This window comes from Malus domestica, chromosome 08 (assembly GCF_042453785.1).
Source record: "Malus domestica chromosome 08, GDT2T_hap1".
NCBI classification, from domain to species: Eukaryota; Viridiplantae; Streptophyta; class Magnoliopsida; order Rosales; family Rosaceae; genus Malus; species Malus domestica.
In genome coordinates, this window is record NC_091668.1 from 5,998,817 (window position 1) to 6,058,509 (window position 59,693).

The 59,693-nt window shown below is 38.4% G+C and overlaps 3 protein-coding genes, 1 long non-coding RNA gene, 2 other non-coding genes and 1 pseudogene across 8 annotated transcripts; 5 read left to right on the top strand and 2 right to left on the bottom strand.

The window, feature by feature from the left end:
* Positions 1 to 12,034: 12,034 nt before the first annotated feature.
* LOC103443096 (growth-regulating factor 6-like) lies at positions 12,035 to 15,206 on the top strand. 2 transcript variants are annotated; one of them, XM_070826887.1, is made up of 5 exons: positions 12,044 to 12,133; positions 12,247 to 12,618; positions 13,140 to 13,373; positions 13,509 to 13,872; positions 14,313 to 15,206. In XM_070826887.1, the coding sequence occupies exons 2-5, from the start codon at positions 12,570 to 12,572 to the stop codon at positions 15,112 to 15,114; spliced, it is 1,449 nt and encodes a 482-aa protein (XP_070682988.1). In that variant the 5' UTR covers positions 12,044 to 12,133; positions 12,247 to 12,569; the 3' UTR covers positions 15,115 to 15,206. The 2 variants fall into 2 exon arrangements, with proteins under 2 accessions (XP_028957321.2, XP_070682988.1); XM_029101488.2 differs by having other exon boundaries at positions 12,035 to 12,618.
* A 993-nt stretch (positions 15,207 to 16,199) lies between these two features.
* On the bottom strand, positions 16,200 to 16,294 carry LOC114824680 (small nucleolar RNA R24). Its single transcript, XR_003772952.1, has one exon. It is a non-coding gene; the product is annotated as a small nucleolar RNA R24 (small nucleolar RNA).
* Positions 16,295 to 16,708: 414 nt separating this feature from the next.
* Positions 16,709 to 16,798, bottom strand: LOC114824687 (small nucleolar RNA snoR8a). The gene has a single exon (XR_003772960.1). It is a non-coding gene; the product is annotated as a small nucleolar RNA snoR8a (small nucleolar RNA).
* A 9,656-nt stretch (positions 16,799 to 26,454) lies between these two features.
* Positions 26,455 to 30,226, top strand: LOC103441022 (peptidyl-prolyl cis-trans isomerase Pin1). 2 transcript variants are annotated; one of them, XM_008379724.4, is made up of 3 exons: positions 26,455 to 27,257; positions 28,265 to 28,667; positions 29,799 to 30,226. In XM_008379724.4, the coding sequence occupies exons 2-3, from the start codon at positions 28,427 to 28,429 to the stop codon at positions 29,921 to 29,923; spliced, it is 366 nt and encodes a 121-aa protein (XP_008377946.3). In that variant the 5' UTR covers positions 26,455 to 27,257; positions 28,265 to 28,426; the 3' UTR covers positions 29,924 to 30,226. The 2 variants fall into 2 exon arrangements, with proteins under 2 accessions (XP_008377946.3, XP_008377945.3); XM_008379723.4 differs by having other exon boundaries at positions 26,467 to 27,265.
* A 1,001-nt stretch (positions 30,227 to 31,227) lies between these two features.
* On the top strand, positions 31,228 to 34,397 carry LOC114826486 (uncharacterized). The gene is made up of 4 exons (XM_070826689.1): positions 31,228 to 31,365; positions 31,691 to 33,426; positions 33,507 to 33,625; positions 33,709 to 34,397. The coding sequence occupies exons 2-4, from the start codon at positions 33,213 to 33,215 to the stop codon at positions 34,081 to 34,083; spliced, it is 708 nt and encodes a 235-aa protein (XP_070682790.1). The 5' UTR covers positions 31,228 to 31,365; positions 31,691 to 33,212; the 3' UTR covers positions 34,084 to 34,397.
* Positions 34,398 to 41,291: 6,894 nt separating this feature from the next.
* LOC139198402 (uncharacterized) lies at positions 41,292 to 42,290 on the top strand. The gene is made up of 4 exons (XR_011583863.1): positions 41,292 to 41,375; positions 41,484 to 41,620; positions 41,749 to 41,812; positions 42,007 to 42,290. It is a non-coding gene; the product is annotated as an uncharacterized lncRNA (long non-coding RNA).
* Positions 42,291 to 42,504: 214 nt separating this feature from the next.
* Positions 42,505 to 45,108, top strand: LOC103443099 (uncharacterized; annotated as a pseudogene).
* Positions 45,109 to 59,693: the final 14,585 nt, after the last annotated feature.

Genomic DNA, 59,693 nt, shown 5'->3' on the forward strand with positions numbered 1-59,693 from the left:
ATTGGGCTGGCTGTACTTTTGACAGAAGATTAACAAGTGGCTATTGTGTGTATCTGGGTCTAAATTTGATGAGTTGGAGTGCAAAGAAGCAACACACAATTGCTCGATCTTCTACAGAGGCTAAATATCAGTTTCTTGCTCACACAGCTGCAAAGTTGACATGGATTTGCAAAATCTTAAAAGAAGTCACCTTTCCTCTTTGACAAGTTCCTCAACTTTGGTGTGATAATGTTTCTTCAATCTCTTTGGCTGTTAATCCAGTGTTTCATGCTCACACGAAGCATCTGGAAATTGATTATCATTACATCAAAGAATTTGTTTTAGCAAATTTGATTCAAGTTCAACATGTCAGTACTTATCATCAAATTGCAGAATTCACATCAAGGCACTTTCCAAGGCCAGATTCAAGTTGTTATAGTCCAAGCTTTCTCTCGGGGATCCTCTGTTTAGCTTGAGAGAGGGTAAAGGGACATCTCATCATTAGATATTTTCTGTTTTTTTTAATAGTAGTAAATTTGTTACAACTGTTTTGTAACTAATCATTATGATTAGTAGTTAATCTAGTGTTATTAGTCAATAAGCTTATTTAGCAAACTGTATATAAACTCAGTTGTAATTACTTCCTCATTAAGAAATAGAATACAGAAAACATTCTTTCTATATAGTCGCCGCCTCAACAACACTCTCCCCTTCCCTCTCAAATTCCCTTTGGGACTGAAATTCTCAATAGCCTCACCCACTTGTTCTCCTCATATTTTAGAAATACAAATGGCCGACTTAGCCGCCAATTTTACTGAGAAAACATCTAACTTTCCACCAAAACACCCAGCTTTTCCATCCACTAATTAAGGGAAGATGATCCTCTCCGAATGATCCTCATATCCTAACTGTTCATCGTACATCGTACAGTCAGTTTTCGTTAGACACTATTTGTATTTAATTTTAAATAAAAAAGTCAAATGATTTCTGATCGTACGATACACGATGAACAATTAAGATGTTAGACAAAGTAGATCTGGATGGAATCAAATTCCATTATGAACATTTTGGTAGTTCCGACTAGTTGTAAGGCTACAACCTATCACCCGGAGAGGATTGTCATCCTTTGGATGATATTGGACGGCTGACAAAAGTTGGGAATGAATAACGAACGGCACCAAAGAAAATTGCACATAATTACGTGATGCTATTGTAATGTCTACACAGTTACGTAATGTTACCAGTTTACTTATATTATAATTTTTTAGGCGCAACACGTTATTTTGTACCATACATATAATAATACATATTTGTAAATCTTTTTTAAAAACGATATATATTTGTACGAAGTTCTAATGTGGCTACAATTAGAACAAATCTAGTTAGCAAGATATAAGGGAATTGGTATTTATTTGGGGACCTGGATCCTCTCCGAGGCAAACCCTCGGGATCCTGCTTAGCGACAAACACGGACCGTTGGATTTCGATCCAATGGCTACAAACAGGGGGGTCCCTCTTAAAGTTATAATAATTGTAGCTGTTGGATCGAAATTCAACGGCCCATGTTCGTCGCTCAGCAGGGTTCTGAGGGTTTGCCTCAGAAAGGATCCAGTTCCTTTATTTGGAGGAACAAACCGCAGCAATAAAGCAACCGTGTACACGCATGCAAATCACATTAAAGTCGTAAGAACAACCCATCTGCATGCGTTTGTCCAAACATCTGATGCTCAACAGCTCAAGGAGTTCTGGTATATGTATGCATCTAGCTCACTCCGGGAAAGATGCGAATTAATGCAGTAATTTTCAGCTGTACTAACTCTTTGCACTTGATATATGCATGGTATTGATGTTCATCTGGTTGTGCTTCTTCATTTGGAACATGAAGTTTAGAATATTGTGAGGCAGTGTTGAAGCTAATATTGGGTCATTGGTTGCTCATGACTCTAAAAATATCAAAATCTCTATGTATACTTGTATGTGTAGTTGTATATTTGACTCCTATAAACCGCTATGGCAAACTAAATTACAACTTCATTCTCCTTCTAATTTTATTTTCTTCTATCATCCTTGTCTTTTTTTCTCTTCTTATGTGCACCAAATGCTCGATGAAATACTGCAGTTGACAAGCCTTGGTAGTCTTCAACAGTACTCGATAGTTTCCTGCAATTGCCCTCGACAAGCCTTGATCTACAGACCATATTAGTTGTCAACATACCTTGGCATAAGCTTTCAGCAAGGTGCCTCCCTAGGTGTTGGATGAGATGGTCCAATGAAGTTTTTTTGATGAAATCATGACCCCCATTATTTAAAATTTTCGGCTCAGACGCTGCTGTGAGGCCTTGTCAATTCATGCAAATCTGGACCATCAATCATCTACAATGACGGTTTATTGATATTTTGTGATGAGTTTGATGTTTAGTTAGTTGCAGCCCCAACCTTCTTATGATGGCGTAGCAATGCAAATCAACAAGTTAATTATATTTACTCAACATTTTGAATGACAATACTGATATTTGTGATGAGTTTGATGTTCTAGCTAGTTGCGATGACCAACCTTGTTATGATCGCGTAGCAATGCAAATCAGCAAGCTAATTCAACATTTTCGAATGACAATACTGATATTTGTAATGAGTTTGATGTTCAGCAAGCAATTAATGACCAGCTTTTGTTATATTGGCATAGCAATGCAAATTTGAAGAACCTCATAATACGTTGATCTACAGTTTAATCACTTATCCGGAGAGAACACATCTTGGACTTGTAGAGAAAGCACGAACACGATGACAAAGGGTAGGTCAAGGCTCTTCTCTGCACCACTGCTCTTTTGTCACGAACTGATCAGGAGTTCTAGGATTTGTAATTGTGTTAGCAAAATGCACAGGGACCTCGACCTTATATAATGCTCAACGCTTCTAGAATTCTACCCACTAACAGATTCAAGAAATCCTAATTAGCCTACAACTAAAATACTAAACCCAATAGGATTACTTCCTTTACAAGAAACCCTTATTGTCTTAGTAATTAAAATCGGTCATCACTATTACTCGAGGCAGAAGGAATAGCTTACCAAATAAAACTCAACTTTAGTCTTTCTCCGATATAACTATGTAAAGCAATTAGGGTTTGACTTTAAAATTTAATTCCAACATTATGTTGTCACATGTATTCATAACACGACTCGGTACATAGTGCGACTAAAAAATTAAACTTCTCCATATTTTTATTTGGTATTAATCAATAATCATGTATATTTTAGGATGTATTATTACAAGTGATACTTGCACAAGTGTGGTTTGGTCATATTTTTCAATAGGAAAGCATGTGCACCCACGCAGCCATTGGAGAGAGAGAGAGAGAGAGAATAATTTTTCAAGAAACAAGTTGACGAAGAAGAAGCAAAGAGAGGATTTGGCCAAGTGGGTATACGAAAAGAATAACATCACAGAAAAAAAAGAAAGAAAATCGATCACATGTGCGACCCATAGAAAATAGAATTTCACTATTTTTTTACACGTAATGCAAATGTTGTGAACATGTTTAGTGTATACAAATTACAAAAACTTGTTAAGTAATTCAAGAACAATACTTGGCTCGACGCTCTACTAGAGGAAAATCCGGATTTCCGGCATTTATTTTTTCATACAAACGTTATAATTAAGATTGCTTATTCTCTTTATCATAATTTAAAAATCATCTTTGATTTAGAAATCATTTAATCATTCTTATTAAGATGAACTGTATTTTTGTATTTATATGTTGAATAATTAAACTGTCTTTGAATTGAATAATTTTTTTAATATAATCTTTAAAATATGAAAAAAGAGAATAAATTGCTCTGATTGTAACGTTTGTACAATAAAATAATATTACGTTAGTACAGAATCAAGAATTTCTTCCTCACCCTGAAATGAGAGAAGTATTACAATAATTTAAAGGCTAAAAGACCGACCTCTCATAGATAAGAGAAGTACTAGAGAGACTAATTATTTAGATTAAATTTTGCAAATCATATGACGTGATTTTTTATGATTGAATTATTACTAAAGTGTTTATTAATATACTTATTTTTTATTGGAGACACATCATATAATTTGTAAATTTATTTTAAAAAGTTAGTCAACCTAGCATTACTCCAGAAGTAAAGTATATATACATATTAAAAACAAAATCAATTCAATCTCTTTGACCACCATCTCTCCGTAACCACAATTTGCCCGCTGGCTGCTGACACGGACTTTGATCAACACAAGTATAGAATATAATTAACTAGTTAATTAACTAATTAATCTATCCCATTTTTATGATATAGTAGGATTATGAGATGAGGTCAGAATATTTGTGGCATGCATCCAGATCACGTGGCAGTGCATCTTTGTTCGTGCAGCCTAACACTTGTTCATTTGTTTCCACCTTTTAAATTTATGACTGAAAAGACCAAAACTTGATAACAAGCAGTATGAGTCGAGTTGAAATAAAAAAAATCTCATTTGTAAAGATCTAGTTGTAGATTGAGATACAAATTCTTTACTAATAATTTCATGCATAAAATATGTGTGAGTTAGGGAGTTTTATTACTTGTTTTGCCAATCCATTCAATTAGATGTTGGAAATTGTTATTTTCTTTTTAAATAACATGTCAATAGCAGATAATGTATCAATATTAGGAACTCAACAAGCAACGAGATGAGTGGGCTAAACCCAAGATTAGCTCCACAATGTCCCTTCGATTCTTAAATCATATAGATTAACTCATATTTGATGAGCAAAGGTAAAATTAAATTGAAAACAATGTCAATGTTTGAAATACTGGAATTGACACAGAAATAATAACATAATGATGGTGCAACTATTTTTTTGAGATTTGACAGTTCTTTTTACAAAGTGTATAAACATTTTAAAAGAGGAGCAAAAAAAAACCAACCATGACACTTAGAACCAATAAAATATTAGGGTAAATTGCATAAAACTATATTAATTATGTGTCGAACCACAATCTCATACCTCACATTTTAAACATTAAATATCATACATCAACTTAAGAATTCGTTGCAATGTCAGACATTCGTTAAATTTTCTGTCAATTTGGCTGTTCAATGATGATGTGGCAGAAGCAGGGTCCCTTCATTAGCCAACTGGAATGACATTTTTTATTTTTTTTATTTTTATTTAAACATTAAAATTAATTTATAAAAAATTAAAAAAAAACAAAAAAACTCTCTTTCTTTCATGTCTATCCCCCTTCATTTTCCCCATCCCCTCTTCCTATCTTCATTCAATTTCAATATCAAATTCAATACCCAGTAACCAATCCTCATCGTTAATCCCAAATGGGACCTTATCCGATAATCTGGACCCTAAATCTCCGAGAGCAAAGACAACCAAGAGGCTGTCATCTCTGCCAGGCGTTATCGAGAATGTGAATTTAGTGGAAAACGATGACGGGTTGCTGATATTACAGTCGACAAATTTAAACGGTTTACTATGGAGGAGAAGACGAGAGCTTAAGTGTTATGAATTGCGCAAGAGTTGTTAGATTCAAAGAAATAAGATAATGGAAGGAATATGGGGACTAATTTGTAAGGAATTGTGGGCCAAATTGTAAGGGTCTTTTGTATTTGGGCTCAATTGGAATAACCTAGGTCTTTAAGGGAGTCCATTTAATTAGTTTGTTAATTGTCCAGTTGGCATACATGTAGTGGGGAAAAAGAATACTAGCGCGATGATATATGCCAGTCCAAATTAGTTGTAACGGTATCAATTTGAAAATCAATAGTGTATTCTCCTTCCTCTCAGCTCTCTATCTCTTTCTCTCTCTATCTCTTTCTGCTTCGTCATAGCCATCATTGTACTTGCAGGTTGAGACTTTGCTAGTCTGGGTTTTATCATTGGTATCACCCATTCGATTGCTGGTTTTCCTTGTTATGCATGCCTCGTTACACTACCACTACTCGCTTCACTGCCATAGACGCACGTGTTTTGTCACATTCCGGCCCGGGCCCTCATCACATCCTGGGCTCGACTCCACCGTAGCACGATATTGTCCCTTTAGGCCCCGACCACGTCCTCATGTTTTGTTTTTGGGAACTCACACGAGAACTTCCCAGTGGGTCATCCATCATAAGATTGCTCTCCCGCGAACTCACTTAACTTCGGAGTTCCGATGGAACCCGAATCCAGTGAACTCCCAAAAGGCCTCGTGCTAAGTAGAGATGAGAATATACATATAAGGCTTACATGATCCACTCTCTTGGGCGATGTGGAATGTAACATGTTTCCTCCCTCGAAGCTTCATTCGTAGATCTTCCTTCCCTCATCACATATGCGGTTAACACTACGTTCGACTCTAAAATTAACTCTCACCTTGACAAATGTTTGCTTTCTACTTCGAATAATTTCGGCAGAAGATGAGTTGTTTGCGAGTTGGCAAAGGTCCCTTTGCTCCACTGAACATCGATTGCCCACCGCCACATGAAGTCGATCAATCGCCACTTCCTCGGAGTCCTCACTTGGGTGGGGGGGGACCTCCACCACGATTACCATGGTCTCCATGCCTTAAATTTTTTAGATTTGTTAAAGGTGATGACCCCCCTGCCTGGATCTACAAGGCGGAACAGTTCTTTTACTTTTACAAAGTTCCAGATGCTCATCGAGTTCTCACTGCTTCTTTCCATCTCGAATGTGAGATTCTCAACTAGTTTCGTTGGTTGGATTGCTTGAATATTACCCCTATTTGGTAGGAACTTATTAAGGCTCTGTGTATAGAGTTTGGCCCTTCTGAGTTTGAAGATAATGTTGAAGCACTCTTCAAGCTCGCCAAACTAGTAGCCTTCGTGATTAGATTTCACAATTCAGGCGTTTGGCAACTCGATCACCTGAAATTGGCCCGATCTTGCTTAAAAGTTGTTTTATCAGCTGGTTGAAAAAGGAATTGAGGTTCGATGTGAAGATATTGAAACATGTTAATGTTCACGATGCTATCTCCATAGCTATGCAGTTGGATGCCAAATTCACTGAGCTCAAAACCCTACTCCACTATCTATTGTTTCATTCAAACCATCGAAAAACACCACCCCTACACTACCTCACACTACAACTCGATCTGGTCCCTATCATATCAAAAAGTTATCCCCCGAGGATATCCAAAAGAAAAGGAAGCGAGGAGAGTGTTGGTTATGCACTAATAAATGGGTGAAAGGGCATAAATGTGGCTTAAAACAACTTCTAATGTTGGATGTATTGGATTCTGATGTGGTTGAATTGCCTACCTCTAATGACCTTGGTAAGTGTCAACACATGGAGCTCAGTTCCTGTGCATTTTATGGCATTGAAGATAGTTAAATAGCTCGCACTACGAAGGTAGATGGTGTACTTAATGGGCATAATGTTACAATTTTGCTTGATTCTGGCAGTACTTGTGGATTCTAAGTTGTTGAAATAATAGGGACACATGGTCTATCATACTAGAGAATTTGAGGTCATGGTAGCAGATAATGGCAAGGTGCGCAGTTCTAGTTGTTGCATGGCTACTCCATTCTCATTGAGGGAGGTATAATTGCAAGGTTGACCTCTTCTTGTTACCATTGGGAGGATGTGACGCTATCCTCAGTATACAATGGCTATCCAATGTGAGCTCGGTCTTGTGGGAGGATGTTAGTCACAATGGAGTTCACCAATGTAAGCTTGGTCTGGCTATCTATTGGGAGGATGTTATTCACAATGGAGTTCACCAAGGATCACCACCAATACAAATTGTCTCACACTGTGACTTCATCTTAGTTCATTCAGGAGATTTCTCTTCAGCATATTGACAAAGAGCTAGGAAGATCTAATTTGAGGCTTTTCCTCTATTTTATGAAGGGTAAGAAACTCGAATCATGTGATTTAAGTGAGAAGTAGTGAACTTTAGCAAGTGTTGGAACAATTTGAAGACATTTTTCAAGTTCCTACTAAACTGCCTCCCCCTCGAGCCTATGACCACCACATTCCCTTAGTGCAAGGAGCTAAACCACCAAATATTTGACCTTATCACTATGGTCATTTGTAGAAGAATGAGATTGAGAATGCGGTGCAAAAGTTATTGGTTGCGGGGTTCATTAGACAAAGTCACAGTCATTTCTCATTTCCAGTGCTTTTAGTTAAGAAGAAGGAAAGAAGTTGGCGGATGTGTATTGATTACAGAGATCTTAATGCCTTGACCATCAAGGACAAATACCCTATACCTCTTATTGATGACCTGTTGGTTAAACTATATGTGTCTTCGCATTTCACTAAGCTTGATTTGCAATCTGGTTACCACCATATTTTGATGTGAGCTAATGATGTGGAAAAGATAGCATTTCGAACTCATGAGGGACACTAAGAGTTCTTGGTGATGCCTTTTGGCCTTACCAATGCTCCGGCCACTTTTCAAAGCTTGATGAACGACATATTCAAGCCTTATCTCAAGAAGTTTGTGTTGGTGTTTTTCGATATATTTTGATATATAGCAAGAGTTGTCAGGATCACATATAACACTTGCAGGTTGTGTTAGAAGTCATAAGGGCAAGAAATCCAAATGCTCATTTGGACAGTCAAGTGTTGAATACTTGGGCCATATCGTCTCTCATCAAGGGGTAGCAGTTGTTCCTTCTGAGTTGTCTGCCATCCAAGAATGGCCTACTCCTAAATCTATCAAGGAGTTGAAAAGCTTCCTAGGGTTAACGGGGTATTATAGGAAATTTGTCCCGGGGTATGGTAAGATATGTCAACCCTTATACTAGTTGACTTGAAATGATTGTTTTCAATGGGGTAGTGAAGATCCATAACCTTTGAGACACTGAAACTCATCATGGTGTCCCCGCAAGTCTTGGCTCTTCCCAATTTTTCTAAACCCTTTGAATTGGAGTGTGATGTATCAGGGAGTGGCATTGGGGCTATTCTTCAACAATAAGGGAGACCAACAACATTCACTAGCCAAGCCCTTGGTCCTCGAAACTAAGCATTCTCCATTTATGAAAAAGAGTTAATTGCTATAATGTATGCTGTAAAAAAAATGGCAGAATTACTTGGAAGGGGGCACTTTGTCATATGGACGGACCACAACAGCCTCAAGTACTTCTTAAGTCAAAGAACAAGCACTCCATTTCAACATAAGTGGGTTTCAAAACTTATGGGGTGCGACTATGAGATTTAATACAAGCAATGGTTCTAAAACATGATGGCTGATGCATTGTCAAGGTTGCAGGATGCACCCTTATTACAGGAACATAATATGGAGACTCATTAGAACAGTGAATGCGTTGTTATCCCTTACCCTTATGCAGGTTGGATGGATGAGTTGATCATGAGTAATGAGCAAGATAACTGGATTATGGAGAAGAAGAAAGAGTTGATACAAGCTTAACATGATGACTCTAATAGTTCAAAGATGAGCCGATACTCCCTTGACAATGGGTTTCTTTGCTACAAGAGAAGAATTATGTTAGGACCTGCTTCTGAATGGAGATCTAAGATTATTGAAGAATATCATTCAACACCATCTGCAAGTCACCAAAGGGTGCTAAAAACTTATCAGAGAATTAAAAAAGGATTCTATTGGAAGGGAATTAAACATGACATTTAACAGTTTATAGCTGAGTGTCATACCTGCCAACAAAGCAAAGTTGAGAACATGTCGCCCCCGGGGTTGCTTCAACCACTTCCAATACCTTAGAGAGTTTGGAGTGATATTAGTATGGACTTTATGGTGTCACTAGTTACCATGGGCTGAGTGGTGCTTTAACACTTCTTTTCACACTTCCTCCAAACATACTCCATTTGAGATAGTGTATAGGTACCCTCCATGACAAGTAATTCCTTATGAGTCTGGCACTGCAAAGGTAGGAGCGGTGGAACAAGAATTATTAGACAGGGATAAGGTGTTATCAGTGTTGAATACTAACTTTGAGGTAACATATAATCGAATGAAGCATCACAATGATAAGAAGAGAACCAAAAAGCAATTCGAAGTGGGAAAATTTATTTATTTGAAGTTGATGCCTTATCAGTTGCAAGATTTAGCTTCACACAGCTACCATAAGTTGCAGCCAAGGTATTATAGACCTTATGAAGTTGTGGAGAAAGTTGGATTGGTAGCCTACAAGCTTAAGTTACCTACAGAAACGAAAATTCATCTTGTCTTCCATGTAAGTTGCCTCAAAAGACACCTCGGACCTGCCATCACCCCACAAACTAAACTGCCTTAGGTTACAGAAGATGGGCTAGTTCATAACATTCCTTAAGCAATCCTTGCTCGGAGGATGTATAAGAAAGGCAATGTGGCAGGAATACAATTGTTGGTGCAATAGAAGGATCAAGAGGAAGCAAATGCATCTTGGGAAGACTTTGATGAGTTTCGGACCAAGTTTCCAGATTTTCCATTCTGAACCTTGAGGACAAGGTTGTTCGAATGGGGGAGTATTGTTATGAATTGCACAAGGGTGGTTCGATTCGAAGAAATAAGATAGTGGAAGGAATATAGGGACTAATTTGTAAGGAATTGTGGGCCAAATTGTAAGGGTATTTTGTATTTGAGCTCAATTTTAATAACCTAGGTCTTTAAGGGAGTCCATTTAATTAGTTTTTAATTGTTCAGTTGGCATACATGTAGTGGGGAAAAAGAATACTAGCGCAAGGATATATGCCAGTCCAAATTGATTGTAACGGTATCAATAGTATATTCTCCTTTCTCTCAGCTTTCTCTCTCTCTATCTATCTCTGCTTCGCCAAAGCCATCACTTTACTTGCAGGTCGAGACTTAGCTGGTATGGGTTTTATCATTGAGACGGACGGCCACGTAAGGTTGACATATTATCCACTACCTGCTAGAGCAGCGTCGCTGAGGAGGAAGTTTTCGAAATCAAAGTTGGGGTTGCTGTTGTTGCTTAAGGGTTTGGGCTCGAAGAAGAAATGGGTTCTGCAACTAGGGTTAAGGTTAGGAAATAGGATAAGGAGATGAGGAAATGAAGGGGACGAACAAGAAGGAGAGTGAGTTTTTTTTTTAAATTAATTTTAATTATTAAATAATAATAATAATAATAATTTCTTAATAATTAATAATTAATAAAAAAAGGAAGTGTTATTGGCACTCTAAAAATCTCATTTTACGCTCCTCATAAGTGTATTTTTCTTTCCTAATATAGAAAGTTTGGAGTGTAGAATGAAATTTTTGAAGTGCTAATAACAATTCTCTAAAAAAAAAATTATTTCAGTCGGTGAATGAGTGGGCTTCGCTCATGCAACATGATAATTTAACAGCCAAATTGACAGAAAATTTAACAGAGGTCTGACATTGCAACGAATTCATAAGTTTAGGTATGACATTGCTATGTTTAAAATATAAGGCATGAGATTGTGGTTCGACCAATAATTGAGGGAATTTTGTGTAATTTATCCAAAATATTATATTTGTGTACTTAAAACAAGACAAAGACAGTGAGGGGAGAAAGACATGCACATTTTACAGGATAACCGAATATGAGTACAGATCCTCTCCGAATCTAAAAAAAAGGAGCCCAATGATCAAATGATCCGGGTCGTTGAAATTTGATCTAACGGGTACAAACATGGGACCCATCTAAAAGTTATAATAATTTTAGCCATTGGATCAAATTTCAACGGTTCGGATCATTTGATCCTTGGGCTTCATTTTTTTAGATCTGGAGAGGATCTGTACTCACTGAATATGTGAGTTTTACAGTACAAGTCAAACAAGTTATTTATATGAACAAATAAAAATATTAATTAGCTAATTGAATTCTTAGGGAGAAATTTTTTAATGTATCAAAAAACAGTTAGATACACTAAGTATCATAATCTAAGTGATTTGAAATTTTATTTTTAAGTATCCAATCACTTATATATGATATTTTGTATACCAAATCGTGTATACAAGTAGAAGAACATTTCAAAAATTATCCTCTATTTGTATAAATAATCAAATCGTATTACGGGCATACCATTGACATATGTAAGTTATGACAAGCATCGGCCCCCACCCAAATAATTTAATCTTTACCTCAAAATATCAACTTGCTTAACCAAAAAAACCAGTCTGGTTTTTCAGCTGATAGCTATTAAAATGCACCCCCCCTCTCTCTCTACAACTCCTTAAAGGCTAAAGATTGCATCTTTTTTGTAGGCAAATGAAAACCCAAATGCTGCATTTTTCTTAAACCTCTCTGATTTTTTCGTGTTCTATATGGATTTTGGGGTGGTGGGTTTTGATGGGTTGGGGGGTTGTTTTTCAGATTTTGGTTTTCCTTTTGCTGCTACTTCATCGGCAGCAGATCAGGAGGCAGCGAAGCATAAGTGGTTGTTCGGATCTGGGTCTCACAGGCAGGGAAGATCTGCCGACGAGGGGGAGGATTGGAAGAGCTCTAAACTTGCAAAGACTGATGATTTTTCAACTTCCAAAGCAACGCAACAGCAACACCAGCAGCAGCAGTTACTGAGCTTCTCTAGTTCTCCATCAGCTTCCAAGGCAACGCAACAGCAACACCAGCAGCAGCAGTTACTGAGCTTCTCTAATTCTCCCAATTCAGAATCTATCTTGGTTGAAAAGAATGCCACAATGCCTTACTTTCATCAAGCATTATCTGCTTACAATACAAGTCCTGCAGGTAATTGATTAATTCGTAATCATGTTTAATTACAGTTACAATTGATTCAGCATTGCGTTGTTTCGATTTGAAAGAAAAAAGTTGCATCTGCATGGAGGGTTGGGTAAATGTTTACCAAAAAAAAAATATATATAGTTTGCTTTGGTTCCCCAGGAAGACTTTGGTGGGAGGTCTTTTCATGGAAATTACTGTGAGTCTTGTCAAGCACTAAAAAATAGCAAATACCTATTCTTTGATTGGTTCTGATTTCCTTTTCTTTTTCCTTTTTATTCTATCTTCTTCTAGCAAAAAGAAGAAATTCATGATTTTGTAGCTTCCATAAATGCTGAAGACACGGTTTAATTTTTAGGCATATTCTGCCATGCCTTTTAAAAAAAAAAAAAAAAAAATTCAATGCGACGGTTACTGGGAAATAAACAAAACTTAAATAGTTTATTTTGGATTTCTGAAAATATTTGTTCTTGGGGTTTTTAGTTTTCTTAATTTTATTTTTGGTTTTCTGATTTGTGGTTGTGTTTCAGGGCAAAATACTGGGAGTGTGAGTAATGGAGGAGCTGCCATGCATTGGAGTTTAGCAGGAGGCAGAGGACCTTTCACGCCATCCCAATGGATGGAGCTAGAACACCAGGCCTTGATCTACAAATACATCACTGCAAATATGCCTATTCCATCCAATTTGCTCTTCCCAATCAAGAAGGCTCTTGATTCTGCTGGATTTTCGACGTTCCCGAACGGACTTCTCAGGCCCAATTCATGTAATTTCTTCATTTTACGTAAAGGAAAATGGTTTCCGCGCACCCTTTTTTCCAGATGCATGCTTTGATTGTACAATATTCGTGCCCTTTCTTGCATTCTAAGTTTTTCACCCATCGGGGGTTGTGTACGTGCAGTGGGATGGGGTTCTATCCATTTGGGATTCTCCAACAACACTGATCCTGAGCCGGGAAGGTGTCGTAGGACCGACGGCAAGAAATGGCGGTGCTGGAGAGATGCCGTTCCTGACCAAAAGTATTGTGAGCGGCACATGAACAGAGGCCGCCACCGTTCAAGAAAGCCTGTGGAAGGCCACACTGGCCACACCAGAACCACCCCCACCACCTCAAAGCAGCCTTTGACTTCTTCGCCATCAACATCCGTAGTGTCCATTCCCGGTGGCGGTGGTGGCAGCAGCCTTGCTGTTGCCAACCAGCAGCTCAAGAGCTTGCAGCAGCCTGCTGCATCTAATTCTTCTGCAGCAACCACTCAGATGAGCAGGTGAAATAAAAAGTTTAGACTCACTCACTGGTCCTCAATTTCTTATGTTTTCAGCATTTATTCCTTTTGAGACTTACAGCTAGTATTCAAACTTTGCATAGTAGTAGTACCACATTTATTACTTAAAAAAAAATGATTTCCGCACTTCCATTTTCCTCTCATTGCACTCCTCACTTTTTCATTAGCCGATCGATTGAATAAGCGAAAAGAGAATCATGGGAAAATGAGAAGAGAAGTGCATAAGAAAAAATGTGTGTTGAAATCATTTCTGTTGCTTGTACAGTCTAAAGAATCACAGAATCTGATGATGTTGGTCAGTTCTCTTTTACTAGCTGAAGTTACTAGAATCTACACAGTTTCGACAATGTTAATTAACTGTATGATTCGTATTGGTGGTTCTTACGGGTTTGTATCTGTTTTGTGTTGATTTGTCTTTGCAGGATGGTCATGAACAAAGAGAATGCGGGCGAGAGAATTCAACGCACAATGGGCGTCTCCATGCTGTCGAAAGAAAGCCCATTCTCGACACAGAAACAGCAAACCGGACATGAAGAGTCCCCAAGAACAGAGTTCGGGCTTGTCCTCTCTGACTCCCTCCTAAACCCTTCACAGAAAACGTCATACCCTGCAGAAACAAATTCACAACACCATTCCCTTCGCCACTTCATCGACGACTGCCCTAAAACTCAATCCGACTGCCAACCTGTTTCATGGCCTAACCAACTCGACATGCAATCGGACAGAACCCAATTATCAATTTCGATCCCCATAGCTTCCTCCACAAGCAATGAGACTCTCTCACCGCTCCATCTCTCAAGGGAACTAGAGTCCCCTGCCTCAATGGGATTGGGAGCAGGCAGCAGTCACGCCCTCAGTGAACAGAACAACATCAAGCAAGCAAATTGGATTCCAACGGCTTGGGAGACTTCACTTGGCGGTCCTCTAGGGGAAGTTCTGCACAATCCCAACAGCAGCAACGGTGCAGCAGAATACAAGAACAACTCTTCAGTCCTTAATCTGATGACTGGGGGCAGCTGGGACAACAATAACAATAGCCCTTCGCCTTTAGGGTCATCTCCGACTGGGGTTCTACAGAAGACGGCGTTTGGGTCTCTGTCGAATAGCAGTGCAGGGAGCAGTCCAAGAGCAGAGAAAAATAATAGAAGCCATGAAGGGTTTAGCCTTTGCAACGACCTCCTTGGGTCCAATATGTTCAACTCTTCCTCCTTGCCTGCCTTGTAGGTCAAGGAAGAATAAAAAGAATGAGTTTTTATCTGTGTACTACCAAGAAAAATATTACTTGTGAGGTTTTCTAATTAGTCTCTTTTTATTTACTCGTGTACTTAAATTTTAGTATGTGTTCCTCTGTGGTTGTTGGCTTCCTTACTACTTCTGAAATTAAGGCTCCTTTGGTTGATATATATTAAGCTTCAAACGAAATTAGTCAGCATTAAGATAGGTCAAGGGTTTGATCTATTTCACCGCTCAAGAAAGTCGTGGCTTCGCTCGCCGGCTTTTCTTGGTTGATGATAGGGTTCCTGTCTGCCCTTGGCCTTAGGTTCCAATCTTTTTATGTATACTTTCTTCGGTTCCTATGCTACTACTCGATCATTATCAAACTGACTGCAATCTTTTTTTGTCCGAATCGAACAAACTGGAACCTATTACCTATTAATCGATTAATGATTCTTGAATTTCAATCTAATTTGTATGAAATACAAGATGCCCATTGAGTAATCAGAAACTAATTTTCACTTACCCAACTCGAGACGTCAAAAGAATATTTGTACATTCTCTGCTTTTTGTGTTGTTAAATTATGGTAATGTGGGATTAAAGTTTGCACAAAGGGGTTAACTTTGAAGCAAGTTCTTCCTCTCCGTTAATCTTTTCAAATGGATACCGGAACAATTTGAATGATAATTACGAAAGAAACTCGATCCATCTTCATCTTCATCGTCTTCAACACTCCAAAGAAACCCAAAACTCGACAAAAGAACCTCGTAACTTTAGGTACCGTTTGGTACGTGGGACGGGACGGAACAGAGTGGGATGAGGCATTCCGTCCCACGTTTGATGCGCCTAAAACGGATGTGGAACGTCCTGTTTCATGGGACGAATTTTAGGTAAATTTTCGTTCCGCCTCACCCCTTGAACGACTCGTTCCACATCTGTGTAACACAAAATTATAACATTTCCTTCTCCTTTCTTCCTCCTTGTTTCATCCCCGTCCTGTCCTGTCCTATCCCGTCCCATTCCGTCTGCATACCAAACGATACCTTAGGGTCGAGGCGACCAGAACCAGACAATTTTTGGTAACCAAAAGTTGAGTGCTCAGAAGCCAAGCGTAACAATTGTATTTCATCGAAAATTCCCAAACAAATCGGGACATTTTCTTACGTGTTAGCTGCTCATCACTGCTCTCTCTACCCATCCATTTCATCGTTCATTTTGGGTTTACCAATCATAATTATACATATCACATTTTACAATTGATCAGTTGAAGCTAATGTCACGTGCGTAACCACACTTTCTGGATTTTTTTATGTCAATTAGGGCTTTTAATCCTGATAATCTTTTCCACAAACCCTAAACCCCGAATAAAAGAATTTAAAAAAGGCTGGATCCCAAACAATGACAGTCCTGCAATTTTTGGCACCGCCGCCGGTGAGCGGCTTGACAAGGAACCGCCGGAATTTTATCAAGCCGCTTTCCGAAACGGTGCCAAAAATTGCAGAACGCGGCTGAGAAAATCACAGCCAATACACCAAAAAATAAAAACAGAAAATATTAAAATTGAAAAAAAAAAATTAAGGAAATTGAAATTGATGGGTGATTGGAGCTCATATTCTATGGGTGTATAGGTGTCTGTCAAGCCATGGCTATGGCAAATTCAGAACGAGGAATTTTTATAATCACCGCAACCAAACTACCCATTTTTTTTCAAAAACTCAAATCCGAAAACATCTTCACAAGCATCAAACGAAACACCAGAAAACAGTTTGCAGAGTTTGAAAACGAATCGAAGAACAGCTTCTGAAAATTTTGGTTTCTGAAAACTGAGAGGAAACAGAACGCGGCTGCGATTGCTGATTTTCTCACCAGTTTCGTACTTTTATAGGGATGTTGGTGAGGGAAAGCCCGAAAACCCTAGCGCGAGGGGCGCCACTTTAATCGAGACGAAAACGACGGTTGGGGTGTTGTCGTATTTGTTTCCATGGTTGGTTGGGTGAAAAATTGGGCCTTGAGAATGTAACGTTTGGGCCAACCCAAATGAAGAAAAAGAGACCCGGTTTCTGTTGCTAATTTCAAACTACAAACTAAATGAGGTGTATTCAATTAGGATTTTGAGATATTTTAATTCTTTTAATGAATCTAGGGGTATTCAATTAGGATTTTAAGTGATTATCTGAAATTCAATGTGTATTCAATCGGGATTTTAAGATATGTTATTAAAATCCTTAGAAATCCGGGTGTATTCAATTAGAATTTTAAGGAAGTTTATAATATTCTAGGTGTATTCAATTAGAATTAGAATTTAGGGGGTGTATTCAATTGGGAATTTGAGATATTTTAATGGATTTATAAATCTATGGATTTTTGTGGAGTTTAACTGATTTGTAGAGATTCCATGTAAAATTTTGATTCAATTCCCTCGAAATCTCATGGGAAGAGGTGAGATTACAAAATCTTTCAAATTCCCTCTAATTCCTCAACTTTTCCAAATTCTTTAAATTCAAATTCTAATTGAATACACTTGAAATGTTATAAACGTCTTTAAAATTCTAATTGAATACACCCGGATTTCTAAGGATTTTAATAAACTATCTTAAAATTCTAATTGAATACACATTGAATTTCAGATAATCACTTAAAATCTTGATTGAATACCTCTAGATTCATTAAAATAATTAAAATCCCTCAAAATCTCAATTGAATACACCCCCTTGAAGAATTTGGAAAAGTTGAGGAATTAGAGAGAATTGGAGAGATTTTGTAGTGTATTTTAAGCATCTACAAATCTTATCTTTCTTCATGAGATTTCGAGATAATTGAATCAAAATTTTACATAGAATTTTTACAAATCAATTAAACTCCATAAAAATGCATGGATTTATAAGTCCATTAAAATCTCTTAAATTTCCAATTGAATACACCGCCCAATTATCATATACCTTCGATTCAAAGCTTAAGATTTTCCGATATGCACGTATAAATAATTTGTTTAATATGATGGGATATGAGTCGATTGGTTTTAATCTTAAAGTCTTGATACTTCACTCCTTACAGCATTTAGTTAATTTTTTATATTTGGAAATAATCCAACTTAAAATTTTAGACCTATTATAACCATAACTCATTATTTTGATATGGGCTCTCACTACTTCATCTAGGGTTTATTTTACACAATCAAATCAACTCATTACTTGAGAATGAATTAATCCATCTTTAGCTATAATAGAGGATATCATTTATAAAAAAATATTTTTGTTACACTTTAAGAATAATTAACTGTAAAATAAAGTTGTTTTGCATTTGATTAACTATATTTTTAAAGTGTTGTGACTATAAAAAACAGTGTAAAAGCGTTTGGTAAACTTTAATAATAAATGATGTAATTGTATATAGTGACAAAAATAGACATGGTAGTGGGGGTAGTGGCAACGATAATAGTGGTGGGGGGCAATGATTGTGATAATGATGGTGGCGGTGGCGGTGGCATAGTGGTATAGTGGCAATGATGCGGGTATGGTGGTGGTGCCAATTGGAAGTTTGGTGGTTAGAGTACATAGGTAACAATAGTCGTAATGGCAGAGGCAATGCTGGTGGTTGTGATTATGGTGGTGGTGGCAGCAACGATGACGCAATTGTGGTTGTGGTGGCCGTGGTGGCAGTTATGGTTGTGGTAGAGCTACATGTGACTGCGATGACGGTAGTGGCAGTTGTGGCGGTAATAGCGATGGCAATGTAAAGTTAGTATTTGTAATGGTAGGTGGTAGCAGTCACCTTGTTCTCCAAGATATAAAATGTGTGTAGAAGGATAAAGAATGTTGTTGATGCACAAAATCATTGAGGACTTTGGTACAACAGAAAGTGTTAAGTTTGTGACATTCGCTAGATTGCTCCTGTCACTAGTATGGATAAGTATGTAAATGGATAGAGACAGGAAAGCAAACACAAGATGTATGTGGTTCACCCAGATTGGCTACGTCCATATAGTAGAGGAGTTCTCATTAATTGTGAAGGGTTTACACAAGTACATAGGTTCAAGCTCTCCTTTAGTGAGTACAAGTGAATGATTTAGTACAAATGACATTAGGAAATATTGTGAGAGAATGATCTCTATTTATAGAAGAGAGTTTCTAGTTTCATTCTGACATTAACACGTGTGGTACAAACAAATGTCATTTTTTAAAACTAATTAGGGTAATAGGAATTTTTTTTTAATTAGGGTTATAGGAATTGAAAATATGCATTAAAAGCTCTAACTCCCTTTTTTTATGAAAGCAGCTTCTAGAAACAACTTTCAAGTTACTTTTAAAAGTTACTGTTTGAAGGTTATTACTTTTAAATTAAGCTGGATATTTATTTGTACCAAGCATTTTTTTAAAAAAATTTGAACAAACGATATTATCTACACTAAGGGAAAAAGGTGGGTTTAGCTTCACAATGGGCTAGTAATAATGTGGTCCAAATTCACCTTTGGCGAGAATCGAACCTAAGACCTCACTACAAGTGAAGAGGAATACTACTAGACCGTAATACAAGTGGTTGTACCCAACACTTTTAAAGTAAAACAATTTTTAGTGAAAAAAAGCAATACCAAATGCGATCTAAAAGGTTCAAACAATAAAAAGCAAACCTAACAAGCACATGTGCTACATACAAGGTTACAAATGTGAGGGCCTGAATTGGCATGGGGCTTGTTTGAAAAAGCTTTTAGTTCCTTCAAATCACCAAAAAGCTTATGAATGTATTTGGCAGAAAATGTTAAAGGGCTTTTGTGTTGAAAAAAAAAAACACTTAAAAAGTTTTTTTCTAGAAGAAGTTTATGTGATTCTTTCATGAACCACTCAAAGTACTCTTTCAAGAAACACTTGTATTTTAATAAAATAATTCTTAGTGCTTATAATAGAACGTTGTTACTAAAGTGCTTTGAAATATAAGTGTTTTTTTTTTAAAGGAAAACTAACGAAAAATAAAATAAAATAAACTTTGAATGAAAAATGACAAATAAAGGTGTAGTGAATAGTACAAGGGAAATGTAAAAATGTGATTTTTCGTTAAAAGTGAACAGTACCGGAAGTGTTTTGTTAAAACTCCATTTTAAAAAAGCATTTGAAATTTCCACACGGGCTCATAAACTTTTAATTAGTTCTTAGATAAGGCATGATTTTTATCCGTTTGTCTATTTAAGCGGTTCCCTTTATTAAACAAAGTACACATGAATATTCCACATTTAAAAAATATTTGGTTCCATTTCTTATTGCCATGGTTTGGTTAACACCAACTATAAATTGATTTCATAAGCATAGAAATATGGATAAAAGATCATTATCCATGAAGCAATGCATTTTCTAGTGATAAGTACAAAGTATTAAAAAATGGAAGATAAAACCAAACAAAAAAAAAAGAAACCTAACATTAATTAAAGAAATTAAACACCTTAATTGGGATTCATTTTCACGGCATATTTAGAGAGATTCAGTGTGCCAGGAACTCGGTCTGGTACACACTAAATATCAAAATATAAGTGGTTGGAAAGTCGAAAGGAAAGAGTTCCCTACCAATTATATTATGACGCTGATTGTACTGAGCTGTGTTCCCGACACAGAGAAAAATTTACACCACATTTATATGATACATGTTTTGATAATTAATCCAATTGCAAAGAAGCAACATTAGCCATCAAATCCAAGTTTGTTAGAAAACCCTAGTTGGCTAGATAAGCCAAAAAAACTCTCCTCTCAACTTTTTTACGTTATTGAACAATGACGTGAACTGAAAAGGGGCTCGCCATCTTTTTCCAATATTCATTTGGTGCATGGCTACAATTTGAATTAGTTAAACCTAACGAACACAAACAAAATTAAGCTTCCCATTTAAAGGCCACAATTAGCACATAATCCTAAAACATTTAACCTCGATCATTGCATTAGTTTCCATTAATACAGTATCGATCAAACACCATGCACCAGAGGAGACGAAGTGACACTGAGGCCGTATTGTCACGGCATTCCCGGGCTAACATACCCTTTGCATGGGAAATGGAGCCCGGGCTGTCCAAGGCTGCAACGGATGTACATCATGGCGATCACCGCGATCATAGAGTACTGTCGGAGCATTTGAACGTGGAGCAGTTAACGTTGAAGCTGACACCTCCTCCCCGTTTATTGTCGCCAAGGGGTGGCAGTGCTAGGTTTGTGGTGGTTGATCGGCAGAGCCGTCTTCCTTTATGCTCAATCCAGCCTTCGTTTAGGTTAAACTCATTCCGATTAGTCGGTGGCGGTGTTAGGAAGGAGGAAGATCCGTTTCTGGCAGCTTTGGTGAAATGCACGGCAGCGAAGAGTCCTATTGGTCATCCAGCTGGAAACAATGGTAAGAAGTACGTTGGGAAGAAAACTAAGACCAGGTTTAGTTTTTCATGCAAGTACTCGTGTGATGTTAAGGAGGACTCTGTAGTTAAAATGCCTCAATCGCCTTATAAACAGAGAGATGGAGTACTGTATGTTTAGATGGAAATATATACCCAATGATGGGTAAAATAACCCCTCTAATTGGTGTATTGTTTGTGCTTTTTATTTTCTTTTCGGGTGGTGTTATGTATCCATACATTCCTTTTTACCTGCCACACATACTTTTCAATTTTCGACTGTCAGATCGAATGAATTGAAGATGGTCAGAGGACAAAAGGAAACAGAGAGGATAATATGTTTTTGTGGTGTTTTGTTTCTTTCCAATTGATGTAGTTTTTGAATTAGTTTGGTTGGTGTTCTGTTTCTTTTCGACATTCCATAAAGTCCCCTAGCATTGATTTTTATCATGATGTTGGAATAATATGTCGGTCGTTGTCAAATTCAGTAGGATTTTATTCCATGTAATTATTTTCAATTACAAAAATGTCTTTCGTTTGAGTTTTGAATCACATTCTAATTATTAAAGGGATGGAAGGAGTAATTTTTAGGGAACTTTAATGAAAAACTCCTGGCACTGTTTACTTTAATGAAAAATATTTTTTTTACACTAAAATGTCAATCTTAATACTATTCATTTTACCTTTTATTTTATATTTTTCATTAAAACTCAAAGTTATAAATTAGAGAGAATTTCAGTCAAACCCCTTAAAGCATCGTTTCAAAGGAAAAAACAAAACTAGATATGGATATTGGTACACCTAACTCTTTTTTCACTACGTATGTATGAGTATTTTTTATAGTTTGATTCTTTTAAGTGTTTTTCGCTTAATTGGTCAACAGAGGTATAAGACTAATTAAATATTTAATACATTAACAATAGAGATAAATTTTTCAATAATGCTGGAAACACTGTTCAATAGATCAAGTGTCATAATACAAATAGTTGTATATTTTTTTACGTATTCAACTAATTGTATTATGACACTTGATGTACCTAACAATATTTCTAGCACGTTGAAAATTTTCTCAACATACACATACTACTCATCCGTCCTTGCCCCATTTTTAAATTAAAAAAAAAACAACTATATGGAGACTTATCGGTGCCAAATATTGTCCTTTAGCATGAGAAAGGATAATTTTCAAGTATGATTTTGTAAAAGTGTACTCTCCATATATTTTCTACCACCTTATATTTTTTGCATAATTTTTATGATATTAACATAAAAATTGACATTAAATTGTAAAGTGACAGAAAATCTAAAATTTCATTTTAAAAGAGCTCCCATTGCATATCTCTAAGATAAATATGAATTGAGTCGCACATCATGCTGGTCTCGTGGCCCCTTGAAATTCATATCAAAATCGCAGCCATGGCCCATGAGAACTCATCAGTCATCTTTCTTTATCATATTCATTGTCTTTAGCCTTCATTAATCTTTCACTGATGACTATCAGAATTAAAAAATGTGGACAGAAATATATTTTCTGAATCTTTTGTTTTGTCCATCTTTGTTTTAGGTCATAAAAAGCCACCTGATGAGAATCTGAAATTGAAATATTTGTATGAGCGATGACTTCATCTACCAATAGTATACAAGGTTAATTAAATCACTCGAGCTACTAACCTTCAGAGTAGCATATGTCTTGGTTACTTTCAACGAGAGATTTTTTAATGTGTCAGAAACACAGTTCGGTACATTAAGTGTCATAGTATAAATGGTAACATCATGTGTAATAATTAATATAAGTGGTTAGATATTTAAAAGAAAAAATTTCAACCGTTTGTATCATGATACTTAATGTATTAGACCATGTTTCTAGCACTCTTAAAATTTATCACTTTCAACATATAGTTTTCTGTTTGGCCAACAAACACGTAATTGTGGTATTTTAATGCTTTTTGTCAAATGAAAGAGCAAATACATAACTTGCAAGCATCACCTGCAGTAGTGACTGAACCCAGATCCCATCCCGTTTTATTCATTTGGTCTTATTGACCGTTTGCCGCTACATAAACCCTAAAAAGCATAACAAACTATCTCATCCTCCCATATAAATATTCTCCTTCACACTTCACATACTCTCCATATTTTCACACCAAAAATTAGAAGCCAAACCAAAAGTATGAGCAACGACAAGGTCGAATACTCCACAGCCAACGTGCCCTTCTCATGGGAAAACAAGCCCGGCGTCTCCAAGCTCTCACACAAACAAACACACAGAGACAGAAAAGACTACTTGCCACCACCACCTTGCCCTTACGAGCCTTCTTCCAAGCTTTCTTTCCATGACTTTCAGCTCCCTCTTCCTCCCTGCACGTTTCAGCAGCCGCTTTCGCGAAGCTCCTCCTCGAAAGCTCTCCGGGATGACCCTTTTCTAGTGGCCTTCCAAGAGTGCACCAAGCCCGGACCCAAGGACAAGGGCAAGACGTCGTCCTTGCCACGTAAGTATGGTGTTCGATCTGGATTTGGGAGGTGGTTTGGTTTTGGCTTCTCGTGTAAGCGTTCGAGTAGTGTGAGGGATGATAGTTTGGTTAGGGTTTCTCGGCTTCCATATCATAAAGACAGATCGCTTTGACTGGTTTTTCAGCTTGGTATATGTAATTTGGATTGTCTCATCATATATAGCTTGTTTTGAAATGATGATGACCTTATATTTTTCTTTGCTATTTGTCCAAAGCGTTAATAATTTTGTATTTATGAAAGTACGATATTCATTGATGATATGAGAGAATACGTAGAAAAAAGATATAATATTTTTAAGTGGGGTTTCAGTAAATTTCACCGGAATTTTCAATCCAATAGAAGGAAAAAATGCATCCCCAAACCAAAAAATTACTTAGAAATACTAATCCTCTAAAAGGAGATCCACAATTAGGTCCCGCGGTTCTTCATTTCCTCACAACAACCAATGTGAGATTTGTGCCATTAAGATCATAACAAAAATATTCATACAAATTCGGGTGAATTAGATTTAAGACTGTGCGCGATATGGGCAGCTGGTAACGACAAATTCATTTAAGCCGAACGGGCCTCTTATTAGGTCATCTCCAACTGAAGGGTTAAGAAGGCCAAAGGGCCGAAAATAGCCCAAAAACGGTCTCCAACCGAAGGCCATACCAAAGGGCTCATGGGTCCCACTAGACAAAAAAGGGCCAACCAGCTAGCCCACTTTTTGATTTTATTTTTTTTACAGTTTGTTTTTATAGTTATTATTTTTTATTTTTTTTTATACAAAATTTGTTGTAGCTGTTTTTACGGTTTGTTTAAGTTGTAGTTTTTAAATTTAAATAATAATTATGTTTGACCCTATGGCCTTTTGGCCCTCAGTTGGAGACGATTTTTTTTACAGTGCTCTGTTTGGCCTATGGCTCTCTGGCCCCTCGGTTGGAAATGGTAAGAAATATGATTATGCACTATTCATTAAAATATTAATTTCTTGGAGGACCAGAGGGCTAAAACGAGCCTTTTGGCCAGTCTTCGGTTAGAGATGGCCTTACAATCCCTGTATTGCAACTTCGTTTAAAGGGAAAAATATCTAGATAAAGAAATGAGTGGATCAACATCTGGCCCGAAATGACACGAACCGCAACGCATCAAAAGTTCTTTTAAAATAACTGAAAACATTTTGATGAAAATATTTTGGGTAAAGTACAAAAAACTACCTTAACTATTGGTCTCATGACACTTTCATACCTTATCTTTTTAAAATGACAATGTCATACCTCATTTTACGAATTTGTGCCAATGTCATACCTCCGTCAGTTTTTCTGTTAATTTCTCAGTTAAATGCTAACGTGGCTTGATTCGGGACCCACTTTCTATTAAAAAATTAATAAAATATTATTAAAAACTAAAGAAAAGGGTAAATTACATAGTAGCCCCTCAGGTTTGAGGTCTATTACAACCTCATATAACGTCTTTAAAACATTTCACTTTCATACATCATGTACCATTTTATTTCAAAATAATACATCCGTTAGATTTTCCGTCCATTAATTTGTTAAATGCTGATGTGGCTGCCACGTGGTAAAAATAATAATTTTTTATACATTAAAAATATTATAATATTAACTCAATTAAAAAAAAACAAACATAAAAACCTGAACCCAGATCCTCTTTCTTCCCCCTCTCCTCTCTGCAAGTCCCATTTACAAAATCCCTTCCCACTATCCCTCACCCCACCCCCCAGCGACCTCCCCGCAAGCGACCCACATCCCTATCCCTAACCTAGAACCCAAAAACCTGCAAGAAGTGAGGAAAAAAAAAAGCCCCAGTTCGTTCCCCCCAAAACCTGCAACAAGAAGAAGAAGAAGAAGAGGGAGAAAAAAAAAGCCCCAATTGCGGGAAGGTCGCCGGGGGGGGGGGGGGGGGAAGGGTTCTGGGCTTCTTCTTCTTCTTCTTTTTGTTTTTTGTGGGTGGGGGACGAACTGGGTTTGGGGTTTTCTTTTTTTCTTTTGCCTCCCTCTTCTTATTCTTCTTTTTGTTGTTGTAGGCCTGTGGGTCGCTTGGGGGGGGGGGGGTGAGGTCGCTGGGGGGGGGGTTGGGTGAGGGATAGTGGGAAGGGATTTTGTAAATGGGAGTTGTAGAGAGGAGAGGGGGAAGAAAGGGGATCCGGGTTCGGGTTTTTTTGTTTTTTTTTTTAAATTGGGTTTATATTATAATATTTTTAATGTATAAATATTTTTTTTTACCACGTGACAGCCACGTCAACATTTAACAAATTAATGGACAGAAAATCTAACGGAGCTATTATTTTGAAATAAAATGGTACATGATGTATGAAAGTGAAATGTTTTAAAGACGTTGTATGAGGTTGTAATAGACATCAAACCTGAGGGGCTACTATGTAATTTACCCTAAAAAAATCATTTAATATTTTTTAAAATAATAAAGAAAAGTTAAAAAAAAATAAATAAATAGCAAAAAAACCAAACAAAACTTCCCCCTGTGCGCCCTCTCTCTTCTCCCCCATCTTCATCTCCCTTCCTCTTCTTCCTAACTGCTGCAACCCAGAAAAAAAAATAAAAATTTGTCCCTTCCCCCCCCCTGGACGCCCTCTCTCTTCTCCCCCATCTTCATCTTCTTTCATCTTCTTCCCCCTATCTGCTGCAACCCAGAAAAAAGAAAGAAAAAAAAAACCACAAAACCTATCTTCATCTTCCCCGAACCCCCCTTCCCTGCAACTCATCCCTTTCTTCCCCCTCTTGTCTTCCCTAAACCCTCGCACCCACTACCTGCAACCCATAAAAAAAGAAAAAAAACCCTGATCTCGTTCGCCAGGCCAATTTCGCGGGTGGAGAACCTGAGCGCGGAGAAAATGGAGGGAATATGTGTGGATTTAAGGAGTGGGGTGTGTAGAGGAGGGAAGAGGGTGGGTGCGGGGGAAGACAAAATTTTAAAAAAATCAAAGTGACACATAAGCTTTTAAATTTAAATTTTTTGTTTAAAATTTGACATCTTTATAAAGATGATCTAAAAAATATAATTTTCTTTCTAATTGAAAAAAATTAAAACGGAAAATCAAATTTATTGAGTTGCCCTCGCACAGTCGCTCTCGCGCACACCCACCCACCCATTCTCTCCCCCTTCTTCCGTCACCGCCCTCTCTCAGTCTCTCTCTTCTCATCCTATCTCAGCTCTTCATCCGCCATTGAAAGTTTCAATTGGACATCCCCTTCCTCACAGCCCGATCCTCCGCACTCAGATCTTTCACTGTACAGCCGCCGTTGGATTGCTTCGTTGCAGGTCTGTCGGTAAGCTTCGGTTTTCCTGATTTTTTTTTTCTAGTTTATTTGACCGCTAAAATCTCTTAACTGTGACCGTTTATGGTGTGATTTGGTTGCTGGGTTTATAGACTAATAGCTTTAAACTATGCATGGAAATATCGTAAAATTACCCGTTTTTATTTGGGGTTTTGTTTGGAATTGTATTTGTTACTGCTAGTATGATAGCAAGCAACAATGAAACTCGTATTTGAATTTTGAATAGGGTTCATGTCCATGAGGTAATGTAGTTTTTAAAGGGAAGGATAAGGATGAATTCAAGCATTGCTTTTTTTCGATTTCTTGTTATTTATCGATTTGGAATTTTATGGGTGAAATGCCTTTGCGCACTATAGAGAATCGAAAGTTATTTGAGCTCTGGTATCAATAACTATTGTCTACCGATTTGAATAGCTGCGGGAAAATTGCATATTGTTAAACCCCTTAGTATGGATGAGAAAATATTGTTAAGTCAAATGTTATTCGAGCTCTTCTTTCAATGTAGTTTCATATAAATGAGAAAATGTAATTTACTTGGAAGGGTTGGAAGATGCTTGTTTGTACCATATTTAGGGCCTCTATATTTAGACCTCGTATAAATACTCGGGGGACTCAAATGTAATTATGTAATAAATGAAGGGGCAAATATGTAATAAGTGAGGATACCTTATTCTATAAAATGACTCATCACTCTCCTCATTAGGGGAGGTCAAGGTTTAGACCATGGAAAGAGAGAAAACATCTCATAGAGGGCAAACACAGAAAATAGACTAGAGAGCACATTGCCTCTAGCCTTCTTGTATATTCACCATTCAGAGTGAAACAATATCAATATCAGTGTGGACGTAGCCCAAACATTGGGATGAACCACGATACATCTTGTGTTCTTTATTTTCTTGCAGATTCACGTCAAATTTACGTTGGTCCAAGACCCCTCCGGTTTTGTGCATCAACAATGCTAATAAATCTTGGTAAAATGTCTTTGTGCAGATTACAGACAAGCAAACATTATCAAAACTTTGCGTTTGAGCTGCAAAGATAGATTCATTCAATCATTAGCATAAGAAAGCAGCTCCTTTGATCTGTGCATCAGATCACACGAACAAGGACAAAGAAAAAAGGCAGGCTACTAGCAAGACCAAAAGGACAAAAATGTCCTCTTCAGCGGGGAATCAGGTGAGGGCGTCCCATATACTCATCAAGCATCAGGGTTCGAGAAGAAAGGCGTCATGGAAGGATCCTGAAGGTCAGATCATCAGGAACACCACCCAAGACTCTGCCGTCTCTCAACTCAAGGCCCTACGCGATGAAATTCTTTCTGGAAAGGCCAAGTTTGACGATGTCGCCTCTCGCTACTCGGATTGCAGCTCTGCCAAACGTGGTGGCGATCTCGGTTAGCACTTCACAAAGTTCATAATTAGGGTTTAGGTTTACATTTGTGTTTTGACATTAGATACTTAACCAAAGAACTAAATAAGGGAAACAACATGTTGAAAATCCAAAACAGAAAAATTGTGCACAAAACTGCTTCTGTATAACAAATATCTGAAATATGAGCTGCTTTTGTTTACTTGATTTTCATATTTGGCAAGAAGCATAATTTGATTGGCTATCCGACAACTAATCTAGGTCCGAACAACTTTCCAAACTGCAATATAGCTTAAATTGACCTGAAACTCTGAAGAAGCAATGCCTAAAGTAACCGTCCAAAAGCTTTTGCCACCCCATAAAACTTCCATGTCTCTACTTTAAAATCATCATAAGTCCTATTATTCCTTCCAACCTGAACACCCAAAAAAACCCATCACCTCCCGGTTCCATGACACCCTTGACTTTTTTCTCCTCCCAAAAAGTCCTTCTCCCTTCACAAAAAAGATTTGTGCAAGCTGTTAGAGTTACCCAACATTTTACTATTTTAGTATATGTTTTTTTTTAATTCATTTTTATTGGTTAAACTTCAACTTCAGCAAATAAATGTCATTCACCTCTTGCATGTCATTCACTTAATTAGAAATGGATTAAAAGGGATTTTTTTTTTTTTTTGAAGTAACGTATCCATGTGGGTAGAGGAAGATGTGATTATGAGGCAGAGGCTAAGGGCAAAAGGGGTAGGAAGACTTGGAAAGAGACTTTTAAGAAAAAACATGGAGTAATTGAAGCTAATGGAAGACTTGGTGCAAAACCGAGTGTAGTGATGTTCTAGGATTCATACAACCGACCCAACTTAGTTAGATAAGACTTTGTTGTTGTTGTTTGTAACTAATCAATGTGGGTTTGTACTAGTGATATTTCCTTTCTCACCTAATTTGCTAATTTTCTGACTTGCTCGGAATGGAGGGGGGAGTAATTCCTAAAAGTCTATGTTCACATGAGAAGTTTGACTTTGATTCCTCAAATACACCTTGTTTTGATAAGTTTTGGTAAATGAATATAACTTGACAGTAATGCCTCATCCTAAATAAGATTCGTTACTAATTATTTGGTATGGATTATTGTTGAAATGTATGTTAAATTGTTGTTGCAGGTCCCTTTGGCCGGAACCAGATGCAGAAACCTTTTGAAGAAGCAACATTTGCGCTCAAGGTTGGTGAGATGAGCGACATTGTGGATACGGATAGTGGAGTCCATATCATCATGAGAACTGGATGAGCACCAAAAGTGAAAGTTATTGACATTTTAGTAAGTTATTGATATTTGAGTGAATCCAAGTATCTTTTGAAACACAATTGTTCCTTGATATTAATGTTGCCTATGACTGATTACTCTTATTGGATGGAGTGATGTTGACTTGTTGGCGTTTGAGTACCTAAATATGGTTTGTATTAAGTGATGTTGACTCGTTGGCATTTTAGTACCTAAACATGGATTTGAGCACCGTTTCTGATACATATTATTCTGGGATGTCAGGGTTGTGCTTTCGATTTGCTATTAAAGGTCTTGCTTGTCTCTGTATTCAGAATCTAATGTTATTCTTATGCTGGAGTTGATAAGTTTGCTGTAACGTTATTTGCACTCCTGTCCTGCAGCCTCGCATAAATGCGGAAAGTGCAAGAAAGGAAGACAAATGATGCTCTTTTTAACTGATACAAGTACCATTAGTGGCGTGTTTACCCGGGGTGAGATGAGAGAAATTTTTCATTGTGACCAGAACATGGGCTTACACCACGTGTGTTTATACAAGTGGTGGAAAATTTTATTTTTTAGGTTATTAACTTTTTAATACACATATTTCATCATTTGTATAGTGACACGTGATGTACCATCCCATGTACCGGTCACACTGAAAAATTTCTCATGGGATGAAATGAAAGGGAATCATTCCCCAATGGAAAGGATTCCAGTGTTTACTTGCCATTTTGGGGAATGAATGCATTGTGGGGTCCACTTAAAATTACGAATTCAATACCAAAATGCAAAGGAATTGATTACTGAGATGGATGTGGTAATCCCACTCTAGGTGAAAGCCTCCATCCAAAATCATACTTTCCTACCAAAAAATGCCCTTAAAACGCTTCATCACCCAGCCCTCATAGACGATAAGAGGAAAAAGATGCTAAGCTGACAAATATATATGGGATGAATAGAAGTTACATCATCTAAACCAAGAAGATGCATAATGATACTCTTACTTCGAAGATAACCAGACATTTAGAACTAGATTAATGTTTTAAAGAACTCGCCTCGGGGTGCGCCTAGGCCGCCCTTGAGGCTGGGCGGTGAGGCAAACGCCTCTGTTTTGCTGGAGTAGGCGAAATGCTTCGCCGGAGACGTCGAGGCGGCGGAGGCTCGCCTCAAGGCGTCCAGGCGCCTTGTCTGTTCCTTTAAAAAAAAAAAAACCATCCAAACCCAAAACGACGCTGTTTGGGTAAGGATTTTCAGTTTTAAACATCCTCTTTATACCATACCTTCGATCACCTTTGTCTGCGCCTTCTTTGCCTTTTTGCTTCTTCTCTTGTGAGCCAGACTTGCTTCTTCTCCCGTGCGCCAGAAGCCCAGAACAGGTCGCCACGCTGCCGCTTGGAGCAACACCGGTCACTACGCCGCCATCACCCCAGCACCGTCACCCTTGCGCCGTCAGCAAGATCCCAAAGGTTAGGGTTTTTGAAAATCTGAAAAAGTTAGGGATTTAGTTTTCTGGGGAAGGTTTTCAGGTTAGGATAGGTTCAGAAAATGAATATGAAGTTGAACAGGTTTATCTATTCAGCTATGAGGCACCAGCCACACTACACGTGCAATGCACTAGTGGGTTAATAAATAGACAGAAGGGGTTAATAAATAGGGGGCTTAATAAATATACAGAAAAGTAATTGAGTACTTTTAGGTTGGGGTTTGTCACGATAATGTTAATTAATTGAATACTTTGTTGGTATTGTTGGTTCATTAATTGTATGCATGCATCAAATGTTTACTGTTTAGGGCATTGAAGAATATGGCTTCTTCTTCTAAGAAGGATTTTGCTTGGCAATGGACAAAAGATTTGGATTCTGTCACCAAGCACTTCTATTGTGTTTTTTGTAACCACAAATGCACAGGTTCAATTTCTAGATTCAAACATTACTTGGGTGGTGTAAGTTCGGGAGGAATGATAAATTGTAAAAAAGTCCCACCCAATGTGAAGGAAGAATGCTTTGCTAATGTTATGGGAACTAAAGAAAAGAGGAAAGCTAGCCATGAGTTGTGTCGTGGTGGTGGAGAAGAAAGTGAAAGTGTCGATATGGGCACAACAAGGACACCATATTTAAGTAGTGGGAGTGGGAATGGGAGTGTGAGTGCCACACATTCACAACAAACTGGTTCTTTTCTACCACCTAGGTCAAGGAGACCACTTGATAGGTATGTTATATCGGAAGCTCGTCAAGCCACATTAAATACACCTTTCAAAAAAAAGGAAAGAAGACAAGCATCCCGAGCACTTGTGTGATGGTTCTACATTAGTGTCATTCCATTCAATGCGGCAAACAATGAACATTATGTTAATGCAATGAAATTGGTATCCAATTTTGGTCTCGACTTTAATGCTCCTACAAGCCATGAATATAGAACTTGGATGCTCAAAGAAGAAGTTAAGGATGTAAAAACTATGATGAAAGAACATCAAAAGGCTTGGAAGAGATATGGATGCACTATTATGTCGGATGGATTGTCGGATGGCAAAAGTAGGTGTTTAATCAACTTTCTTGTCAATAGCCCGTAAGGTACTTGGTTCTTGAAATCGATTGATGCATCGGCCTTATTAAGAATGGAGATTTGTTGTATGGCTATTTGGATGATGTTATTCAAGAAGTTAGGGAGGAGAATGTGGTTCAAGTTATATCCGACAATGCTTTGAACTACAAGAATGCCGAGGCAAAACTTATGGAGAGGAAAGAGAAAGTGTGGTGGACTCCATGTGCGGCTCATTGCATTGATTTGATGCTAGAATATATTTTTAAGATGGCATGGTTTGATGACACTCTCAAACGTGTTAAGTGTATTTCAAAGTATCTATATGGGCATCAATGGGTACTAGCTTTGATGAGAAAATACACCAACAATTGGGAAATTCTTCGTCCGGCGGTCACAAGGTTTGCCACTTATTTCCTTACACTACAAAGCTTACAAAAGCAAAAGGAAAATCTTGTTGTTTTGTTTGCCTCTCAAGAATGGTCGGAAAGTACCTATGCAAAATCCCGTGAAGCAAAGTTGGCTAAGGATCATGTGTTACATGATCGTGAGTTTTGGGGTCGAGTTTCCTTTTGCATTAAGGGTGTTCTTCCTCTTGTTTGTGTTTTGAGAGAGGTTGATTCGGAGGAAAGACCTCCCATGGGTTTTATATATGAGTTGATGGATGCCGCCAAAGAGAAAATTGCGAGCAATCTTAACAAAGTGGAGAAAAAATATATGCCTATTTGGAGAAAGATAGATCGTAGATGGGACGATCAACTTCATCAACCATTACATGCGGCGGGCTTACTTAAACCCACAATTTCGATATGAGGATGATTTCTTAGCTATTGATGAAGTGGTAAATGGGTTGTTTGCTTGCATGGATAGGATGCTTGGGAAAGGGAAAGAACGTGAAGAGGCCGATTGTCAATTGAATTTATATAATGATAAGCGTGGTCCATTTGCGGATTCTATGACTATGCAAACTAGGAAAAAGAGAACACCAAGTAAGATTTAATTAGTCAATTGTTAATATTTTTTATCATTAACCCTTAAATTACTTACCTTACTAATATTGTTTTTTTAGCGGCTTGGTGGGAGCGCTTTGGGCATAAAACACTCGAGTTAAGGAAGTTTGATGTCCGAGTTCTAAGCCTTACTTGTAGTGCGTCGGGATGTGAGGGGAATTGGAGCACATTTTCAATGGTAAGTAAATATATTATTAGTATCTTAAGTGTCATTTTGCTTAAAAAGATTAGACTTGAGTAATAGAATTGATTTATTTGTAGATTCATACAAAAAGAAGGAATAGACTTGAACACAAAAGGCTTAATGCTTTAGCCTATGTCAAGTATAGTTTGGCTTTACAACAGAGAAGTAAGAAAATGAGGGAGAAGTATGATCCTATTGTTGTGGAAGAAATTGCCTCCGATGATGAATGGATAACGGAGATAAAAGATCCCGTTCTTCCCGAAGATCTTACATGGCTTGAGGATGAGTTATTGTATAATGTTGAGGCCGTAAAGAATGTGCCACCCCTGGTTTATGAAGGTGGCCCATACATTCAAGAGCCTAGAGAGTTTTCTCCTCCTCCTCCTCGTGAGCCTACTCCTCCTTGCGAGCCTACTCAACCTCGGGGTCTTATTACATACAAAAGAAAATGAGGTAATGAAGAATCCTCAAGTCAAAGAAATGTGAAGTATGATTCGGAAGAATCTTTTGATGAATTGATGACATACCTTACAAGGTCATCTAAAGTTGGCAATGAAGAGGATGATGCCTTTTATTTAGATGAAGATGATTTGGATGATTGATTGATATCTTTGTTTGTATTTTGATTTCTATGAAGAGGATTTGGATGAATGATTGTTTTCTTTGTTTGTATTACCTTTTGAATGATAAATTTGGATGATATTACCTTTGAATGGTGAATTTGGATGATATTATCTTTTGAATGATTATGGATTTGAATGAAAAATTGAGAATGGATGTTTATTTTACATACTATTATTTTTATACAATCATATGTATAATATATAAAACATATATATAAAATAAAAATTAAATCCCGCGAGGCTTCGCCTCACACCTCATGCCTAGGCCTGGCTTCGCATCGGATGCCTCGCCCACGCTTCACGCTTTTAATACATTGAACTAGATGCACCTAATTATGGTCATACTATACCTTAGTTCGTCCATAAGGGTTGGTCACAACAAGTGGGAAATCTTCTAGACATGGGACCACCTTCGGCCAACCATAAACAATTGCTGATGATGAGAACATAGCTGTGCTCACATGAATTCCCGGATCTGAAGATCCATTCCCCTGAAATCTAACACGCACCAACAGCGGAGTAGGTAACAGAGAGAGGTAGGAGAGGAAAGAAGGAAAAGAAAAAGAAAAAAAAGGACAGAGGAGGGGAAAAAAAGAAAAAAAAGGAAAAAAAAATACAAAAGAAAGAAAGAGGAGATGAGTGATCATTCAGTCCAAAAGATCTCTCCACCATCTCACCATTATCACCACCACCGCCACCATCTTTGACACCCCCACCTCCCACCACCGACTTCACCACTACATCCTTCGCCACCATCGCTCTCGCCACCGTTACTCTCTTACCCTGCTATTGTCACCATTTATATCTCAACACTACCAACACCTTTGTGGACCATGATTTTCTAGAGCTGGAGTAAGACGAATCATAATATGTATACCTCAAAAGTCTAGTCATGGACTCAACAACTTCGATCAGATTGAGCTGCACAAATGGACCAGTGATGCCACCATCATCCAGTGTTCCGGAAAGGTAGGCGAAGTTCGTTGACTTCGCTGAGATTGACCTTTCTTGTTCCTCAAGACATAGAAACTTGATCTGATTGGGAATCAAATTAGTGTCCTATATTTTTGGAGATTCCTATAGGAAATGATGTGCGCCGCAAGTAATCACACTCCTTAGAGGATGCAATATCTATTCCTAGATATCCTCTTGGATTCTCTAGTTTAATACAGATTCCATATCTTAAAAGATCTCTCTCGACTAGTATAAATACACCTTTCTAGGGTTCATCTCTAGTGATCGCATACTCTATTCTCTTGCCCACTGAAGTCTTATATATTGCTTACTAACTTGACCATCCGACAGCCTTTGGCCGGTACCCCATCGATGCCAAGGTTGTCTTACGTGTGTTTACTCTTTTACAAGTTGTCGAGTTTGTGCATCTCATCTACACACAGTGGTGCGCAACTTTGGTTCCAACAACTTTTATTGTCACCACTACTACCACCATTGCTAACAACACCACTCTTGTCTCAACCACTACCACCACCACCACCATTACAACCAAACATGAATTTTTATTTTGACATTTAGATATTAGTACCAGACGAATTTCAACGTTTTAAGTCTCAAAAATAAATCTCAAATAAAACTACAAAACGCATTCTCAAATCATAAAAGCGCAAATTCATATTGTTGTTCTCATTTTTTATGGGTAAATTTACCTAATGTTGCATACCACTCGGACTGAATATGGATTCATAAAAGACCTCCCAAATAAGAAGGGTTATTAGAGCAATGCATTGGTTGGGTTGTCTGAAATTAAGAGCTTGCAACGTCTCTAGACTGAGTGACTATTGGTGTTAGCAATGCGAATCATGAATACTCTTAATTATAAAAGGTGGTGGCCTTTCGTTTTCTTTGTTGAATTATAAGTCTCTAGCTGATTAAGTATTAGAAATAAGATGAGTTTTAATGTGTGTATTCATTTGAGCATATATGCCAAGTGTAAGGTTAAATGATGTAAGGCCATGAGTGCCATGTGGTGTTTGATCAATGTAATTAGGTTGATGAGTGACTAAGATTAAAAGTAGTGTTTAGTGTGGTCATAAAGCTAAGGCCATCAGTTAAATGTAAAGCAGTGTGAGTGCTCATTTTTCTGTGTAGTACAAAATATTCCTCTGCAATATTTTTGCAGTAGAGAACAAGAAAGGAAAAACTATTTTTCGGTTCATCTTCCATCTTTGCTTTGCTTCTGTTCAGCATTCTAAAACAAACCCAGCTAAATTAGAGTAACACTAACATGGCCTCAGAGCCTTGTTTCGATTAGATCTGGGCGTGTTTCTGTGAGCTCAAACGTCACCGTCTCTGGACTTGGTGAAGTTTGCCGGAGCTTATCTGTGATCTAAGAACTACGTGTTTCTGGATTCACACAAGCTCACGATGGCTGGACCTGGGAGTGCTGAAGTGAGGACCCCGATCTTCTCCGGTGAGAACTACGAGTTCTGGAGAATCAAAATGGTTACCATTTTCAAGTCGTATGGACTGTGGAATCTGGTGGAAAAAGGGATTCCGGTTCCTGATTCGAAGAAGAAGAAAGCTAAGACTGATGAACATACAGAGGTTGATGTTGACGATGATGAGAAAATGGCTGCAATCTTCATGAAAGATGCAAAAGCTCTCGGAATCATTCAAAGCGCAGTCTCCGATCAGATTTTCCCTCGAATCGCAAACGCAGACTCAGCAAAAATGGCATGGGATCTGTTATATGGCGAATATCACGGTGGGGATCAGGTAAGATCTGTGAAACTCCAGAATCTTAGACGAGAATTTGAATACACTAGAATGCGTGATGATGAATCTTTGACTGGGTATCTTACTCGTTTAAATGATCTGATTAATCAAATGAAGACGTTTGGTGAAACTATGTCAAATGAGAGATTAGTTCAGAAGGTGTTAATCAGTCTCACTAAGATATATGATCCTATATGCTTAGTGATAGAAAACACTAAATGTTTAGAATCTGTTGAACTGCAAGAGGTATTAGCTATATTGAAGAGTCAAGAGCAGAGGTTTGATTTGCATTCCTCAGATGCAACTGAGAGAGCATTTTCTTCTCTTACTGTTAGTTCAAAAGGGCAGAATCGAAGTTATGCTCAGTCTAGTACCTTTAAACCACAGAGAAATTGGAATCAAAAGGGCAAGAAATGGGAGTCAAAACCAAAGTTTCAGCAAAAATCATACACAAGTGTTGCACAGAATAGTACTTCCTCACAGGGTATGGGTCAAGAGAGTGTAAAACCTCAATGTAAGGTGTGTTCAAAGTTTCATTATGGTGAATGTAGGTATAAGGGGAAATCTAAGTGCTATAACTGTGACAGATTTGGGCACTGGGCAAAAGAATGTACTGTTGGAAAGTCTGTTCAAAAGGCAAACTGTGCCAGTCAAATGGAAGTAACAGGGAACTTGTTTTATGCAAATTGTGCAGTTGCTGAGACTAAGGTTAATGGAGATTGGTACATAGATAGCGGCTGCAGTAATCATATGACAGGAAATGTTGATCTTCTTGTTGATGTGAATACGAATGTTGCAGGGAAGGTTCAAATGCCAACAGGAGGATTAGTTAATGTGGCAGGAATTGGATCACTGGAAATTGAGACTAACAGAGGAAGAAAATACATTCGAGAAGTCATGTACCTACCTGGCTTGAAAGAGAATCTACTTAGTGTAGGACAAATGGATGAGCACGGATACTATCTTGTGTTTGGTGGAGGTATGTGTACTGTCTTTGATGGCCCTTCTCTGGAATGTCAAATTATCAGTATGAAGATGAGAGGAAATAGATGCTATCCTCTATCTCTAAGTTCTGAAAAGCAACTTGTGTTGAAGCTCAGTTTTGCTAACTGTGCCCGGACTTGGCACAGAAGACTTGGCCACCTAAACTTTGGTGGAATCAAACAATTGAAGGAGAAAGATATGGTTCATGGATTACCAGATCTAGAAGAGAATGATAGAGTCTGTGAAGGTTGTCAATATGGTAAACAGCACAGAGAAAGTTTCCCTAGTGGTCAAACACAAAGAGCTGGTGCTTCACTCGAATTGATCCATGTTGATCTATGTGGACCAATGAGAAATGAATCCACTGGAGGAAACAAATACTTTATGCTGCTTGTGGATGATGCAACACGAATGATCTGGGTATACTTTCTTAAATATAAATCTGAGGCCTTCTCCTGTTTCAAGAAATTCAAAGCAATGACTGAGTTACAAACTGGTTTAAGGGTGAAATGTCTGAGGAGTGACAGAGGAGGGGAGTTCTTGTCTACTGAGTTCAATCAGTTCTGTGATACAGAAGGCATTCAAAGGCAACTTTCTCTTGCATACACTCCACAGCAAAATGGAGTGGTGGAAAGGAAAAACAGAACCGTGGTTGAAATGGCTAAGTCTATGCTACACGATAAAGGAATGCCCTATTATATGTGGGCAGAAGCTGTGCATACTGCTGTGTACATTCTGAATCGATGTCCTACCAGGTCTCTTGATAACATAACCCCCTTTGAAGCTTACAGTGGAAGGAAACCGGGTATTGCACATTTGAAGATTTTTGGCTCAGTTTGTTATGTTCATATCCCAGCTGAATTAAGGCACAAATTAGAAGCTAAGAGTCTAAAGGGAGTTTTTATTGGCTATGCAAGGTGTGAGAAAGGTTATAGGGTCTTTGATCCACTTTCTAAAAGGGTAATACTGTCAAGAGACGTTGTGTTTGATGAAGATTCAAGTTGGAATTGGCAGGAAAGCACAGAGAAACATGTGTCTATGTTCAATTATGAAGGGCAGTCTGGTGAGTCACCAAGCAGTGCATTCACAGAGGTTGAGACCCCAGCCTCTAATACTTTGCCATCTAGAAGTTTGACAGAAATAACAAGTGATACTGATAATGCACCGGTTACTCCTCAAGTCCAATCTACTGAATCCTCTAGTAGATCATGGGAAAGTACAAGAGATTCACAAGTGATTGATCATACTCCATTAAAATGGAGAAGGCTGGATGATGTACTTGCTAAATGTAATCTGTGCATTATGGAACCAGAGAGATATGAAGATGCAAGTAAGGATGAATCTTGGATGAATGCTATGAAGGATGAGCTTTCAATGATTAAAAAAAATGCAACCTGGGAGTTAGTGGACAGGCCAAGTAACAAGCCTATAATTGGAGTAAAATGGGTGTTTAAAACCAAGCTCAATTTGGATGGAACTGTGCAAAAGAACAAGGCAAGGCTTGTTGCAAAGGGATATGCCCAGAAACCAGGAATAGATTACAACGAGACCTTTGCTCCTGTTGCCCGTTTAGATACAATCAGAACTCTTATAGCATTGGCTGCACAAAAGTGTTGGAAACTCTATCAACTTGATGTCAAATCGGCTTTTCTGAATGGTGTTCTAGAGGAGGAGGTTTATGTGGAGCAGCCTGATGGTTTTGTAGCTAAAGGGGAGGAAGACAGGGTATACAAACTTCACAAAGCCTTGTATGGTCTAAAACAGGCACCACGGGCCTGGTATGGAGAAATAGATACCTATTTCTCACAATGTGGTTTCACAAGAAGCTTAAGTGAACCAACACTGTACATCAAGACAGAAGAGGAAGGCATTTTGATTGTGTCGATCTATGTGGATGACATAATCTATACTGGGAGCAACAAACAAATGCTTGAAGAATTCAAGGAAGACATGAAACGAAAGTATGAGATGACTGATTTGGGCCTTCTACATCATTTTCTTGGAATGGGAATAATTCAGACCACTTCAAGCATTTTCATCCACCAAAAGAAATATGCAAGCTCTTTGTTAGACAAATTTGGTCTAAAAGAGTGCAAACCTGTGCTTACTCCATTAGTTGCAACTGAGAAGTTAACCACGAATGATGGAAGTGGTGCTGCAAGTGAAGAGTTATACAGAAGTTTGGTGGGAAGTCTCTTATATCTCATTGCAACCAGGCCTGATATTATGTATGCATCCAGTCTGTTAGCCAGATTTATGCACTGCCCTACCAGTAAGCATGTTGGAACTGCTAAAAGAGTGCTAAGATACATTAAGGGTACACTTGATTATGGTCTGGAATATGTGAAGGGTAAGAACTCAATGTTAATTGGGTTCTGTGACAGTGACTGGAGTGGATCAATTGAGGACAGTAAAAGTACTTCTGGTTATGCTTTCTCCTTTGGCAGTGGAGTATTCTCTTGGGCATCTGTGAAGCAAAATTGCGTTGCTCTTTCCACTGCAGAAGCAGAGTACATCAGTGCTTCAGAAGCAACTACTCAAGCCATTTGGTTGAGATTTGTGCTTGAAGACTTTGGTGAATTTCAAACCGAAGCCACTCCAGTGCACTGTGACAACACCTCAGCAATTGCAATCACCAAGAACTCTGTGTTTCATCAAAAGACCAAACACATTAACAGAAGATACCATTTCATCAAGGATGCACTGAAGGATGGTATCATTGATCTGGTGTACTGTCCAACTAATGAACAACTTGCTGATATCTTCACAAAACCTCTGCCTAAAGATCGGTTTAATTATCTCAGGAACATGCTAGGAGTGAAATCAGCTCAAGACTTAAAGGGGAGTGTTGAATTATAAGTCTCTAGCTGATTAAGTATTAGAAATAAGATGAGTTTTAATGTGTGTATTCATTTGAGCATATATGCCAAGTGTAAGGTTAAATGATGTAAGGCCATGAGTGCCATGTGGTGTTTGATCAATGTAATTAGGTTGATGAGTGACTAAGATTAAAAGGAGTGTTTAGTGTGGTCCTAAAGCTAAGGCCATCAGTTAAATGTAAAGCAGTGTGAGTGCTCATTTTTCTGTGTAGTACAAAATATTCCTCTGCAATATTTTTGCAGTAGAGAACAAGAAAGGAAAAACTATTTTTCGGTTCATCTTCCATCTTTGCTTTGCTTCTGTTCAGCATTCTAAAACAAACCCAGCTAAATTAGAGTAACACTAACATTCTTCCTACAAAAAAGTCTCTCTGCCTCCCTTTAAATTGGAATGGGAAACCCAAGAGCTCAAACTTATTATAAATTTGCAGATAGTAGTAGCTAGACTTGCAAAGTCCCTTGACACCATTTTTAGAGCTATACAGTCGATAAGATGAACCATTGCAAGCACATATGTGTTAATGGGTACGTATAGTCCTTTTAACTTTTTATTCCTCCGAATTTGAACTCAGTTGTAAAGTACAGAGTTGTTCACAAATAATCCTTCTTTTTGTTGCTGGATTAATGCTACAGGGTCAATGTTGTTCCGAATATATGGCCAGTAGATTCATGCAGTTGCGATGAAGCTGACCAATCGAGTTCCTTTCAAGACCATTATCTTCACCCAGAGTGACTGATCGGACAGCTGAAACATCAACTAAAACTTACAGGTGTGTGCTCCATTTTTACTTCACATATTAGCATGACCGATTACTATATGTAATTAATGATAAACAAAACTCTCTATTTTGGTTTCATTGATGGTTGTAATTTAAGTACTAACTGTTTTTTATTTTAGGAACTGAGTTAAGTTGCAGAGTGACAAGGTGGTAATTAAGATTGCTAGTTGGTGACTAAAAGAGGTATATTATTCATCACTTGATTCGTGAAGATCATCGTCATCGCCTGATGTAAAAGAGTAGAATTTTATATTGGTATCTTTCATCACTTGATTCATCATAATTTTTCAGTACTCCTCCGGCCCTTAAGTTAAAAAGTCGGGTGAAATATTAATTGGTATACAAATCATTAATTGACACAATATGTACTAGTACAGGGAGCAGAAAACAATGGCCAATTCGAAACTCTCAAGATTATCGCCCAGTGGCACAAGTAGAACTAGTAGCAGCAGAGCAGCAGGATTCTCAATTATGTTAATCAGCAGCATTCATGTATTGATCACAGTGGCCATGAAGACATGTAGATGAAGCTATCAACCAAGTCTCGAAATCCATATACCATTTTTTCAGGACAGATCCAAATTGAAACCGGAAATCCCTAATCACAACCTGTATGGATTGAAATTGTTCCTTGGTTTTAGGCATACACATTTTATTCTCATTTTCTTCTTATTATTTATCTTTTGTCTTTATTTTTAATCAGGTCTGATAATTTACCTCAGGTGACTTCATTTCTCACTTCCCAAGTTCCAATAGAGCTGTGATTTTAAAAATGAAAAAGCACTTCAATCGGAAGAAAAAGAAAAAGCACTTCAATCATAAAGTTTTGTTTCTTTCTCTGTAGCCTGTACACTAGCGTCTTGGTCAAGTTGTGCCCTACTTGATTGCTAAGCAAAATATTTAAGTACGTACTTCAACAAAAAGGAGAACTAAGCTAATTGATGCCATTGACTTCATCACTAGTCCTTAAACTCAAGTCACTGCGAATATCATCCGAAGATCGATCAGTTTGTACGTAATGGATCGTCAGAAGGAGAGTAATAAGTTGAACAACTATGGAGTTGCAGCAGCTCGACTCTTAATCAATATCGTCTTCTCTAGGTCACTTGAGGATGTTCTCAATGCACATCTTTACCGAAATCAGGTTAATTTGTACTGTGTCTATTGACAGGGCTTCTAATTTCTTTCCTATTCGATCATGTACTTGTCAGTAGTATTGTAAAATTACAACATCAGTTTTCCTTTCATTTCGTCAACTTGCAGGTGACAAAAATTCCTGAGACATTTTCTACCGTGACGAGTTACATGAAATCTTTCATTCCTTCACTTGTTGAGGAAACACATGCTGATCTACTCTCAAGCATGATGAATCTATCACAGGCCCCTACTCTCGAAATTCTGACTGTTAAAACTTCGAAGAATCATGGACCTCCTAAAGCGTCGTTTTATGATGTTACTTGTGTAGGAACATACGTGCCACAGGTTGGAGATCTTATTGCCTTAACTGATATTAAACCAAAATGCGTTGATCATTTGAACGGGCCCAGAATTTCCTATCTCATTGCATATGTTCATCAAAGTAGAGACAGTAATCTCTCAGTACTCTCGTCAAAGAATATCGATACAGGAAGATACACGCATATTAAGAGCAAGACAGATACACTTTTTGCAGTCCATCTCATGAACATGACAACAACTGTTCTCGTATGGAAAGCTTTGAACTCAAAAGGGGCAAATACAAGTTTAACTAAAAACTTGCTGCAACCGCAAGCCAATTCATCACAAGTATTTTTACTGGGCTCTCTCTACTTTAACATCTTTTACGAATTAACCCATTTTCATGCTTTTGCAATACTGATGTGATGACCTACTCTGATTGGATTGCTGACTATGTTTAGTTTGTAAATCTGTAACAGAAATAGTCTATTCCCCGATAAAGTGTGTATGTTTTTCTCCACATGGTTAACCTCACTAATGTTTTGTCTTTGTCTCTTACAGGGTAGAATTCTTGTTCAATTTGCTTTGACAACGAAAAATGCTACCTATCTGCTACATTTCGTGCAATGTGCTCTGATCTAAATGATTCCCAAAAAGCTGCAGTTTTGAATTGTATCAGTTTAAGTAAATGCAACCACCGTAATACCATAAAACTAATATGGGGACCTCCTGGAACTGGAAAAACGAAGACAGTTGGTACGTCACTCTTTGCCATGGTTAAATTGAAGTGCAGAACATTAACATGTGCTCCAACCAATATTGCTGTGTTAGAAGTAACAGCACGCGTGCTGAGATTGGTAAATCAGTCACTTGATTATGGTAAGTACGGGCTTGGGGATGTAATTCTATTTAGGAATGAGGAGAGGATGAAGATTCATGATCATGATGACCTTGTTGATGTATTTCTTGATTATCGTACTAAAATTCTGGCCGAGTGTTTTGCCCCTTTGAGTGGATGGAAACATCGGTTAGCATCAATGATTTATTTACTTGAGGATCCAAATGATTGATTAATATGTTGCACTGTCTCGAGCACTTCTAAATTGTACACAAAAGGAATGAAACCGGTAGAAATATTGATGGTTGATGAAGCTGCTCAGCTTAAAGAATGTGAATCGTTAATTCCTTTGCAACTCCCTGGTCTTTGCCATGCTATTCTCATTGGAGATGAAAGGCAACTCCCCGCTATGGTGAAAAGCAAGGTCTTCATTTCGTCCTCTCCTCTGTGTTTTTCAGGTTTTTGAATACACACACACACACACAAACACACCCACACACACATTATCTAACAGTTTAGTACATAAACTTGTTAGATCTCCGAGAAGGCTGTATTTGGGAGAAGTTTGTTTGAAAGACTTGTACAGTTGGGATGCTACTGGTTTATTAATATAGCCAATGGAAAAGAAGAATTTGATCGCGGGAGTAGCCAGAAAAATATGGCTGAGGTTGCTGTGGTCTATGAGAAAGTTGCAAGCCTATACAGAGGTACATTTTATTGCAAGTCAGTAGATTTTATGGTTATGAGTTCTTGAAGGTTCTTCTGTGCGTAATTTTTATATCTGGATCGCAGAGTTCACTCGCACAAAGAAGAAGGTTAGTGTCGGAGTAATATCACCTTACAAAGCTCAGGTTGATGCAATTCAAGCGAGGGTCAGAAAATGCAGTGCAAATTCTGGAACTAGTGACTTTGCCCTAAGTGTGCGATCTGTTACCGGGAAGTTGATCCTGCGGAGTTCCTTTCAAAACCGTTATCTTCTCTCAGTCTAACAGAAGAGCCACAGACATCATCAAGTAGTTATAGATGAGCTTAAAGCCAAGGCAGTGATTAAGCACTTAAGCTTGCTTAGTTGATGATGCATGAATAATTAGAAAACACCGAGGCTAAAACCTCACACCTAATACTAGGTGGTTCATATTACTTGCTGTAATATTTGATTGATCACTGCAACTACTAAGGTAAACGTTTGGTGAGATTATAATAATATCTACTCCACTTATCCCACTACAACCGACACCGTTAAAATTTGGCCGAAATGGATGCTTGTTCATCAATTAAGCTAATGTAAATGGTAACAACGGTAATTGCTCCTTTCATATTACTGATTGCCCTAATCACTAGCTTGATTAAAGTCATCAACCATCTATATTTTATGACACTTCTTCCTATTCAATAATTAGTGACCTCATTAAAAACCATCGTAGCTAAGTTACAACTTAGAAGAGTGTAACCCTTGTTGAGATTATTGATATCACGTTGGACTCTCTAATGCTGGCTCGTTAAAATCTTTCTAGGAACCTAATCAAATGAAAAAAAAGAGAGTGAAACAGCATACTTTATGGTTGCTCCCCCTGATAATTGCATGTTTCTAAATTCAGCTCAGCACACTCGATATCCCACACCAATTTTTGGAAGGTAGACTTTGACTAGGGTCGGGTAAAAATGTCCATGCACTACGGTACCATTGAAACATATTTGTTAAACTTCAATTTCATGATTTTCTGAAGCTCATGTGAGTAGATGAATTTCAATGATATGTTGATCGTTATGTTACCTTTGATACAATGTATTAAGTAAATGCATGTACCGTAGTCAATTTTTTTTTTTACACTTTGACCTGAGTTATATATACAATACAATTAAACAACATTAAATTTTATTTATTTTATTTTATTTTATTTTTTATACATGACAGTTCTTAATTTGCTAGCTTTACGAAGGACACAAGTCTTAGATAGGACATGTTCTATTAGGAGTAGGCCTGAACCCATTTCGTTATGGTTCGGTATGCTTGAAAGTACCAAATTAGTACCGAACCTATTGGGTTTGGTTCTGTTCCATATGAAGACAAGTCCAATTCGGTTTTAGGCCCTTCAGTTTCAAAGCCTATTTTTATTTAAAAAAAAATAGTTTTGGGCTTTAGTTTGTTGCAGTTTTTTTTTTAATGAAAATAGGTCCATTTTTTTAAAGGAAAACTAACGAAAAGTTTAAACAAACTTTAGTTTAGTGTTTCATTAAAATTCTTTTTTATTTTAAGGGAACTCTAACGAAAAGCTCCTGGTACTGTTCACTTTAACGAAAAATCACATTTGTACACTAAAAAGTCAATCATGGTAATATTCACTTTACTTTTTATTTTGTCTTTATCATTAAAACTCAATGTACGTAAATAAGGCTAGTTTGGAATGAGATCTTGAACCGAAAAACGAACTTATTCTTTTGATTAATTAACATATTAATTATTCATTTCCATAAGCAATTAAACCATTTAATTGTCCTTACTTAACTCTGTTGAATTCTTCAATCATTACCTTACATGGTAATAAGGCTGGTTCGGGATGAGATCCTGACCCAAAAATGGGATCCCGAATCCCAAACCGATCCTTTTTGGGATGGAAATCCGAATCCCGATCCTAAACCGAAATTTCGGTATTCTCGAAATATTTTTGGGATTTCGGGATTTCAATTGAATAGAAATTTGGCTTCTTGTTAATGGAAGTAGCTGATAAATTCAATTCAAACTTGCATTAAACTTGCAGATCGAGCAGGCAAAGCATAAAAGAAATCGAACATGCAAAGCAGAAAAGAAATCGAACATGCAAAGTAGAAAAGAAATCAAACATGTAAAGCAGAAACCGACCATGGAAAAGCAGAAATCCAAATCCACATAAAATTAATCCAGAAATCCCAGAAAATTAATCAAGAAATCCAAATCGAAACAATCAAAAGCTCTAAATCGTAAATCCTTAATTTGTAAATCCTCATTCGAACCCTAATTCAGAGAAAGCTTCAGAGATGATAGAGAAGGAGATGAATCGATACTAGAGGCGAGAGAGCTTCGAAGATTTGAGAGAGCTTTCGGCAGTAGCTCTTTCATCTCTCTGCTTCTCAACACAAAGAAGATTGCTGCTTTCTGCCTCAAAAGTCAAAACCAAAACAAAAGCCCAGTCCGCACGCCTTATTTTTCTTCTTTGTACTTATTATATTTATGCCTTTCCTTTTTATATTATTTTTCTGCCTTTTGTTAGTGGGAGCCAAAGGGCTCTTGCTTTTGAGTTGGGAAGTGGGAACCGAAAGCCAAAAGCCAATAGGAAACAAAAGATTTCAGGATTTCGGGATTACCGAACAAATAAGATTTGGAAACCAATCCCATACCGAATACTTTAGTATTTTTCGGGACGGGATTACCAAACTTTGGGATTGTTTTGGTTTTGGGATTTTTCGGTTTGGGTTCCTGAATTTTTTGGTTTGGTTTGGAATTTTTAGGAATTTTTTCCAACCTACACGGTATGCTATCTTTTAGGTTTTATTTAGGGAGGTTGTGGGCAATTAGAACTCTTGCTAATCTATAGTGGATTGAAACTTACTTCCAGTTCTCTCTTTAATGATTATTAATCTTCAGGGCTTCCACAAGCCATGAGTGACACTTAGAAGTATGTCATAGCTTCCCAAGCTAAGTAAAAGAGGTGGAGTACCTATTTAGTGGGAGATTACAATGCAATATGGTCTTTCTCTATATCAAATACTCTTGATCACATTGTTTGGTTGATAGTTTATTCATGTCTACTATCCAATGTGATTCTCTTGTTTATATGATTACTATTGGAACCAAATTCGCACACCGCCATATGTAATTGAAGATGCACAAATCAATTTACATGTAAAAGAACAAACAACTGTAAGTAGCCAGAGACCAGGGGGTGTGCTGGTCAAAGGCTTTTCGATAGTCAAGTTGTAAGCAATATTATCAATTCTCATATGACATGAGTACGAGAACTCATAGTTGATTGCATTTAGGGGACTCATTCTTTATTGATCAACTACATACTTGTGTTGGTGTCATTTACACCAATGACTTGAGACCAATCCCTCTTTGAAGAGAAGACATAGTATGTACTAATCTATTCAGACTGTCAATGCCCAATAATCAATCCTAAGATAAGAAACGTTTATAATATGTCTATAAGAGATAAAGTTCTCATGAATCTAACATATTTAGATTGCATTCTCTTAGTTACATATTCCTTGGACTTATCGTTTAAACAATAATGTTTGCCCTTAACTCAAACTAGATTAGTTTAATATGTGAAATATTCGTAAGGTATCATTTCATGATTGGCTTTAGAACACATTTTCAACAAGTGGAATGAACAAAATTGATGATCCAGGACATAACGATAGCATCTTGTTAACATTGCCTTGGTCATCCTTGAGAAACATAAATGAACATTTGCTAGTTTCATCAACATACGAAACTAAAAACCTGCTTTGAAGCAAGGGAAGCATCAGGGCCTGCCATAGAGGGTAATTGGTACGATCCAGCTTCACAGTAAGAAAGTTTGAAACATTGGATAAGGTAGGAAGATGGATAGAGAAGGAAGAGCTTGAAGAATCATATATTATCGGCATAGAATTGGCTACTTGATTAGACAAATGAAAGGAGAACTATCTGGTGAGGCATCTGGATTTGATTCGAGTCGGTTAAAGCTTGAAAGGGAGTTCATGGCCTACTAGGAGTTTTGTTTTCTGATGACTCATATAACACCTTATTAATCTTAATTCAACTGTGCTTTCAAGCAAGAGTTGTCTTAGATCAATGAATGAGAAGGAAGAGAGTGAATAGGGCACCCACATTATTCTTCCCCACTAAAAAGATTGATGATCTTGATAACCTTTCTGAATGTCCGTCTTTGAGGGGCGATTTGAAAAAGGGTATATCTTTCTTGTAGTGCCTTCCATTCCACTATTTTGATCGAGAAAGAATAAAAAATTGAAAATTCAAATGATGTCGTAAGACTTTATTTCGTTGGTGCCATGAAAAACATCAATGCTCAGTATAGTAAGAATGCTTGAATGAGTAAACTCAATTGAATGAATTAATGAGTTAGGCTTCATGTTGAATATATAGAGTTACAAATGATCAGGTTGTTACAGAAGAGAGTTATCTCTTATTACAAATAACTCAAATATACACAAAACTTAAAAAACTAAGAGAAACTAACGATTGTGGAGGAGTTGTAGATAAAGATGGACTGTGGTAATGATCTATGTGCTAGAGAGTTTGAGATGAAGTCGAACTATTCACTTGTGGAGAAGAGCGGGAAGAGGGAAATTCAAACTGGCTTTGCTTTGACCTACTACTTAGCTTGTCACTAAGACCCTATATATATTTATGGAAAGAGAACAAAGACTACAAGAACATTGAGATTAAACTAAGCGAGTTTTTGGGTGGGGCGATCAAGAAAATACTTATGCCAAGGAGTTGGCTATAAACCAGCCTAGACGCCTAAAGTGATAACCTGGGCCCTAGCTGAGCATTTATATATATAAAAATAAAAAAATAAAAAAAAAGCCCAAACCGAAAACATCTTCGTTTTGCGCAAGAGTTTTATAAAATTCATTCTAATTTATATTTCTAACGTAATTTCTATTAGTTTATTATGACTTTATGATGTGAATTAGAGAAATAATAACAATAGTCAAATATTTGATTGCTTGGCATGCTTGTTTGATTGTTTTACCATATATATATATATGTATTCTAACACTTCCCGCCAAAGGTTAAGCTTTGCATTTACTCTCTCCTGCATTTTATCTATCAGCACTATATCATTTGCGAAAAGCATAACCAAATGATATCATCTTGAGTATGTCCCGTTAACTCGTCCACTACCAACACAAAAAGGTAAGGACTTAAAGTCCCTATGAGATGTGGATGAGGATTGGAATCTAAAGGTTTTCACCTAAGTAGGTCAAAGACATAGTATGTGGAGTGCAAGTTCAGTGCCAATAGAAGTCCAAATGAGATAGGATGACGATTGGAGATCAGGAAGTACCAAAGAGTGAAGCGTTATCTTGAATCTATCTTGCAAAAGAACGGAGATTTAGATGGAGATCTCAACCATAGAATACAAGTTGGATGGATGAGTGCATCAGATGTGTTGTGCGATCATCGTATGCTACTAAAGTTCAAAGGAAAATTTTATAGGATGGCAAATAAGACCATCAATGCTTTATGGCACAAAATGTTGGACGATCAAAAATCAACACGTGCAAAAAATGAGTGTAGTAGAGATGAAAATGCTTCATTGGATTTGTGGGCACACATAAAGGATGTGACGACGAACGAGGATATCCGAGATAAAGTAGGAGGGCCTCAATTGAAGATCAGATGAGAAAACATCAGTTAAGGTGGTTTTGACACCTAAACTGAAGACCTATAGATGCTCCGATTAGAAGATGCGACTATGAAAGGGAGGCTCAGGGAAAAATGGGTAGATGAGGATCTACAAAGACTTGGAAAGTGCCTTTAAGAAAAGATATGGAATACTTGGAGCTAGCGGAAGACTTGGAGCAAAACTGAGCAAAGTTACTTTCGAAGATTCATATAGCCAATCCCATTTAGTAGGGTAAAGTTTCGTTGTTGTTGTTGCGGTATTATAATAATTTTAGGTACTGTTAGGTTATCGCATTAGCCGAGATGAAGCTATCCATTAAACGCCTTAGCTTCGCCTTTACTTTTTAAAACATTGATATATATATATATATATATATATATATATATGTATGTATGTATGTTTTCATTGATTAGTATTATAGTTGTTTGGATCAAAACTTAAACTTTGGGCTTGGGGGAAGTTGGCCCAAAGAGCAGCCTAAAGGGGAAAGGTACTCGGAGGCCCAGTCAAAACCCAGCTGAAGTCCAGAAGATAGGAGAAGCCCGTTTCTGACTAGGTGCAGACCACTTGCTTACCTACCCAAAGGCCAAGTGGTATAGACCAGCCAGATATACAGCCCAAAAAGTACTTTTAGATGGCAGTACAAGTAAAATAGCTGATGATTCACTATCCTTCAAATTGCATTCGGGCAAGATTGTTGCTACAGGATGACGAGCCAAGGTGTCTATAAAAGGAGCAGGAAAGGTCAGAATCAAGGACACTCAAACAAACAAATACAAGCACAAACTCTGCTTAAAGCCCGATTTGCCTTCAAAACGAAGCTGTAGTCAGCCCAAGCCTTCATCCCTTTCGGGATAAACCTTTTGTAATAGCTCTGCTACCCTGCTCAACTCTTGCTGTAGTATCGATTCCTCCTGTAAACTCACATCCCTACCCTTTTTCTAAGCTTTCAAACCTCTTGCAAGACGATCAGCCTTGCCCAACAAGGTTAAACCTTGCCCGACCCTCTTTGTTTTTGTCTGTGCATTCATTAGCCTAGCAATATGTTGTATACTACAAGTTATATCCAAGTTATTTCTAGTAATATGGCTATCAAAAGATTCTCTCAGTGCTTAGATCCGATTTGAATATGTCTCCACAGTTCAAGTCAGATCTAAGTTCTAAGCCCTCGGGCATATAAGATTTGATCACCCCAAAAGTCTTTGGCCTCAAGGCATAAAAAAGAACCTGATGTGGACTTAACCCATCCACTACAAGCTTTGATAACAAGAAGTTCAAAGTTACTTGGGGCGCAAGTAATTGACCTGTCACTTAGTTTTATTGCTGTGATATTATGATTACCATATAACGTTCGGGGACGGGATGAATTCTGATGGGAAGCCTCAAGGCCTACACCTAAGGCCCCACAAAGGCACCTATTTGGATTCATCCTGTTTCTCGGGCAAGAACATTGAGAATGGAATGGGTTCTAATGGGAAGCCTCAAGGCCTATTCAAGGCCCCGCAAAGGCACCTATTTGGATCCATTCTGCTCTTTAAGTTCAGGTAATCAGAAGTATGATGGTTATAAGATCTACATAACCAAGAAAAGGAACTTTATATGTTCAAATACTAAGTTAGTTATTTATGGGAAGCCTCAAGGCCTATACCTAAGGCCTCACAAAGGCACCTGTCAATAACTAACATAGTCTTTCGAATATATAATTAAACTCAAACATTGGTTCTACATCTGCCATACTGAAGATGGCAGTGGCACGCCTGAACACTTATAAGTTAATCTTGATTGTGAGCCTCAAGGCCTACACCTAAGGCTTCACGAAGGCACCTTTCAAAGTTAACTCTGTCCTTCTCTTTCAGCCTTGCCCGACAAACCCGCCAGTAAAGCAGGAGCCCGACAGAAAAGTATCAACTGGCCCCAAACCTCTCGGGGAGCTGTGTGCTCGTCGGACAGGAAGCATTCCTCACGGGAAATTTCCACAACGAACATAGTTTTGGCACGCCCGGTGGGATCCGCTGATCAAAGCAATATGTCAAGAGGATCAGAAGATTTCCAAACTGCTTTGTTGCACATGCTACAAAGACTGGAGAACACTTCTGCAGGCTCCAGAAAAGAAGATAATCTGGTTCTCAGACCACCTATTCCTATGTCTTTACCTTATCTTGGGGAGAAAAGTGATAGGGAAAAAAAGGGGCTTAAAACCAATCAACTAGAAGAAGCTGCGGTGACTAATAAACATACGGATCCCTTCTCAGAAGCCCCTATCAATATGATCAGTATGGCCTGGGCAGAGAAGGGAAAAGAGAAGGTCACAAGAGATGAAGAAAGAAGATTGATTGACAAACCCATAAAGGGGGTGGTTAACTTGCCCGAATATCCAAAAGCCGCCATATTCAAAGGAATGGTGCTGTGCAGTAAGTGCCAATGCGAATGTGAGCTCGAAATACCACCCACTGGAACCTTCATAGATCATGAATTGATCAGAAGGAATGATGAGCAAAAGAGAAAAGAGGCACAAGAGAAGGCTCGGCAGACTGCAGGAAGGGATACCTCTTGAAGTGTCTTTCAGCGGTTAAGAGGCGATTCCCAACCAAGGGCTTTATCAGAAATCTTTCGTAACCATGAGGTTTCTGAGGAAGCAGAAGATAAAGATGCCAAGAAGCCAAAAGAAAGAAGTACAAGGCACTCTCAGTATGGCCATATGGGAAGAGAGGTAAGGCGGAATGACAGGATAACAAACCCTGTTACAAAAGACAATCCTGCCCGCCTCGGGCGAAAATGGTATGTGGTCGGGAAGAACGGACAGCCCGTTAAACAAATGGGAGCCTCCATGGTCAGAAGGGTTCAGAGGCAACATAAAGCCTACATGAATTCCTTGAAAACCCCAGCGACGTCAGAAGCTTCAAAAAATCAAAAGGTAGAGAAAACGTCGTCTTGAGGAAGCAGTCAGCTCCGCTGGAGAAGTAAGAAGGAGGTGGAGAGGGCTAACAGCAAAATTGAAGGCGAAGGAAATCATGTGCCACAAAGCCTGCACCCTGGGAAATATAGAATCTTGAGGAGAGCTCAAGAAGATATGGTTATGGTACCAACTCCCGGATGGAAGGCAGAGCAACCTATTTGCTTTGGGACTCTCTCCCCTGAGAAAAAACAACCTTCTCCATCATTGGGGGATCCCTTCGGAGAAGTTCCAAAACAAACACCATGTCCAAGTGTAAATCAACTCGAGGGGGCACCAGAACCACTGCTTCCACTAGATGCTATGGCATGGTTGGATGAATTCATGGACCAGACTGGAAGCAAAAAAGAGGAACGGCCAGAGCCTAACAACTTTCATATAAACATGGCATATGTGCTATCTGCTATGTTTGTTGCCCAACCTGATCAGCCCGCCGCCATGGAAGGAGATTATGTCACAACTGAACCAATGATGGCTCATGTTAATATGGAGGTAGCGGAAGAAGGAGCATCGGGAAAAACTGCATCATCTGAAACATCCAAAGAAGGTCCTGTAAGGATCTATACAGACAAAATGGTGTTCAGTCGCCCGAATATTTCACTTGCCAATCATCTGAAACCCATATATGTGACAGCTCATTTGGAGGGGGTGCCCTTCAGAAGGATGTTGATTGATGAAGGGGCAGCTGTTAATGTATTACCAGCAAAGGAGATGAAGAAGTTGGGGAGAGGCACAGAAGATCTTATTTCTACAGACCTCACAGTTTCTAATTTTTCGGGCGCTATCACCAAGACTCTTGGAATATTGCCTTTGGAAGTAGATCTGGGGTCTAAACAGATCATGCTGGCGTTTTTTGTAGTGGACTGCACCTTCACTTATGAAGCCTTACTTGGAAGGGATTAGATCCACCAAAGTCTTGTTGTGCCCTCCACCCTACATCAACAAGTGGCTGTGTATCATGAAGTAAGCGCAAAAGAGCCAGGCTTTTGGGAGATGGTAGAGGCCGAATCACGGCTATTTCTTCCCACAACCAATATAGCGGAAGCAAGTTTCTACAATCCCAACGTAGGAATCTTGAAGTGTTTGGGAGCAGATGAGAACGACTGCCCTACCAAGGTGACGGCCCAAAAGCTTCTAGAACAAGGAATGCTCCTTACTAGAGAATAGTGGGATAGACCTTTTATTATCCCAACACCCCTACATCATCAATGATAGAACAAAAAAGGAAAGATCAGGTAATGGCAGTCAGATCCCTGATTAAAAGACTATTGGTGTATGGGAAAGAAAGAAGACAAGAAAAAGAGTTCTTAGACAGAAAAGAGCATGAATGGCAGGTGGAAGTTTCAACCAGCCAGGATGAAAGCAGTGAGGAATATTGTCAAAAAGAATTGGAAATGGCCATTCAAATGGCCGAATGTATATATGACCTGGATGAACCAGACGACTTGCCCGAGAGCCAGGAGCTAGTTGAATTTTTGTGTGCAGAACCTGATAAGCCACCACCGGAGGTCCAAGATCCTTTGGAAGTTATTGAGCTAGGAACAAAGGAGGACCCAAGACCAATACAAATCAATGGTTTATTGGAGAAAGAAGATCGGGCACAAATTATCTGTCTCTTGCAAGAATTCAGAGATTGTTTTGCTTGGCATTACACTGAGATGCCGGGTTTAGATGCAACCTTGGTGGAACATAGAATGCCCATCAAGGAAGGATATAAGCCGGTTATGCAAGCACCATGAAGGATGTCGAAGGAGATAGAAGAGAAGGTCAAAGAAGAGATTGAAAGGCTCGTAAAAGCCGGATTTATCAGGCCAGCCAAATATGTGGAGTGGTTAGCCAACACTGTACCCGTTTTAAAAGCTGTAACAAAAGCAGTACGATGTTGTGTTGATTATAGAAATATTAATGGCGCTACACCTAAAGACGAATATCCTATGCTTATGGCAGATCTTTCCATAGATGCGGTAGCAAAAAACAAAGTCTTATCTTTTATGGATGGAAATGCCGGGTATAATCAGATAAAGATGACTCCGGAAGATATACATAAAACAGCTTTTAGGTGCCCTGGGCATGTGGGGGCATATGAATATCTGGTCATGCCCTTCGGGCTCAAGAATGTTGGTGCAACCTACCAAAGGGCGATGAATACCATCTTTCATGATCTGATTGGCCATAACATGGAGGTGTATATTGATGACATTGTGGTGAAATCTGTTGATGCACAAAATCAGCGAGGACTTTAGTACAACAGAAAGTGTCAGGTTTGTGACCTTCGCTTGGTTGCTTCGATCACTAGTGAAGATAAGTACGTAAATGAATAGGGACATGGAAGCAAACACAAGATGTACGTGGTTCACCCAGATCGGCTACGTCCACGGGGTAGAGGAGTTCTCATTAATTGTGAAGAGTTTACACAAATACATAGATTCAAGCTCTCATTTTGTGAGTTCTAGTGAATAGTTTAGTACAAAATGACATTAGAGATTATTGTGGGAGAATGATCTCTATTTATAGAAGAGAGTTTCTAGTTTTGTTCTAACATTGACACGTGTCGTGTTGTGATTGGCTTCTAATGTTGACACGTGTCGCGCTGTGATTGGCTTCTGATGTCGACACATGTCGCATTGTGATTGGCATCCTGGTTGAAGGGAAGCTCTTTTGGGTCCTTGACGGTATAACGTTGATCGGTGCTCAGTAGTTTCGGGATTGGTCAAGTATGGTACAAACAAAATCCAAGACGGAAAAGCAGCATCTGATAGACCTCAGGCATGCCTTAACAAGAATGAGGGTCCACAAATTGAAAATGAATCCAAAGAAGTGTGCGTTTGGAGTAAGAACGGGCAATTTCTTGGGATTCCTAGTTCATCAACGAGGGGTAGAAGTGGACAAGAATAAAGCTCGGGCAATAATGGAGTCACTTTCACCCACTAACAAAGTGCAACTTCAGAGGCTGCTGGGAAAAATTAATTTCTTAAGAAGATTCATTGCCAACCTAGCGGGCAAGATCCAGCCACTGACTCCTTTATTAAGACTGAAGGATAAGGAGAATTTTGAGTGGGGACCACCACACCAAGAGGCTTTCGATAGTATCAAAGCTTATTTGACTTCTCCACCGGTATTGGTACCACCTCAGAGGGGAAAACCCTTAAAACTATATATCTCCGCTTCAGATAAATCAATTAGGAGTTTGCTGGCTCAGAACAACGAAGGCGGGAAAGAGCAGGCAGTGTACTCCCTCAGTAGAATTCTGACCGAGGTAGAAACAAGATATTCCCCAGTAGAGAGATTGTGCCTAGCTCTGTATTTTACTGCCAATAAGCTGAGGCATTACATGTTACCTTGTCACGTGCACATCATCGCCAAGACAGATGTGATAAAGTACATGTTGTCAAAACCAATGTTAACAGGGAGGATCAGGAAATGGATTCTAGCATTATCAGAGTTCAGCTTCCAGTATGTTCCCCAAAGGGCAGTAAAAGGCCAAGCAATTGCTGACTTCTTGGCAGAGCATCAAGAATCTCGAGATGAGATAATCAATATACCAGGAACCCTGGAAGTTATTAATGTTTGGATCCCGCCAGGCAAAGGGATATCGGGCAAGGAGGAGTGGATCCAGCAGGAGATAAGAAGAGTGGCTGGTTTGTGGTTTACTCATTGGAAGTTGTATTTTGATGGTTCTTATACTCAGAAGGCTTCAGGAACTAGGATTGTGATTATCAACCCTCAGGGAATTTATCATTATTACTTATTTCTCTTAGACTATCAAGGGAATACCAACAATCGGGCAGAGTACGAGGCCTTAATAATTGGTTTGGAAATCTTGATGGAGCTGGGGGCAATGGAAGTTGAGGTGTTTGGTGATTCAGAATTGGTGATAAACCAGCTAAAAGGGGAGTTCAAGTGCAGACATATCGCCATGGCCGGATATTATTTGGCAGTCACGTAGTTGCTGAGATATTGGGATTCTGAGATATCGGTGAGTCATGTTCCCCGGGGAACCAACTTAGCAGCCAATGAGATGGCGCAATTGGCCTCAGGTATATCAGTACAGGAGAGAAGATATGGGTTGGATGTCGAGATTCAAAGGAGAAATCTTCCTTCTATCCTGGAAAGAGGATTCAACCAGGATGTAATGGTTCAGGAAACCAAGGTAGAAGATTGGAGATCGCCCATCATCCATCATTTGAAGGATCCCTCTTCACCTACCAGCAAGAAGAACCGACAGCAAGCAACTAAGTATGTCTTGTGGGCGAAAGACCTGCTAAGGAAGATTCCAGACGGGTTATTATTGAAATGCTTAGGCCAAGAGGAATCCATGAGAATGATGGCCGAAGTACATGAAGGAGTATGTGGAGCACATCAGGGCGGAACAAAGATGATGTGGCTGCTCAGAAGGTATGGATATTTCTGGCCCGACATGGAAAAAGATTGCAAGTTCTATGCCCGAGGGTGTGAATAATGTCAAAGGCATGGTCCTCTCCAACATGTACCCTATGTACCTTTGAATCCAGTAGTCAAGCCGTGGCCCTTCCGAGGATGGACGATGGACTTCATCGGGCAGATATATCCAGCTTCTAGTAAGTGGCACATTTTCATAATTGTGGCAACAGATTACTTCACCAAATGGGTGGAAACATCAGCAGTAAAGTCCATAACCTCAGCCACAGTCAAGAATTTCATTGAGACCAAGATTCTATACAGATTTGGGGTACCTGAAACTATTGTGACTGATCGAGGGCCATCTTTCATTTCAAAGGAAGTTGAAGAATTTGCAAGTAAATACAAAATAAAAATGGTCCAGTCCAGTCCTTACTACCCACAGTCAAATGGCCAAGCAGAATCCAGTAACAAGATTTTGGTAAACATTATTAAAAAAATGGTGATTGAGAGTCCGGAAAATTGGCATGAAAAGTTGGGAAACACTTTGTGGGCATATAGAACTTCCAAGAGGGCAGGAACAGGGACAACTCCTTATGCTTTAACCTTCGGGCAAGATGCAGTACTTCCCATGGAGATCAACGTAAGTTCTGTCAGAATTCAAAATCAGTTTGGGTTACACAGCGAGGAATATATCGAAGCCATGTGTCAAGGAATTGAAGACTTAGATATAGCCCGAATTGAAGCCTTGAATCAGATTCAAGAAGGAAAGAAGGCTGTTGCCCGAGCTTATAACAAGAAGGTGAAGATGAAATCTTTTAAAGAGGGAGATTTAGTATGGAAGACAATCCTCCCTCTAGGAGCTCAGCTTAGGGGCTTTGGAAAGTGGAGCCCGACATGGGAAGGTCTTTTCACTGTTAGTCAAGTGTTGAGCAAAGGGGGATACTACTTGGCAGACCTTGAAGGGAATGAGCAGAAACATCCCATTAATGTTAAATTCTTGAAAAAGTATTGTCCTACATTATGGGATGTTAGAGATTGTTACATTGAAGAGGATGCAAGGTAGAGCAGATATCAGAATATCAAGGTGCAGGGTATGATCACCAACCATTCAAGAAGACAGAAAAACAAAAAGTTGCTAAAAACAAATGTTTATTTCATTTCGACAAATTTGTGATATTTACAAAAAGATCTAAAAATCGAAGTACTACATTCGATTCCTTCTGGATACAATGTTATTTTCAACTGGTTTTCTGATGTCTCCTTGGATAGGACCTGATCAGGTGATCGGGTTGTGCGGCCAACACGTGCCTGGTATGAGATCCTCAGGCAGAATTACCACCACGTGTGATGGTGAAGCCTGATTTATCACGACGGCAAGCAGGAAGGCAAGCCATCATGAGGAAACCGTCTGACCAAGGGTGTTGGAGATAGCAGGGTGATCGACCAAAGGTGTTGGGGATAGTAGTTGTCTAGTGATGACTCTTTTTCTCACGAAAAGGGAGTTTTAAGAAACCCCACTTAAACTCTGAAGAACTCATTTCACAGTTTTGGGAGAAAAACTTAAATCGGATAAAAGATAAGATTGAGGATGATTTGTGGGGAGAACCAGAATTTATAGGAATGCCAGAAGGTAGTTCAAGGGTCGTGGGAAGATCAAGAGACTCCGGGTGACGTCAATCTCAATCAAAAGATACAAATTCCGAGAGCAAGGGTGCAGACGCATGCAGCTATTCAATTAATATTGGCGCCTGAAATTCCAGGCTAAATATCAATTGAATGGGGCAATGTTTGGATCAAAACTTAAACTTTGGGCTTGGGGGAAGTTGGCCCAAAGAGCAGCCTAAAGGGGAAAGGTACTCGGAGGCCCAGTCAGAACCCAGCCGAAGTCTAGAAGATAGGAGAAACCCGTTTCTGACTAGGTGCAGACCATGCAGACCATTTGCTTACCTACCCAAAGGCCAAGTGGTATAGACCAGCCAGCTATACAGCCCAAAAAGTACTTTTACATGGCAGTACAAGTAAAATAGTTGATGATTCACTACCCTTCAAATTGCATTC

Coding starts and splice junctions, on each gene's coding strand:
- LOC103443096 (XM_029101488.2), top strand. CDS start 12,198: ATGGATTTTGGGGTGGTGGGTTTTGATGGGTTGGGGGGTTGTTTTTCA. Junction 13,374..13,508: donor ACTTCTCAGGCCCAATTCAT/GTAATTTCTTCA, acceptor GTGTACGTGCAG/TGGGATGGGGTTCTATCCAT. Junction 13,873..14,312: donor GCAACCACTCAGATGAGCAG/GTGAAATAAAAA, acceptor TTGTCTTTGCAG/GATGGTCATGAACAAAGAGA.
- LOC114826486 (XM_070826689.1), top strand. CDS start 33,213: ATGCGGCGGGCTTACTTAAACCCACAATTTCGATATGAGGATGATTTC. Junction 33,427..33,506: donor TAGGAAAAAGAGAACACCAA/GTAAGATTTAAT, acceptor TTGTTTTTTTAG/CGGCTTGGTGGGAGCGCTTT. Junction 33,626..33,708: donor ATTGGAGCACATTTTCAATG/GTAAGTAAATAT, acceptor ATTTATTTGTAG/ATTCATACAAAAAGAAGGAA.
- LOC103441022 (XM_008379724.4), top strand. CDS start 28,427: ATGTCCTCTTCAGCGGGGAATCAGGTGAGGGCGTCCCATATACTCATC. Junction 28,668..29,798: donor CAAACGTGGTGGCGATCTCG/GTTAGCACTTCA, acceptor TTGTTGTTGCAG/GTCCCTTTGGCCGGAACCAG.